We start from the raw sequence: 72,089 nt of genomic DNA, 5'->3' as shown, positions 1-72,089 counted from the left end.
GCAGAAGTAGATAAATTTATTTAATAACAAAAATACCTGAAGTTGAAGTCTCTACTCCATTCTTCTTATCTTCCAGGTACTTTGGGCAGTTCCTCTTCCAGTGTCTGATCTTACCGCAATGGAAGCAGGTGCCTTCTTTTGTTATGCCTCCACTAGGCTTTAAAGCAGCAACGGTGGGTTTGGGTTTGGCAACTTCCTTGCCTTTCCCTTTATCACCCTGCTTAGTGGGCCTTTTGTTCTGTCTCTTTCCATTTCCGATCATCAGAATGGACTTCCCTTTTGACTTCAGATTCTGCTCGGCAGTTCTTAACATAGCGAGCAGTTCAGGAAGAGATTTGTCCATATCAATCATATTGAAATTTAGGACAAATTGACTGAAACTATCTGGCAACGATTGCAAGATCAAATCAGTCGCAAGTTCCTTTTCGAGGGGAAAACCCAATCTCTCAAGGTTTTCCACATACCCAATCATCTTGAGTACATGGGGACCTACAGGGGCTCCCTCAGCTAACTTGCTTTGGAAAAGGGCTTTTGAAACTTCAAACCTCTCATGCCTTGCTTGCTCTTGATAGAGCAGCTTCAGGTGTTCGATCATACCGAACGCTGACATGTTCTCATGTTGCTTTTGCAATTCTGAGTTCATGGTAGCCAGCATGAGACAAGCAGTTTCATTGGCATCATCGACATGCTTCTTATAAGCATCTCCTTCTGCCTTAGGTGCAGAACTAGGAGGTTCCTCTTCAGGAACAGGTGTCTCCAAGACATACAACTTTTTATCATGTTTGAGGACAATCCTCAGGTTTCGGTGCCAATCCAGAAAATTTGTCCCAGACAATTTTTCCTTGTCAAGGATTGATCGCAAGATGTTGTTAGAGGTGTTTGCTGTCATGGTTATCTACATAAGGATTAAGAAAATATAAGTATCATTGACATATTTAATTAGGCCTTTAATCAAATATGCTCCCACTATTTTACTCAAAACAAATGACCCTCATCATTTGATTCAGAAAATCCCGTTGGAAGATTTTCTAGTGGATCGAGATCCATATTTCACTTCGTTCTAAGTCCGCATAGGCGGATTACACAAAACTAGGTTATTTAGGTAGGAACTCCTTCCAGTTGTATCTCATACAACTCTCGAAAATTTCAGTTGGGTGAATAACTCCTTATTCCAATCCATCATATGGATTATTCCCAACTCTTGCTTCTAAAACATATATGATATTATTATAACTAAGTTTGACCCATTGTCTTAGCAGTTGGATATTACAATTATCCCATCGCACCTTACTAATATAGAACATGCACCTCGCTTTGGCGAAACCTACATTATTCGATACTAGTCTTGATGAGTGCTAAAACTTGGAAAGCAAACATATATAATATCATCATAATTTGTTTAGTTAAGTTTGACCCATTGTTTTAGCAGTTGGATATTACAATTATCCCATCGCACCTTACTAATATAGAACATGCACCTCGCTTTGGCGAAACCTACATTATCCGATACTAGTCTTGATGAGTGCTAAAACTTGGAAAGCATAAACTTAATATTTTAGTTTGAGGGAATTGCAATTGTTATGATCTCACCGGCTTGTTTATCATATAAATCGTCTCTCACATGCATCAACATACATTCACATGCATCAACATACATACAAACAAAATGAAACAGTTATGGCCCCTAGCGCAATTGTTCTCCCAAGCCAATGAGAGAACCTAAGCTAACCTACAACGATCTAAGCTTCTCCAAGCAAGATCTTCAAGGTTGTCCTCCTTTAATATTGAATTCTTCTCTAAGCTTCTCCAAGCAAGATCTTCAAGATTGTCCTCTTTTGATATTGAAATCTTCTCTTTCTTCATAACATTGTCTTCTTCTCTTTATTCATAACATTACATTCCAGAAGAAACTCGTTTTACATACGAGGGTTTGAGATGAGAAAAGAAGTTACATTAAGAGATCAAAAGGAGAGGCACGACACGCAGGTCGTATTTAAAAACCCAAAACAAAATAAAGGACAACTAAGGCCATAACTGATCACCACAAGGAAATAATAATAAACACATTGTTATTATTAAATTTTAATTCCTTTAATTAATTAAAACCAAATTAAATTTCGGCAACCGATCACACTACGCAGAGTTAGCCGGGGGTTCAACATGTTCATGTGACCTATGGACATTGTTTTTGCATCAACACAACTCTTGCGTAGGCACAAAAATAGAAACCCCAAAATTTTGACTCTGTAAGTGTGACGACCGTCACAGGCATGTGACGACCGTCACAGACCATGTGAGTGTGACGACCGTCACACAAAACACGTTACGACCGTCACAGGGCCAAAACAGGAACGCCTATTTTTCTGGACTTGTGAATGTGACGACCGTCACAAAGCACGTGACGACCGTCACGCCCATCATGTTACGCTCGTTACAAGCTTGTCACGAGCGTCACGGCCAAAATAACAGAACTTTTGAAATAGTCAACAGACGTGTTCCAAAAGCCCTAAATTCACAACTCTCTGACGGCACAACCCTTGCGCCGTCACCAACCCTAATGCGCCAATTTCAGACCGTCAAACACACCTCGATTATTGATTCAGTATGATTGATCAACAGGTCATTGCTTCACCATACTAATGTCGGATTCCGAAGCAAATGACCATTGATCGCTCAAAGGAAAACAATCATTTAGTGTTTGAATGAACGAAACAGAAACAGTATATCACATATACCGTACTTTGCATTAGGATTACTTATATCATATATAAGCTGATCGGTCTCAATTGCGTAACCTATGGACGATCGATGTATCGCTGCTTCACCATACTAATGTCGGTACCGAAGCATAGTCAACATCAATCATCCAACTTCTACACTCATGATGCCAAATTTAATTACCCGTTTAATTAATTGATTTATTCTGTCTTTTAATCATATTAACACAGAAATTAAACAGCTATCTGATTCATGGTTTCGTAAGTGGCTCTGATACCACTGAAGGAAAATTGCGGTCCAAAACGCAGCGGAAATTAAAATTTTCTCCTTTAGAGATCCTTACGAATGGTCATGATCAGTGATAGAATATTTACCTCTTGTGACGACTGAAACCTTTGGTGCAGATCTCTTGTGACGATCAAAACCTTTGATGCAGATCCACGGAGCGATCACGAACGTTGAACGATGACAACGTCTCTACTCAGTCCACACGAACGGATTCCTTCAATCTCAGTGCTAGCTGGTACGAGTGAAGGCTTTGAGTGAGAGAGAGAGAGAGAGTGAGAAAACGAAAATAATGCAACCGCAAATTTTTGCTTCTGCACAAGGGTTCTATTTATAGAACCACTTGTGTGGGCTTCAAGCTAAAAGCCCACTTAAGTGTATTTTGGCCCATATCTTATAATATGCTCAAAATCACTTAAGCCCATGGTACCTTACCATATTTCGTATTCTACTCAAGTACACCGTACCTTACGATGTTCTATAATTCACTTAAGGGCACCGTACCTTACGGTATTCCTTAGTTACTCTATCTCTCATCAATCCGTCCTTTGTGTGTGACCCTGTAGGCTTCCGTGACGTTGGCAATTATATTAAATCACGCATTTAACATAATAAACAGTGAGCGGTATCTAGCAACACATCACTGCTACCCAAGACACGAAAATGTCATGTGATCTGACAATTCCTTCTGTGATAATACTTATGTGTATAATTACCCTTTTGCCCTTATGTCTATATTGAACACAAGGCATAGACCGTGTCATCCTTGTCCAGTTCAATATTGGGCCCATAGACATTTATCCTGTTATGCAGGATGGGCAAATTCCATCTAGGTCACTCATGTCCCTCAGCATGCTTTGTGGAGTACCCATCAACTGTCTTTATGGTTATCCAGTTACGGACAACGTTGGATCAACAATAAAGCACCCGACTCTACATCTAGGGTCCATAGTGGTTTCAGGTCGAAGAGTGGAATACACTATTATCACCATGAGAATAACTTATGACACCTTGCATAACTTTCTATATAGTATTCTCATAGCGGGTCAATCCGGTATAAATATTACTCCTAATATTCATACCTATGTTTAAGACTTGATAACTCTTTATCCATGATCCATGAGATGTGATCATCAGTCTACAAACATAATAGTCTTAATGCTTTAATGTTATCCCACTTCACACTAAAGCTCGACTACGGATACTTTAGGAATAGTGTCCTTATGTTTAATGTGTTCTCATGATTAAGTCACACTTAATACATTTAACGGACTATCTATTCCAGGGACTTTATTAATCAACCATAATAAAGAGAATGCCTTTTATTATTCGATACAAGTACCAAAATGTATTGGCCTCTAGGGCTTACACCAACAGTTAGGCACCCAAAGCATCCTAGGTACTCCAAGGGAGCCCTTTTCACATTTGTTGCAAAGGTTGTTGTTTTTGTGAAAATTTATTTGTGCAAACATGATTGAAGGGATGAGAAAAGTGTGTATGTTTATCTAATGTACTACTTACTAAAAGAAGGGTCAAAAGAAAATGACTTTGTAGCACCTCAAATTTGCACCTCCCATTTTGTACATACATTTTCATTTTAGGTCATTAACATTAACATTGTCCACTGCATAGCATTGCATTGTCCATTTGCCCAAGTGCAAGTCATCAGTCAAGACTGGTCAGGAAATCAGTTGTGCAAGCAAGCAAGTGCATTTTTCTATTGAGACAAAGCCCTAGGATTGGTTCAACATGTTCATGTGACCTAAGGACCATTTTGAAGTGATTTGGCCAAGGATTGGATGCTCAAAGCTCATCAGTCATTGCACAATGCACCTGAAACCCTAGAAAGTCAACTGTGCATGAAATCATGGATTTGAAGGTGGGAGATGGTTTGAAAGGATTCATTCATGTCCGTACAAGTCTTATTTGACATTTCAAAGATCATCATTGAAGAATTTGAGGTCAGAAGAAACGTTTCCAAAAATAGTAAGTGACCTGTAATTTCAAACTGCCAAAAATGGAAAGGTATTCTCCTCAAATTTACATCATCATAAAAGCTTCAAATGGAATTTTGTCCAACATGAAAGTTGAAGATCTTGCTCTCACCTTTCCAAAAAGTCCAAGAACATGAATTTCTCATTTGTGGTTGGCAAGTTATGATCAAATCATTGTCAAGAAATTTTGAACTTCAAAGTGGGATAACTTTTGCACCAATTGGCCAAATCATGTGGGGTTTTTTGCTACAATCTCCTTTTAACATGCTCTGTCCAAATCATTCATTACATTTCATCAAAAATCATCACACAAAAATGGCATTTTTCACTTGATTTAAATTTGAATTTTGGTGGGAAAAGGTGATTTTCAAAAATATGCATTTTCCACACATAATTTCAATTGCACTTGGTCTTAAATCACATTTGGAGGGTGTTTGGCTAATTTTTCGTGCACTGTAGCAGCATCTCATGCACATGAAGGTTACTTTGGCCATTTAACATAAAAACTCACTTCACTAATTCAAGTCCATTTTTGCTAATTGGAATTAAGGAAATGATTAACCCATGGTATATAAGGCTAATGCTAACAGAATTTTGGATTAACATTCATTCATCTCAGATCTAGATCCAATTCCAAAATTGCACAAACTTTTTCTCTCCATTTTTCTGCAAAATTTTCCATAGAACTTGCATTGTTCTTCGAGGATCCATCATTCACAAGCACTTTGGAGTGGAATTGAAGCAAGGAATCACCATTTTCACCCCAAATCGAGGACTGTAGCAAGAAGCTTCATCAATGGCAGCTGAAGATTTGAGCTAGATCGTGCAAGCTGAACTCCCAATTCTTCATCCATTCCATCATATATGAGCTAAGGATCATTTGTTTTTGCCTTTGAAGACTTGAAAGCTGCGATTTCACATCTGCATCTTCATAGAGGCCAGATCTCGAATCCTATAATTCTTGAAATATTGATGTGCTTTCTATAGATCTTGCCATGCTGAGTGTACTGCGCTTTGAATCGTTGATTTTCATTGAGAATTGAATGAGTTCTTGTGATTTTAAGTTTGATAGCCAAAACTTCTTTTGCTCGATCCGTTCATTATAGCAAGAATTAGGTTAAAGCATGTTTAGATTAGTGATGAGCGTGGAAAGATGAAACTATCGGTATGTCGTTTGTGAATTTCTGTGCAACTATGTTCTTGAGTGATGAACATGATGAAGATCTTAGGGTTTCACTCCCAGAACTATCGTAGATCCATTTCCCGTGTATGTGCATGCGTTCTGTTGTTTCTGGCCCATGCGTTGGTCCACTCGCCGCGCTCTGATTGGCCTGCGTTTCAATTAAATGAAACGCAGCGTTTTGGGACCGGGCCAGACTTCCAAATAATTACCACTTTGCCATTATTCCATTTTAATTCAATTAATTCATTTTCTTTTTTCAATTTTTATTTCATTTTCATCTTGCATCTTCCAAAAATCATAAGTCACTTAATATTTTTCCAAATGAGATGGGATTTTTTGCATAATGTTCCTCATGATCTTTAGAATTTTATGGTGATTTTTCCAAAATTGTGCACGTGTGGATTTTTAAATTGCCTAGGGTTTGCTCATGCTTATGTTTTCTTGCACCTTGCTTGATGTTTTACTTGTGAAATGATGATGCTTAATCCAACACTCTTGAAATTTTTTGTGCTTAAACTAGACATGTTCATGGTCATTTTGGTATAAAGTTTGCTATTTTTGCATTTCTGGCTGATGAGATATGATTTTTTGAATAGAGGTGTGACAATTTGTGTCACACCATTTCTTGTCCAACTTGTGGATTTTCATTACCATGCCATATGAACTCAAAATGATCTGAATTTTTGCATGTTGACTCTCCTGGATGTTAAGTTTGAATGTGAACTTTTGTGGATTTTTTTGAGTGCATTTTCAATTTGATTGAGATTTTATACCCTGTTTGACCAATTGTGGACTTTTTGTGAGTCATGATCTTATATGATTTGTGAAATTCTTGATGTTTATTGGATGGACCTGAAATTTTGCACATGTGTTCTAGACACTTTGAAGTTTGCCATGGCTTTGATTTGGTTCATTTATCTTATGCCAACTCTGTTTTATGCTTGCTTGAAGTTGATGCATGATTTGGTGCCTTGTATGAGCTTGTATATGCATACCTTGACTTATGGATTTTAATTGACTTGCTTCCCTTGGTGCAAATGACTTGAAATTTGGTGTGATGATCCTTTGATGAATGCTGTTTAGCCATGATTTTTTTCGGGATTTATTGAAATATTTTTGAGTTGGTTTGAATTGAATCTTTCTGTTTGGTTCTATGAGCTTTGAATATGCATGCCATGCCTTCTATGCTTGATGAAATGAAATTGGTTGATGATATGAATATGATACCACTTGGATTTGTTTCTTATTGGATTAAACTTGATTCTTACCAATTTCTATGTTCTGTTTTGTTTTATTCCTCTCATCTTGACCCTAGGCCTTGTCCTAGAGGTTTGCTTCTCACATTTGAGCTTTGTTTCAGGTTAAAGAGCACAATTGCTTATACTTGATGATGTGCACTCAATTGGAGTTGGTTTATTGCTTGTTTATGACTAACTTTGAATTTGTTTTGTAGGCATTGAGACTTATGCTTAGGCCTTGTGGCTTGCACCTATGTGCATTGATGCTTGTTATCTATTTGTGGTGTGGACTTGTAATTTTCTGTTTGACTTTTGTTTGTCTGGTATACTGATTATGTTGGATTGATTTCAGGTACTTTAGTTGCTATAGTTCCTTTGTGAACTTGATTTTGCTTTGCTTGCTAGCTTGAGCATTGAGGTATAATGATCTCTTCTCCATGTAGTCTGGAAGACCTGGCCTGTTACTTGGCCAGGCACCTGTCTGAAGTCCTCCTTAAGAGGCAATGCTTGTGCTTGTTTATTTTTGTCCCCAAGCAGGAAAAGACCTTTTGATAAGGCAATTGGCAGATACAAGAGATGTGCAATCCATCTCCTGCTACTCAGGAGTCATCCCTCTGCTCACACAACTGGTGTTGATGCGTTGTGGATAGTAACCCAAGATCCTTGTACAGTTGTACAGTTGAGTCAGTGTCATAAGTGTAGGAGGGTTCCCACTTTCTAAACCCACACTTCTTTTGTCTAAAGCTCTCCCAGGCCAGGGATAAGAGCTGTGAAGTCTCATCTTCACTTCCTATTTCATCTGCTTCACCCTAACTCTCAATGTTAGGGTTAAGAGCTAACATCACCCGATTACAGTTGTGTTGCTCTTGCAACCTAACCCTTGTGTGAGCCCACTTTGTGTGTATATAGTGTGTGCTATTTGTGATTGTTTGATTGCTTTGTCTATGCTGTGTAGGATAGCTTGCTCCCTGTGCAAGTTAGATAGCAACCTTAACTTAGGGATGATATGCATGATAACATCTAGGCTCGAGTCGTAGTCTCCCTAGTTGTGTCTCCCTTTGTTATCTGGTTAGGCTAGTCCTTTGTCCCTGCGTAGGGGAACTACGTCGCCCTGATCCTCATACCAGATGAGGTACGTAGGCAGGAGATGAGCTGATCTCTCCGGGCGCCCTTTTTGTTTTGTCTTTGTGTGTGTTAGGAGATGGATGTAAGCCCATCGATTGGCATTCCGTATCCTCTTGTTGTGTGCTTAGAGTCTGATGTAAGTCCAGCAATTGGCATTTGGTTTCCAGTGTGGGTGTGTTTGGTTCGGAGTCTGATGTAAGCCCAGCGATTGGCAGTCGATTTCCTGTGTTGTTTTGTTTGGCGTGCGTTAGCCGAGCTACGAGTGCTCTGATTCTTCTTAGCCCGAGAAGATACGTATGCATAGGATGCGACACCCTAGCGAGCATGTTTTCCCCCGTCGAACTACGTCGACTCTGATGTCTATGCCTGGTAGACTACGTAGGCCCAGGATGCGATATCCTGTCGAGTCAGTTTCTTTTGTTTTCCTGTGTCTCTTTCAGCCAGTGTGTGTTTATTTGAGCAGCGTTTAGCAACCTTATTCCTTCCTTTTGTGCGTGGATCCCTTCGAGTACGACGGATGTGTAGGGGTGCTAATACCTTCCCTTCGCATAACCGAATCCCGATCCCATTCTCTTTGGTCGCGAGACCATGTCTTTTCCAGGTTTACTTCGAGCGTTTCCTTTCCCTCTTTTGGGATAAATAACGCACGGTGGCGACTCTGTTGTTCTGTTTTCCCGCCGGTTTTTCGTGTAATGCGACAGACTCGCACGGACGTTGCATCCACTGCATACGTATCTCATCTGAATCTGAGAATCAGAGTCTCCGTAGCTCGGCTACCTATGGGTTAAGGGGAAGTGTGCTCGCTAAGACATCGCGTCTTATGCCTACGTATCTCATTTGGGATGAAAATCAGAGTAAAACGTAGTTCGACCACCTATGGGGTAAGGGTTGTGTTTTAGGGTGAACGACGTTACTACGTAATCAACCGGATGCTCGACCTTTTGAGACTTACTCGCCGGTAGTAGAAGGAGATAACGTGTTCTTAGGAGAAGAAAAATCAATGAGTTGGGGTGTTTAGGGATGCTCATGCAAAAAGGCAGTCCTAGATGAAGGAACCGCGCTACCCTAAATGACATGCCACGATAGGCTATACGAAACCTAAGAAATCGGTAACATGCGGGAAAAGTAAAGGGATCGAGAGATCTACCGTACGGATAAAGATCCGAAGTAACAACAATTAAAGAGATAAGAAACCCCAAAGACTCTTCCAAGCTAAACACCATCAAAGAAAGTGAGTCAGTACAGGTAATCGGAATAAACCTCCAGGTGGTATCCCACAAATAAAGTGGAACACCAGGCAAGCCATCTCTGCAAGAGTCATATGAGCCCTCACAAAACAAAACTCAACAAACAGGTTAGAGAAACAAGATAGGGTAATCAAGAGTTGCCCCCAAATCAAAATGTAACCACATGAATCATGCCATTAAAATTCGCAAAAAGCTCACAAAAAGCAACCAAGGGTAGGAGGCCTAAACCTCTTGTCAAACAAATGCATTAAAAGGGTATCAAAAATTTCAGGTTGAAAGTATAAAGTAGTGGAAATAGGGCATACCTGATTGGGGAGGATCGATTGAAATTGAATGGCACGATTGGGTTTGCAAAGCACTCTTAGGGTTTATATGAGAGGGAATTGGTTCTTTGCAGATGAGTTCCCTTCAGTCTCTGGAGGTTGCTCTGAACTCTGTTAGCTCTTCTCTCACTATCTTTTTCCCAGCCAGGGTAATAGGAATAGAATTGCCTTTTGTTTCACTGAAACTCTGAATTTATAACCTGATTTTTGTGGACCTGTGGACTCAAATGAGAGAGGCCCAAGTCCAAAAAATTTCTGGTATATTTTATTTATTTATTTATTTATTTATTTATTTTGTTTTTCGTTTTTTTAAACACGTGGGCTTCGCCTAGCGAGCATGACAGTTCAAGAAATTCCTCTGAGCGTAGGTGATTCTGGTGGCTTTTCTTGGGACTCGCTAGGCGACCCATTCTGCTCGCCTAGCGAGCATGACAGCTCATGAACAAACTTTTTCTCCTTCAAGATTAACGTTTTGACTGACGAATAGACCCCATTTGAACCTGTTGGAAGTATCTCAAGCCATTCCCTTGTGTTGACTGATCATCTAAATAGAACCCACAAAGTGTCTTGGATGATACTCAAGCTTCAAACAAAAGATGTTAGTGACACATTTTTATGCTTTTGGTTAGTAAACAAAAGTAAGAGAAACAATGATGTATAATTCAAGCATGCTTGGTGATCTCAAACCAATCACAAGGAGTCCCACCCAAAGGCAAAGGGAACCAAGATGCTAAAGATCCTTGAGGCAATGCAAATGCAATGTTATGATGCCATGAGGGATCTTAGGGTCAAAATTGGGGTCTTACAATATATATATATATATATATATATATATATATATATATATCAATAATTGCAATAATTTTTATATGACCAAAAATCTCTTTTCATTTATATAATTAGAAGGATTACACTGAGTACAATTTCAGAAACCAAATGGAAAATACAAGAGAAAAGGAGACTAGTCATCCTTAGGATCCCTAACAACAATGTCAGAAGACCTAGCTGAAGGCGCGTACTTCCTTCGAATGTGACGGATCTCGGTCTCAAAAGAAGTCTTCATCTGAGTCTTCTCGAGGACAAGCTGATCAACAATCTTCTTCCAAGCAATGGAAGGTTAAGGCATGCTAGAAGATGAAACCTCAGGCTCTCTCTGTCTCTTTGTCACTCAGTCTTCAAGTAGCTCAATAAGTGCATCTTTGTCCCTAGTCTCCAATTGCAACTCTTCAAACTTCTTGCTCAAAGCACGGAAACGCTCTTCCCACATATCTTTCTCCCGCTTCATCTTGGCGAGTGCGTCTTCCAACTCCTCTACATCTTGGTTAGGCAGAGTTAATGGCTCAACTACAACCATAGACATAGGTATTTCATAAGTATAAGGCATCTTCAACTCCAAAGCTCTCTTCTTCACCCAAAGAGTGTAAGCTTCCAAAGCTACACAATTGTGCGGACCAAGATCGAATCTTCCTTTCCTATGTACATTATGCCAAGCATGCACAATCTTCTGCTTCAAATGTTGGGGATCTTTACCCTCTTGGTAGAAAAGACCTTCTAATAACGTGTTATTAGGTTTGTCTCTCATGGGGAACCCAAGTTGACGATGAGCCAAAGCAGGGTTGTAGTTAATTCCTCCTTGTGTACCAATGAGAGGCACATTGGAGAATTCACCACAACTATCAATAATGCCCAAACTGCTCAAAGAGGGATCATACCAAACTATATCATCATTAGTGAGAGACATAAGTCTCTAAGACCATCGTAGACATTGTTTGTTCTCCATAAAAGCAGGTGTCTGAGGCAAGTGAGAAATAAACCACTTGTACAGAAGAGGAATGCAACAAACAATAGTTCCACCATCCTTAGAATTCCTTAGATGCAAAGAGAAATACATATCACCCAATAGAGTAGGCACATGATTCTCAATCAAGAAAAGTCTAATGGCGTTAACATCAACAAAACCATAAATGTTAGGGAACAAATCTAATCCATAAATGAGCAACACAAAGATAGCTTCAAAAGCATTCACACTACTGGCTTGAGCAAAAGCAATAGCTTCCTTAATGAGGAAATCAGATGGCAACTCAAACAATCCTCCTTTCTTCACCCAATGAGCCTTTATCTCAGACTTCTTCAAGTGAAGAGCTTCAGCAATAAGATTAGATCGGGGAATCTCCTCTAATCCACTAAAAGGCACTTTACTATAAATAGGTATCCCCAAAAGATGAGAATAATCCTCCAATGTAGGCACAAGCTGAAAATCTGGGAAAGTGAAACAACGGTAGAGAGGATCATATAACTGCACTAGCACACTCAAAAGTCCTTCAACCACATCGGCAGACAAGATAGATAGAATCTTCCCATAACGTTGTTTGAAGTCCAAGGGATTTAATACAAAAGATTCTAGCTTCCTTAACTCTTTCAAGTCGGTACATCTGAAACTGTACTTCTTAGTGTTCCTTCGTCCATAATCCATGATCTGAAAATATTTGCAAATAATAACTCAGTTCCTTGAAATTTTCATGTGATGAATGTTATGATGCACATGAATGCATGAATGCAACAATCACAGATAAGAGATCACACACAAGGCAAACAAACAAAGGTCAAGTGATAAATCAAGTCATTGTCAAGATCAATCATCCATTTTGGTGGATTATGGTTTACACCTTATCAACACCCAAGTTCCATTGATATTGACAAGACTTGATTGGATCAACCAAGAATCAAGGGTTTGTTGTAAGTCACGAGCATGGAGTCTGGGTAAGAACCATCCCAAAGGAGTGAACTAAGGATAAAAACCTGTAGATCATGTTCTAAAAAGTTCCCAGAGTCTTAATTCCATCTATCGAATATTACAGATTAAGATGACTGACTCATCGACCCATAATATTCTCAAGAGAAACTCGTCTGAGTGTAGTATCGCGTAACAACTATTATCAAGTCTACACTTGAACAGTTTCCGCATTACGTCCTAAATAGACCAAGAGGGGTAAATGTTCTATGGCCCTCAGCTTCTCGAACCCAAATTAGAGATAGTAATGCCTAACCACAAATACTTGTGTGACATTTCCAAATACAAAATGGTCTCCACTGAGCAGATGGATCTCAAGCCAACTTGTTAAGGACTACTCCACACAAGTCGAACATGACTATACCATCCTCCTATCTTAATTGCACTCAAGTTCGGGTTAGAACTTATCTCACCACTAAGAGATCACCAAGCACAACAAGCAGATTATATTACACATACATATATACAAACATCACATATATACAAATATATACACACACAAAGTAGGCTAAACCCACTGGAGATTACTTCCCAGCAGAGTCGCCACTTAATTCTGTAGCGGTAAATTCATGATCATGAGGCTATGGATAACCTAGACATCAATAAAACCAGAGTCGCCACCGCGCTTTTATTGTTTCCAAGGGAAAAGGGAAAAAGTACGAACAAAACCTAAAAGTAAGAAGTTTTCAAATCAAAACTAATAAAATGTCAGAGATTATAGGTAAGAGGGTGGGTTACACAGAGGGAAGGTGTTAGCACCCAAAGTGTCCTCGGTACTCCTAGGGAGCCCTTTTTGTGTGCATATGTATTTGGTACAAAATGATGTTTACAAACAAATAGATTGGGGGATGAGGAAAGAATTCATTAATTATATTTTTGTGTTTGACAAGATCTTCGGACTTGTGCCTACTTACCAACATAAAAATGAGGGATCAAAACCTCGTAATTCGTGATACAAATTTCAAACTGGATGCATTGCTTTTAACAAAAATTAAGTTTGAAAGGCACAAAGGCCTAAAAATGGTTTGAATTGGTTAGTTCTTTTTGGCTTTTTGAAAGTTTAAGTCAAGTATAATTAGATCTATTTATAAGTTTGATTAAGAAAAGGAAGTTTGAAAATGCAATGGTATAAGGCCAAAGTTTCTACCTTTTTTGCAAAGTGGTCAAAGTTTAGAACAAAATAAGTTCAAACAAAGAAAATTTTAAAAGGAGGGAGAGATTTTGAAATTTAAGAAATGGGGAGAAGATGAAGAGACTAATCCTATGCATAAAATTAAAATTTAAGGGTTGAAAAGATCTGACCAATGGGTAGCAATCCAATAGACAAGAATGTCAATAGAAACCCAAACTCCCTTGGACATTTAGAATCAATCAACACACAAATGCACAATTATATCAATCTTGAAGAGCAAGGCATCAGATAAAGATAACCACATCCAAGCTTAGCCACTCCATGATCTTCTTCAAATTAGCCCATGTAACAGATGAATTCCACAAGTCACAGGTTCAAAATAATAGCTTTACAATGATCATGTTGCAGATAAACTCAAAGGGATCTTGAATGATGTATCAGATGAAGTTTCAAATTGCAAGCACTTGGTTTCACAGAAAGTTGGCATTGGCCAAGTCCTTTAGCATAGGAATGTTGCCTAAATTCTTAGTCCATTTGTGAAAGATCAAGTCAACAGTCCACACAAAAGGTTTTTTTAGGGTTTTTGTTCTTATTATGTACATTAATGGTCAAAGACCACACAAACAAACAAAGTATACACAAAATGGAATATATCACACAATATGGTCCAAGTGGACAAAGTGAAAATTGCATTAACATAAACAATTAGAATGGTATGAATAATGGCAAATGAATAAAGACTAAAATTAAATGGCATTAAAGTAAATGGCTTGAAATTAAAAGTTAGTTGTTAATGAGTTAGAAGTTAGTATTGTTTTACTTTTACTTTTTGTTTCTTTAGTCATTCTTTGGAGAACACTCAACCCACTTATCACAAGCATGGATCCTTGAACCAAGACATCTTCCAAAAAGAAGGAAAAAAGGCTATTTTTCCTAACAATACCATGAAAGAGGGGAGACTTACAATCTCACTAACTAGAATGCTATGCCTTTTGTGTCACAAATTTAGCGCTATGTTAAGCAATCATAATTGGACTTATGTAGAAGTCACAACTATTTGAGGTCGGGCAATAGAATTTTGGTGTTAATGCATGTTAGAGACATAGTATAATGAACTATGCTCATGAAACATGCCACACACAAAAAGAATATGCAAAGAGGTGGCCTAATTTCATCCATACTTATGTTGATTTTTCAATCAACTAGCCTTAGGATTTTGAGATATCATAGGCCAAATGAGATGAATGTATAAAGAATGGGAATGAGATGAAGAGGGAGGGGAATGGATCAAAACTCGAATTGGTCAAAGGAGTACTTTTACCAAATTAATATCATCCATTCATTTTGGGAGATGGAATGTACATTCCATCAATCCCCTAAATACAATGATATTAACTTGACAAAGTCAAATCAACCTTGACCAAGGCCTAACAACAAGAGTCAAACTCAAACAAATTATCACAATTGGTCAACAGAATTAATTGGCATTTATTCAAATTAAAAAGACTAAAATAATACATTTAAATTAAATATGGTTTGTCAAATTCCTAAAGACTCATCAAAACACCAAAGAAATGGCCATGAGATTTATCATAGGTCAAACAAGGTCAAATGACCTTGGAGAAAAAAATTCAGATTTTTTAAAAACTTAAAAGTATTTTTAAGCAATTAGAAACAAACACAAAATCAATTAAATCATGAAAAATATTAATAATGATCCAAAAAATAATTTTAATTCAGAAAATAAAAGAGGAAATTTTTTGAATTTTTTTGGTGAAACTCTCATATTTTTTGGATTAATATTAAATTTTTAATATGAATTAATGAAAATAAAAGGATTAAAATGAAAATCAGAAAATAGCAAAAAACATGGACCACTTGATCTCCCTCACTAATTGAGGTGGCAGATCAAGTGGTCTTCAGCGCGCGTTCCACAATGGACACTAGTCAATGCGTTGCAGGGATGATATTTAAAACCAACGCACAAGATTAAAACTTTTTGCAAGGATCCTATGGTTTGAGACGTGCCAACACACGGCCGGAGCTGTAGCTCCGGTCTTCTTCTCCTGTGGACGTCACCGGACTGGTCCACCCTCAACCATCACCAAAATAAAAAAGGAGGACATGATCTGAAAGAAAAAATGGCGTAGAGCACGAATCTGACCTCAATTTTAACTAACTCCACATATATAGAAAGATATGAGGAGTTGAATTTTGAGGTGTGTCAACTGAGTTGCTTCAATTTGACCTCTAAGCAACTCAATCTTCTTGCCTACATTGGTTGGACTTCACACAACCAAAGATCCAAGAGAATTAAGTAGAATTGAGTGAGAATCGAAGAGATGAAGTTTTCTGAAAATTACCTTCAATGTTATGCAGTTCTTGATGTTGCTTGCTTCAAACATGATCTGATCACACTTGAGAAGCTAATAGGAAGTGATTGGAGAGGTTGCAAGGTTGTGGATCCTGGAGTTCTTAAATCTCCAACAGTTGAGATTCAAACTCAAATTTCAAATTGAAATTTCTCAGGTTTTCCTTTAGAATGAGAGGGTTCCAATGGGGGGAAAAGCTGGCACGTAAAGTGTGATTCAAATGAGCTCATAAGCCTTCTATTTATAGCCAAATGGAATGATATTTACACACTTCAAAATCTGTCCAAAATTCGCAATGTGGATGGCACGAGTGCATGGGAATATACAGGCCCATGATGTAATGCATTAAGGTCCAAATATGATTCAAATTGAAGTCTGAATGAAGCTTGAATGGCAAGGCATTGTGAACTGAAGTTTTGTACAATTGATTCTTTCCAATGATGCAGCCCTGTTAAAGCCATGCACAGCCCTAGCAAACCTCATCCAAAATGCATGAACTTGGGTTCTATGGAAAGCTTGGATCAAGGGGAATAAGTTTGATGTTCAAAACTTTTTCATTTGGAGCTTGGATCATGGTGAATTTTGAGGTGGAAGTTTGGAAATTTCAACATGTTGAAAAATTTTCTAAGTGTCAAGCCATATATCTCGATATTCCACCTTGCTTAACTTTTTATGTGAGATTCAAATGAGAAACGTGTCTTCATCAAAGTTGTATCTCTTTTAAAGACATTCAAAATGGTCACCAATTTCATGTTATTTGGATTTAGAATGATACAGCTATGCATTTTTGAAGTTTGGAAAAGTCACTTGTTCAATGGTATAGGTCAAAAATGACCTATAATTTATCCTCATATCAGATGCTCATAAAAGTTGAATTTGCTTCTACTCCAAACATAAAAGTTGAAATAGACATCTTGAATTTGATTGTGCAACTTAGAAATCTTTCATCTCATATAAATTGAGCAAGTTATGGCCTTGGGAAGTTGACTTTCAAATTAGGGTTTAGACAAAATGACCTATAATGTTTCCATATAGAAAATGATATTACAAGCAAAACCAGCTCTAGGTCTCAACCTGAAAGTTGTTTGGAATGTCATTTAGAGTAACTTCTCTCTTGGAATCATTTTCATATGGTGAAAATTGTAGGAGATAGGGTCTAGGGAGACCCAGTTTTGATTAGATGAATTCATTTGGCCAACCACCATCAACCAACTTGCTAACCTTCAATTATTTGGAATTTCTTGGTTCATGGTATATCATATATGCATAAGATGATGAATTTTGAAGTGTCCCTTGAGAAATTTTATCAATTGGTGAGATAGCTTGTTGGAGAAGTTACTCAAGATACCCAGTCAAACTAGGGTTTCCAAGGCAAATCACCTCCAAACTCTTGAAGAAAAGTTGATAAATATAACATGTAGGAACCAATGGAACTCATATATGATGCTCATAACCATTCTTGGATCAATTCATGGTTGTGCTGTTTGTCATGAGGGTCTCAAACCCTAGATATGAACTTGATAGATCAATGGTGATCATGCCCTACCTATAAAAGAGTTAGGCAAATACAAAGATATATTTTTGGTATTTTGGTTAGTAAAATGATAATATACAAGTATGAAACAATCACATAGTACTTGGTGATCTCTCCCAAAACAAACCCAATGAAAGAGGGGTAAGGATGATGCCAAGATATGATCCCAATGTTAATGATTATGATGAAATTGCATGAGGGATCTTAAGGTCAAAATTGGGGTCTTACATTTGCAAAGTGGTCAAAGTTTCAAACAAAATGAGTTCAATCAAAGAAGTTTTAAAAAAGGGGAGGAAGAGATTTTGAAATTAAAGAGATGGGAAGAAGATGAAGAGACTAATCATATGCATAAAATTAAAAGTTAAGAGTTAAAAATATCTGACCAATGGGTAGCAATCCAATAGACAAGAATGTCAATAGAAACCGAAACTCCCTTGGACATTTAGAATCAAGCAACACATAAATGCACAATTATATCAATCTTGAAGAGAAAGACGTCAAATAAAGATAGCCAGATCCAAGCTTAGCCACTCCATGATCTTCTTCAAATTTTGCCCATGTAGCAGATGAATTCCATAATGCCATAAGTCACAGGCTTAAAATAACAACTTCACAATGATCATGTTGCAGATGAACTCAAAGGGATCTTGAATGAGACATCATATGAAGTTTCAAATTGCAATCACTTGGTTTCACAAAAGTTGGCATTGGCCAAGTCCTTTAGCATATGGAGGTTTCCTAAATTCTAAGTCCAATTGGTCCAAGATCAAGTCAACAATCCGCACAAAAGTCTTTTAGGGTTTTTGTTCTTATTATGTACATTAATGGTCAAAGACCACACAAACAAACAAAATATACACAAGCAAGATATATCACACAATATGGTCCAAATGGACAAAGTGAAAATTGCATTAACATAAACAATTAGAATGGCATGAATAATGGAAAATGAATAAAGCTTAAAAATTAAAGTGCATTAAAATAAAAGACTTGAAATTAAATGTTATTTGTTAATGAATTAGAGGTTAGTATTGTTTTGCTTTTGCTTTTTTATTTGAAGTCATTCTTTAGAGAATACTCAACCCACTTATCACAAGCATGAATCCTTGAGCCAAGACATCTTCCAAAGGAAGGAAAAAAGACCAAGTTTCCACACAATACCATGAAAGAGGGGAGGCTTACAATATCACTAACTAGAATGCTATGCCTTTTTGTGTCACAAGTTTAGCGCTATGTTAAGCAACCGTAATTGAACTTATGTAGAAGTCACAACTATTTGAGGTCGGGCAATAGAATTTTGGTGTTAATGCATGTTAGAGACATAGTATAATGGACTATACTCATGAAAAATACCACACACAAAAATAATATGCAAAAGAGGTAGCCTAATCTCATCCATACTTATATTGATTTTACAATCAACTAGCCTTAGGATTTAGAGACATCATAGGCCAAATGAGATGAATGCATAAAGAAGGGGAATAAGATGAAGAGGGAAGGGAATGGATCAAAACTCAAATTGATCTAAGGAGGACTTTTACCAAATTAATATCATCCATTCATTTTGGGAGATGGAATGTACATTCCATCAATCCCCTAAATCCAATGATACTAACTTGACAAAGTCAAATCAACCTTGACCAAGGCCCAACAACAAGACTCAAACTCATACAAGTCATCACAATAGGTCAACACAATTAATTTGCATTTATTCAAATTAAAAATACTAAAATAATATATTTAAATTAAATATGGTTTATCAAATTCCTAAAACCTCTTCAAAACACCAAATAAATGGCCATGAGATTTATCATATGTCAAACAAGGTCAAAGGACCTTGGAGAAAAAATTTCAAAATTTTTAAAGACTTAAAAGTATTTTTAAACAATTAAAATTAATCATAAAATCAATTAAATCATGAAAAATATTAATAATGATCCAAAAAAATATTTTTAATTCAAAATATGAAAGAGGAAATTATTTGAAAACTTTTAGTGAAACTCTCATATTTTTTGGATCAATATTAAAATTAATATGAATTAATGAAAATAAAAGGAATAAAAGAAAAATTATAAAATATCAAAAAATGTGGACCACTTGATCTGCCTCATTAATTGAGGTGGCAGATCAAGTGGATCAGCGCGCGTGTTCCATGGTGCACTGCAGTCAACGCGACATAGGCTTGGTATTTAAAAGCAACGCACGAGATTAAAACATTTCAAACTCATCTAATGGCTCTGAACACTTCCAACTCATCGCCGGAGCCAAAGGCCGATAATCTTCTCCGATGACCCTGGTCGGACTGGTTCAGTCATCACCGCATCATAAATGACAAAAGAGGACCTGATCTGAAAGATAAAATGGTGTAGATCACGAATATCTCTCAATTTTAACTAACTCCACATATATAGAAAGACCTGAGGAGTTAAATTTTGAGGCGTGTCAACTAAGTTGCTTCGATTTGACCTCTAAGCAACTCAATCTTCTTGCCTACATTGGTAAGACTCCAGACAACCAAAGATCCAAGAGAATTGATGAGAATTGAGTGAGAATCAAAGAGATGAAGTTTTCTGAAAATTACCTTCAATGTTATGCAGAACTTGATGTTGCTTGTTTCAAACACGGTATGATCACACTTGAGAAGCTTGTAGGAAGTGATTAACAAGGGTGCAAGGCTTTGGATCCTGGAGTTTTTGAATCTTCAACAGTTAAGATTCAAACTCAATTTTCAAATTGAGAATTCTCAGGTTTTCCTTTAGAATGAGAGGGTTTGAACTGGGGGGCAAAGCTGGCGCGTAAGGTGTGTTTGAATTGAGCACAGAGGTCATGTATTTATAGCATGAGGGAGTGATATTTGCACACTTGAAATTTTGTCCAAATTTAGCAATGTGAATGGCACGAGTGCATGGGAATGTACATGCCCATGAGGCAATGCATGAAGGTCCAAAATCAATCATGTTGAAGTCTGAATGAAGCTTGATTGGCAAGGCAATGTGAAATGAAGTTTGTACATTTGATTTCCTCCAACGATCAAGCTCTGTTAAAGCCATGCACAACCCTAGCAAACCTCATTCAAAATGCATGAACTTGGGTTCTATGGAAAGCTTGTATCAAGGGGAACAAGGTTGATGTTCAACACTTTTTCATTTGGAGCTTGGATCATGGTGAATTTTGAGGTGGAAGTTTGGAAATTTCAACATGTTGAAAATATTTCTAAGTGTCAAGCCATATATCTCAAAATTCCACCTTGCTTAACTTTTCAAATGAAAAAAGTGTCTTTATAAAAGTTGTATCTCTTTCAAAGACATTCAAAATGGTCACCAATTTCATGTTATTTGGATTTAGAATGATACAAATATGCATTTTTGAAGTTTGGAAAAGTCACTTGTTCAATGGTATAGGTCAAAAATGACCTATAATTTATCCTCATATCACATGCTCATAAAAGTTGAATTTTCTTCCAATCCAAACATAAAAGTTGAAGTAGACATCTTGAATTTGATTGTCTAACTTGGAAATCTTTCGTCTCATAAAAATTGAGCAAGTTATGGCCTTGGGAAGTTGACTTTCAAATTAGGGTTTAGACAAAATGACCTATAATGTTTCCACATAGAAAATGATATTACAAGCAAAACCAGCTCTAGGTCTCAACCTGAAAGTTGTTTGGAATGTCATTTAGAGTAACTTCTCTCTTGGAATCATTTTCATATGGTGAAAATTGTAGGAGATAGGGTCTAGGGAGACCCAGTTTTGATCAGATGAATTCATCTGGCCAACCACCATCAACCAACTTGCTAACTTTCAATTCTCTTGACTTTCTTGGCTCATGGTAGATCATATATGCATAAGGTGATGAATTTTGAAGTGTACCTTGAAATTTTTTATCAATTGGTGAGATAGCTTGTTGGAGAAGTTACTCAAGATACCCAGTCAAACTAGGGTTTCCAAGGCAAATCACCCTCAAACTCTTGAAGAAAATTTGATCAATATGACATGGAGGAATTATTGGGACTCATATATGATGCTTATAACCATTCTTGGATCAATTTATGGTTGTGCTCCTTGTCATGAGGGTCTCAAACCCTAGATATGAACTTGATAGATCAATGGTGATCATGCCCTTCCTGCAAAAGAATTAGGCAAATGCAAAGACATATTTTTGGTATTTCGGTTAGTAAAATGATAATATACAAGTATTATACAATCACATTGTGCTTGGTGATCTCTCCCAAAACAAACCTAATGAAAGAGGGGTAAGGAGGATGCCAAGGTATGATCCCAATGCTAATGCATATGATTAAATTGCATGAGGGCTCTTAGGGTCAAAATTAGGGTCTTACAGCTGCCCCTATTTAAGGACATTCTAACTGAGTAGGTGAAGGTTAAAATCTTCAGCTTGACTCAGTAGAATGGGCTTAAATAACAACATAGAAACAAATTTTGGTCCCTAAGAGACCTCATGATGCATATGATATGAATGTAAAAGTAGATTCTCTGTGAGGAAATATTTCCATAAAGGAAAGGAAATCAGAGAGACCGAAGGTCCGCAGGAGTATAATGCATTCCATAAGGAAAACTCACTAGGGAGACAGAGACTCTAGGGGGAAAAGAAGTTATGCGTAGGTCAGGCTACGACTTTAAAACTGCTGGGGGACTAGAGGAATTCCCTACAAAATGGAAAGACTCGGCCATGGAAACAAAACATCTGCAGGGGATACAAGTAGATCAGGATAACACTGAAGCACTTGGATCATGCAGGAAAAGCGATTTCACTAAGGAAATGCACACTCAACTCAACTGGGGAAGATAAACTTAAACGCAGGAGGAGCAGAAATTTATTATCCATTATCCGTTACTGGGTAAGGAGATAATAAAGGCTGGCATAGTTGGAGCGAAATGGGTTGTTGCAGCAGGCACAGTCGAGGTAGCAACCTCAGAAATGACAGTCCAAGACTGACTCCATCATGGCAGTCAACCTAGCAATCTCTTCTTTCAATTCCCGGTTCTCTTACTCTAAGTGCTCCATTATCCTTGGATGATTGGCCCTTGTGTTATACCGGTGCGTCAACTTGTCTTCAAAATAAATGAAGAGCAAAGAGTTAGACCACTGATCAAGAGATCATAACAAAACCTGCTTATGCATATGATGCATGCAATCTTTGTGCATATGGTTTATTTTTAATCAGAGGAACTTTATAGAGATCTATTTGCAAATATTTGAAAATATTAATCTTTTAAGACATATATGGAATACTCATAGCAATAATATTTGGAAAAAATTTTACACCAATAAAGTAGTAGAGTTTTGGTAACCAAATACAATATAAGAGAAAAGGAGAATAAACATCCTATGGAGCCCTAGAAACAATCGTCCAAAGCTCTCCAGACCGGAAGATAAGCTGCACGAAGCCTCTTCACCTCTCTCTCATAAGCTGCTTCCATATCGGCTTTCTCCTTGGCGAGCCGATCATACTTCCTCTTCCATAACCTAGATGACCGAGGAAGAAGAGAGGTAACCACATCATCAGGCTCATCAATAACCTGATGCTCTAGAAATTCTATCACTGCATCCTTATCTCTGAGTTGCTGAAGAAGTTCCTCTCGCTCACGAACCCAAGCACGCGATCGGTCTTCATCCTTCAACTCCTCTACTCCTTGGTTAGGGAGGGTTGAAGGCCCAACCATAACCATAGAGGTAGGTCTCGGATAATCATATGGCATGTGGTACTCAAGAGCTCTCTTCCTCACCCAAGCGGTGTAGGGTTCCAAAGCAATGCAATTCTTCGGACCAAGCTCCTTCCTTCCCTTCCTATGAACTTTGCGCCAGGCGCGGACCATCCTCTCCTTCAAGTTCTGGGGATCTTTACCCTTTTGGAAGAATACACCTTCCAACAAAATGTTGTTAGGTTTATCCTTTAAGGGTAACCCAAGCTGACGGCGAGCCAAAACAGGGTTGTAGTTAATTCCACCACATGTACCAAGAAGAGGCACATTGAAGAACTCACCACAAGAGTCAATAATATGAACTCCATAATCAACATGATTATACTAAGAAATATCATCATTAGTGAGAGACATAAGTCTCGTGGACCACCGTAGACATCCCTTATTCTCCTTGAAGGTGAGCGTCTGTGGCAAGTGCGAAATAAACCACTTGTACAACAGAGGCAGACAACATACAATGGAACCACCACCCTTTTCATTCCTCATATGCAAAGAGAAATAAGTGTCACCCAATAGAGTCGGAACAGGATTAAGAGAGGAGAAAATCCTAATAGCATTCACATCCATAAAATTGCCGATGTTGGGAAACAACACTAGCCCATAGATGAGAAATACAAATATGGCTTCAAAGGCGTCCTCACTCATGGCCTTCCCAAAGGCGTCCTCACTCATGGCCTTCCCAAATAAAGTAGCTTGGGAAATGAGAAAATCAAATGGGATACCTTGAATTCCACCTTTGGTAGTCATATGAGCAACAACATCAGATACATCTATGTAAAGCATGTCAGCAATCTCTTAGGAAGAAGGGACCCTTTCCAAACCACTAAATGGAAACTGATCCAAGATAGGTATACCCACATGATAGGCATACTCCTCAAGTGTAGGCAAAAGCTGGAAATCTAGAAAAGTGAAGTACCGATACAAGGGATCATAGAACTGCACCAACACACTCATCAGACCTTCATCCACCTGGGTAGAAAGAATAGACATGAGCTTCCCATGGCGAGCTTTGAACTCCAAAGGCTCTAATACATAAGATGTCAAACTCCTTAACTCTTTCAAGTCGGGTTGTCTGAAACAGTACTTCTTCGTATTCCTTCTTTACTTATCCATGTCTGAAAATTTGCAAATAGACCTCTTAAGTTCCTTGAAATTTTCATTGTTGACGATATGGATGCGAATGAATGCATGAATGCATGGATGCAAAAATCACACTCAAGGATCAAGCAAGTCACACCATACAAAGGTCACGGGATGGCTCAAGTCATCGTCAATATCAATCATCCATTTTGGTGGATTATGGTTTACACCTTATCAACACCCAAGTTCCATTAATATTGAGGATATACGAGAACGGATCAACCGCGAATCAAGGGTTTGTTGTAAGTCACGAGCATGGAGTCTTGGTTAAAGAACCACCCAACGGGAGTGTACTATGGTTAAACCTGACAATCATGTTCTAAAAGAGGTTCCCATAGTCATCATCTCATCTTTCAAATATTATCGGATAAAACGACTACTCGTATTCCAACAATATTCTCAAGAGAGACTCTTACGAGTGTAGTATCGTGTAACAACTGTATCAAATCTTACACTTGAACGACCTTCACACTACATCCTAAAATAGGCCAAGATGGGCTAGGTATCTAAGGTCCTTGGCTTCTAAGGTTTATATTGGAAAGAGTAATGCCTAACCACGACTACTCGTGTGACATTATTGATCCCAATAAGACCTCCACCAAGTGAATGGGCTTGCAAGTCAACTTGCTAAGGAATAACTCCACACAAGTCAACAAGACTATGCCATTCTCCTATCATAAATGCACTCGAGTTTGGGTATAAAACTCATCTCACAAGAGACCACCAAGCACACAAGCAATGAATATATCAAGCAATTCATACATTACAAGCAATACAGTCATCCCAAATTTGCACAAAAATATGTCACAAATAAATATAAAAATACAACATATACAAGCAAAAAGTAGGCTAAACCCACTAGGAGACATTACTCCCCAGCAGAGTCGCCATTTTTCTGTAGCGGGGTATTCGTTACCTTATGGTTTATTGACTAAACCAAAAGCAAACATACAATTCGAGTCGCCACCGCACTTTTATTTGTCCAAAGGAAAGGCTAAAAAGCGAACAAAAGCCAAGTAAGAAGTTTTATCAAATCAAAAACTAATAAAAATGTCAGAGATCTAGGTAAAGGGGTTGGTTATGCAATGGGAAGGTTTTACGTACCCAAAACATCCTTAGTACTCTAAGGGAACCTCTTTTTGAAAATATGTGTTGTAGGTTGGTATTTGTGAAAATATGTGCAAAAGATTGGGGGGATGAGAAAAGAATAGATTATATTTACAATTTTGTTGTTTGAATGGATGAACCCATTGCCTATGTACCATCACAAAGGTAGGATCAAAACCTCGTAGTTCGGGGTAAAAATCTCAAAAATTGGTGAATTGATTTTGACCAAAAGCCTTAAGGTCTTTTGTTATCAAAGGGAGAAAACTCAACCTAAACCAACAATCTACCATGTGAGAAGAGCTTCAACATACTAGTGAGGGGTTAACCCTATAATAAGTATGGAAGACCTATAGTCCAATCACTAAGGATAAGGTGAGGTTTACATCAACCACTATGATAACTCAAACCTATGACTAATGTTTATGAAAAGGTTTTAATAAAGGTGGCCATTGGAACCACAAAAACAACTTGAAGTGAGTTGTATTTACAAGTTAGATTTATTTACAAAATGAAGTCAAAGTAGAATTAAAGTTCATTCACAGTGAGTATTAATGAAAAGATTTTGAAAAAAAGTCAAAGGCATATGGCCTAGGTTTCTAGTTCGAAAATAATGTCAAAGTTTGCACAAAAAGAGTTTGGCTTGGGTTAGAGTGGGGAGAAGAAGAGAAGGTCTAGTCCTAAAGCATACAAAGATAAGAGAAGAGATAAAACCCTTGGGGTTTCTTTTCTTGAAATCATAGAGATGATTCAAGATGCTCATTTCCTTTGGACTTAGCAAACAACAAGCAATCACACAATATTTGGATTCAAGCTCATAGGATCTCCATTTGGCTTGTCTCTATTAACTTGGCTACTCATGACAATGGTCCTTCTTTCTATCTCAAGATGGAATCCCTATCACACAAGAGCAAACATCAAAAAGTTCACAACACAATAAGAGGAATGAACAAAGAAAGAGTTTTGGAAATGAAGTCCTTTGAAGTTAACTTTGTATTTTAGCATTCTAAAGGCATGAGGCCTAGTTGCTCTTCAACAAGTTTAGCATTCTAAAGGCATGAGGCCTAGTTGCTCTTGAACTCCTTTAAGCATAGGTGAGTCCTAATTCTAAGTCCTTTCTCCTTTTGCATTGGGTTCACACAAACAAACACAAAACAAACACAAAGCAAATATATATTTATATATAATAATAAGCTCAAATGAGCAAAAGGAAAATGACATAAACATAAAATATGTGCTCAAGTGAACAAAACGAAAAGCAATATGAATAAATGAGCAAGAAATAAAGTGCATTAAAGTAAATTGCAAGAAATTAAATGCTCAAATTAAAGTTAGTAGTTAGTGGTTATGTTAGTTTGTCATAAGACAATTTAGCGATGTGTTAAGAAATCGTAAGTGGACTAATGTAGTAGTCACACCTATCTGAGGCCGGTCAATAAAACTATAGGCAAATAAACACAAGTTAGAGATCATGACTAGTAAGCCAAACTCCAAAAACTTGCCATGCCAAAAGAAAAGAGGAAGGCCTTGTATGGACTTTAGGTTTTTTGCTTAACCAAGAAGCAACCTATCTTGGACACAAAGCAACTCACTTGATCTTGGATCAAGTTGAGTTTGATTTGAATCAAAGAAGGTTAAGCCTCTCATATGTCAAGACCAACCATAAGACATTAACTCATTGGCCAAAGATAAAAAGAAAGAGATGAAGATGAAATGGAATAGAAAGAACATTCAAATGTCAAACACAATTGATCAAAAGTGAATCAAATCATCATCAACCAAGGCTAAACAGAAGAGAAAGGGAGATTAGAAGTCAACAAGTCAAACATATTTTTTGGTATTTTTTGAATTAAAATAAAATGTAAAATAAAATGGACAAAATATGGTCAAACCTCAAATTCAATTCAAATCAACTTCAACAAGTCCAATTAAAATTCTCATAGGTCTAACATGGTTAAACAAGCTTTGACAAAAAAATTCAACAATTTTTGAAATCAAAAACTATTTTAAAACAATTAAAAACAATAAAAATAACACAATATGAATTAAAATCTCAAATAAATCTCAAATAAATTAGAAAATTGATGAGACTATTTTTCATTGACTCATCATGATCCATATGTGTTAAGAAAATATTTTTGGATTTTTCAAATATCAAAAAGCATTTTAAAATGAATTAAAACTATTAAAAACTAAATAATTCACAAAAAATATTAAATGAAGTCACAAAAATAATTAAAAATCAAAATATAAAACTAGATTTTTCAAGAAATTTTTTGGCATTGGTCTCATATTTTTGTGACTTCAAATAAAATATTTATGCATTTTTTAAATTAAATGGAATTAATCAGAAAATAGGAAAATAACAAAAAATGTGCTGCCATTGGATCCTTTCATTAATTGACGTGGCACATATCTCATGGCTCAGAGGCGCGGACACACCATGATCCTTGGTCAAGCGCGCAACATTTCGTATTTAAATGAGTCAAACAAATGGAAGGCCACGATTAAAACATTTTACCAAGATCCAATGGACCTGAAGCTCCCACGTGGGGAAGGTGGTGGAAACCACCATCTTCTCCAGCCAGGCAACTGATTCCGGCCACCACGCGCAGGGGTTTCAACTTTAATAAAAATGAAAAAGCAAGGTATCAAAATGAAGCTGAGGTGATGTACATCACCCCTGTAACCATGGATTCTCCTCAATGTTCCTATTTAAAGAGAAACACGAGCTTGAAGATCATGGTACACAAACTAAAATGGCACGATTCATGAAATTAAGACCACCACTGGCCTGCCTCATGCTTGAGGGCTTCAGAAAACAGCACAAACTCAAGCAATTCACATTATATTTCAAGATCTGAATCAAAAAAAGTTTGGTGATATACCTCTGAAATGGAGCTTCAAACAGCACGAATTGTCCAATCTCTTGATCCAATTTTGATCTGGAAGTGTAATGGTGATGCAAGGTTAAGGAATTAAGACTTGAAGATCAACTAATGATGTTGAAATTCAAGCTTGAAATTGAAAATGAAAACTGAAATTCCTTTGAGTGAGGGTTTGGTTTTCAATCTAACAGCGTTTCAGATCTCCTTCGGGTTGAATTTTGAATGAGGTTGCACTTCTATTTATAGTTGAACTTGATGCAATGCTTGCTTTCCCTCGTGTGCATGAATTTTGGATCCTCCATGCATGGGCCTGTAAAGGTGCATGTGAGGCCCAAAAGTGAATGGAAATGCATGCTGAGATCAAATGCAAGTCAATTGGACATGTAATTGGAGCTGCATTGGCTTGCACATGAAGTTATGATGTGAATTGCAAAAATGAGCATAAACATTAAGCTCTTCGAAACTCCCACATGGAAAATCCAAAAATGGTCATGTGAGTAATGGTTGGAAATCTCTTGGGATAAGGAACAAAAGTTATGTCGGGCAAAAATCCATTGGAGTTTGGAAACTTATGAAAACTGGCTGTGAAGTTTGGGGTACAAATCATGTCTAGGTTTCCTTTGAAATTTTTTGCCAAAACCAAGCAACTTCAAACCCTTCTGTTTCAATGATGCAAGCCTCAAATGGAAAAACCTCCAACATAAAAGTTGTAGATCTTTTTAATATGATCAATTTAGACTTAAATTTTGCATCATTTAAGTTATGGGCACTTGAAGTTGGACATTTTTCAAATTCAATGACTTAGGTCCAAAATGACCTATAATGTTTTGTATTATCACATGTGTTTCTTTTAGGATTATGAAATTTTGTCCAACATAACATTTGAATTAGACATCTTAATATTTCCAATGAATTTGGTCTCACCTCAAAATCATAAAAATTAAGGAAGTTAGGTCCTTGGGAAGTTGACCCAAAATTAGGGTTTCAGTCAAAATGACCTATAATGTTTTGAAATGAATGATGACCTTCCAAGTTCCAAACGGATTTTTTATGAACATGAAAGTTGTTCATATGGTTCTTAAGAATATTGTTTTCTCTTGGGGTAATCTTCATTTGACAAACACATCACAAGTTGTGTCTCAGTGATCCTCAGTTTAGTTAGATGACTTGACTGGTCAACTTCTCAAGGCCAAACTTCAAATCTTGATGAATGAATTATTGAGGATACTCACATAGGATCATATATGAATAAAATAATGAGTTAAAGAACTTACCTTGATTGATTTTGATCATAGGTTGAGATTGCTTCATGAGCAAGGCACAGTCAGTGCACAGTTGAATTAGGGTTTCCTTGGGAAACAACCCTCAAGCCCTTTGGGTTATCTTGATCAAATTGACAAATTGAGACACTTGGGAGACATATATGATGATTAGGAACTTTGCGTACCATTTTCATGCTTGTTCTCATCTTCATCTAGCCCCTTCATTGAGCTTAGGAGCATTGTGAGCACATGATCACTTGAGCTTCAAAACAAAAAGAGTTAGTGACATATTTTTGTGCTTTTGGTTAGTAAACAAATAAGAAAAGCAATAATATACAATACAAGCATGCTTGGTGGTCTCAAACCAACTCACACAAGTCTCACCCCTAGGGTTAAGGAGCCACACATGCTATGATCCTTCAGGCAATGCAATGAGCAATGATATGATGCCATGAGGGATCTTATGGTCAAAATTAGGGTCTTACACCCCATAGAGGTTGAGATCCCATCACTACGTATTTTTATGGAAGCCAAGTTGACTGAGGTTGAATGGTGTCAGGTCAGGTATGATCAGCTGAATTTGATAGAAGAAAAAAGGTTGACTGCCATATGCCATGGTCAGTTATACCAACAGAGAATGAAGAAAGCTTTCGATAAGAAGGTCGGACCTCGTTTGTTCAGAGAAGGTGACCTTGTGCTCAAGAAAATTCTATATTTCAAACCAAATTCTAGGGGCAAATTGACTCCTAATTATGAAGGCCCATATGTTGTTAAGAGAGCCTTTTCGGGCGGTGCTTTGATTCTTACAACTATGGATGGTGAAGAGTTCACTCGTCCTGTGAATGCAGATGCAGTCAAGAAATACTTCGCCTAAAAAGAAAAGAACAGCTCGCTAAGTTGAAAACCCGAAAGGGCGGCTTAGGCAAAAAAAGGCGTCTCGGTGGATTGAAAACCCGAAAGGGCGATCTAGGCAAAAATTAGAGACATAAAACAGAAAGAATTATCCCGATAAATTGTGTACCCCACCTTGGGGCAATTTATGAAAAAATTAGGGATTCTGGCAAAACCGAGAACAATCCTCTTGGACCAAGAACAATCCTCTTGGATTTTCACTAAGTCACCCTATGAGAACAATCCTTTCAATGTGACTAATGTTGCTTCCTAACAATCCTAGAAGGCAATGATACAACAAGTATAATTTTTGTATAAGAGTTTGAATAGATGAAATATAACAATCACATAAGTTTATAATTGGAAGTTGTGTAGTGTTAGTCCCTAAGGGCCACTCCTTGTGTGCCTAGCATGAAGACTCCCTAGAGTAGACTTGTTTATAGATCTCGTTATAAGACAGCTAGCCTGTCGCATGACGTTGATTCATGAAGGGTCCATGACTCTAGGAGCCCCTCTTAGAACCAGTTTCTGCTTTGGTGGTGCGTAACGTTGGACTCCAAGGGCCTCTCTTTATTACACCCGACATGAAAACCCTGCTCAGAAGAGACCTTTCGTCACTCTGGTCATAAAGCAGCTAGCATGTTGCATTTGATCCGCTGTCGCGCGCGGATCAAAAACGAGTATTTTTTACAAAACGTAGTTAGCGACAAATTGACTCGGATTATTATTCTCACAAGGATTCTTGAATGAATTAACCAATGATAGTAAGTATTAATGGGATTTTGGTTGGTTTAGGATTCAATTAAAAAAATAGATTAAAATAAGTGATTATTGAAATAAGCTGTAGCAACAATTTACTGATTCGGTCTTTGCGTATCATCGACTATCGTAATTCCAACCGCAAATTAACTATTCCTATTCGATTATAATATCAACTGACAAACTCAATTGATAGTATAAGTTGTATGTTCCTATTATCTGAATTAAGCAAACGGGATTAAGTTTCATGAATTAAGCAAACATGAATTAAACGGACTCGATAACGAATTAAGCAAACGAAATCGTGACTATAGTTAGGATCACACAATCAATCGGATTAAATCAATATAGCATATGTAAATCGGATTAAGCAAACAAAATACATATATTAATATTGAAAGGAATAAAAAACCTGAATAAGAATTACTAAAATCTCAAGGTATCGGAACCCGAATACAGCAAATTGTTTGGATCGATTAGTTCTTCATGAGAATTCTTGCCAAAGCTTTCAAGTATTTCGTGAATAGTGATGATCCTCATGTTATGTGGCTACTAGGTATATGGAAAACAAGGAATTTGGTTTACAACCCAACTGTATCGAAAACATAACCCAAACCCAAAACTAATGACCCAAAACTTAAATAAAACTAATGCTGCAACTTCAACGAATTTTCGGGCTCTGTTACAGGCCGAATCAGCTTCTGAATTCTTCGTGAAAGTTGTATATCTTTTTCTTAGCTTTCCATCGACTGGTAGCACGTCTCAATCCGATACTCCTAGCTCAAGATATGATTTTTCTCGCGAAAGCTGCTAATGCTGAAAATAAACTGTGAAAAACAAATAAGTGTAAAAATAAGATAAATTATAAAAACACGTTAAAAGGGAAAAATAACCAAACTAAAACATGGAAATGCATAAGTATATATATAGAAGAATGTGCATCAAAATGCACTGATCAAATTTCCCCACACTTGAACTTTTGCACTCCGAGCAAAATTTAAAATAAAACAAACAAAACACAAACACATCATTAGTTACTCATCCTAGGCTACAAGTCTTCTTCGGTTAAGTTTGCATCGATAGGTACTAATCTTGCACACTAAGGATATCGTAGGAATACTAATCCATAATTGTGCAGTCATAAACCTCCTGAATACACAAATCAACTTTAATCATGTTATTATGTTAAAGCCTAACTTACTCATCCTTCTTTTTGCTCTTTTTCATTCAGGCGCAATCACATTAAGCCCGTTATCTCCACACATCCATAGCAAGGCGACCGGTTAGTGACTCTGATCCTTTTTACACGGGATTCTAGTATCTACGTGGCATAACCCTTTGCTTATTCAGTTGTAGTTGCGGGGGATCGGATCGTAATCCGCCCTACCAAGTTCAGCACCAGAAACCGCTGAACTGCAACTACAAAAGAGTCTTATTTTCAACAACAAAAAATTGAAGGTTCTACATCCGTTGGGTTAAGTGACCGGGTGAGGGTCACCAAACTTAGAAGGTGCATTCCTTTATTTTTTTCTCTTTTTTTCGGAACACTCACTTATATTCATTGGTTTCCCTGCGTAGAGTGTGTGTGTGTGAGATGGTGCTGACTGCTGAAATAAACTACTCAAGAGTTGTTAGAGGATGAGAATGTAAGGCTAAAACATAATAAAAATTCAACTCAATTTCCATATGTAGGAGACTTACGGTGTTAAAACAATACCGATCTTGTGAACTTTTCCCAAGTCTCTACAAACCAACCTCAAATTATTCTATAGCCTAAAACTTTCAACAAAAATGCAATTTTTTTTAGAAAGAAAACAAAAACAAAACAAAACAAAGAACAAAAACAAATAAAATAAAGTATTCCCTCCCCCACACTTAAAATATGCATTGTCCTCAAGGAAAGAAACAAACATAAAATAAGAGAGAGAAGAGAGAGGAAAGAACACACCCGAGTAGTCAAGGAGGATAGGTGATCACATAAGCAGTCTTTCCCAAAGAGATATATTCTACATTTTCTTCTTCCAAAGTGGGGTTGTCATGGAATAGCTTTGGGTAATGTCCATTGAACTTGAAATTTTTATTAGTATCTTCGCCTTTTATTCCAGGATCAAAGAATCTTCTAAAAATAAAAGTGTCAAATGGACACGTGAAGGTGATCTGATCTGGAATGTCAGCCAATGTCCAACCAAATGCCTTTTTATGCTTCCTTAAAACCTGCAAAAGCTTATTTTCTTGATCGAAATCAAGGCTAGAAGAAATTATAGCAGGTAGTTTTTCATTCATCTCTAAATAAGCATATTTCATATTTTCAGGAAGTTGCTTCAGCTCGGGGGAAGGTGGTTGCTCAATAGAAGGAGTGTTTGGGGCAGCTGGGATGTCAAGAGCTTTATCTACATGAACAATTTTATTTGCAACCTCATCTGCAATAAGAATATCAACTTGCAAGGCAGCCTCAATTTCAGCACAAACAGAGCAAATTTTAGTTTCAGTACAAATATCACAAGAATAAACATCATCAAAACCAGATAATGATGGAAAATCAGATGCAAATAAATCACTACAAGTATCATCAACAATTTCAGAAATCAAATCTATTTGAAAAACAAAATGTTCTTCCCAGGGTTGTTGGTTTGATCCTTGAGCTTGCTGCATGGCATTCACCAAAGTGGCAAACTGCCCAATCTGTGTTTGCAAAGTCTTTAAAGTAGAATCTACTTGTTGTTGAAACTGAAGATTATTTGCAGCCATTTGTTTGACAATATCTTCTAGTGAAGGTCCAGAAGGTGCAGAGCACGCAACCTCAAATTCCTTCAGATGCTCATGCAGATCCTCACCTGCAAGACCACTAAACCTTGAAAACAAGTGTATTAAACCAGATTTCAATTCAAAACGAACCGAAATATCAGAATATTCAATACAAAAGTCATTATAATTAACATCAGGAGCAGCAAACTGCCTTAATGTTCTTTGATCATCCATGTAATAAAAAAAACACAGAAATACCAATTATGTCCGAAATAGACAAAAACAAATAGAAAGAAGAAAAACGATTAAAATAAATTCAGAAAAATACAAAACCACTAAACTTAATCTAATGACGTGAAATAAAAATTTTGAGATTTTTTTTGGATTTTTTCGACACTATGAAAACAGTAAAAAATTAATTAAAAATAGAAAAATAAGGAATTTGGCAAATTTGACGTCAGAGTCCCTTACTCTTTTAGAGTAGGGGAGTATTGAGCCCATGATTTTTCTGCTTCCAGTAGGCAAAAAACTTATACAATCAAATACAAATTTTCCAAAAACCGGTTTTTTCTGACTCTAGACGCAACTCCGAACGCGAAACTGTAGAAAAATTCGGAAAAATAACATGAAATTGCAGAACAACAAAACACACAATACTTAAAACTAAATTATTGGCTAATTCGACAAGATTCCCCGACAACGGCGCAAATTTGATCCGCTGTCGCACGCGGATCAAAAACGAGTATTTTTGACAAAACGTAGTTAGCGACAAATTGACTCGGATTATCGTTCTCATAAAGATTCTTGAATGAATTAACCAATGATAGTAACGATTAATGGGGTTTTGGTTGGTTTAGGATTCAATTAAAAAAATAGATTAAAATAAGTGATTATTGAAATAAGTTGTAGCAACAATTTACTGATTCGGTCTTTGCCTATCATCGACTATCGTAATTCCAACCGCAAATTAATTATTCCTATTCGATTATAATATCAACTGACAAGCGCAATTGATAGTATAAGTTGTATGTTCCTATTATCCGAATTAAGCAAACGGGATTAAGTTTCATGAATTAAGCAAACATGAATTAAACGGACTCGATAACGAATTAAGCAAACGAAATCGTGACTATAGTTAGGATCACACAATCAATCGGATTAAATCAATATAGCATATGTAAATCAGATTAAGCAAACAAAATACATATATTAATATTGAAAGGAATAAAACACCTGAATAAGAATTACTAAAATCTCAAGGTATCGGAACCCGAATACAGCAAATTGTTTGGATCGATTAGTTCTTCATGAGAATTCTTGCCAAAGCTTTCAAGTATTTCGTGAATAGTGATGATCCTCATGTTATGCGGCTGCTAGTTATATGGAAAACAAGGAATTTGGTTTACAACTCAACTGGATCGAAAACATAACCCAAACCCAAAAGTAATGACCCGAAACTTAAATAAAACTAATGTTGCAACTTCAATGAATTTTCGGGCCCTGTTACAGGCCGAATCAGCTTCTGACTTTTTCGTGAAAGTTGTAGATCTTTTTCTTAGCTTTCCATCGACTGATAGCACGTCTCAATCCGATACTCCTAGATTAAGATATGATTTTTCTCACGAAAGCTGCTAATGCTGAAAATAAACTGCGAAAAACAAATAAGTGTAAAAATAAGATAAATTATAAAAACATGTTAAAAGGGAAAAATAACCAAACTAAAACATGGAAATGCATAAGTATAAATATAGAAGAATGTGCATCAAAATTAACTGATCAATGAGGTTGATACAATTATGGTCCATGACCCTGGGAACCTTATCAAAAATGTAGAAACTATCCCGTGAGTGGGTTTGTGGGTAGAAATCCTAGAACTATCTATTAAGGAGCCTACCTAGTAAGGTGTTCTGAATTACTCACGTTATCCCAGACCCTAACTACCTGCATTGCATTTTATTTGCATACCAAAACACAAAAAACAATGCATTGCATCCATTCATATACCATTGCATCTGCATTCGTCATCATGCATTTCATATCATTTTTCGAAAATACCAAAAAAACTCATCCATCCTTTGTCCATGATTAGCAAAGTGATTCTCAACACGCGTTTAGAACAAAGAACCATGTCTCAGGAGATGATGGACGAGCTAAGGAAAAGCCAAGAAGCATTGAAGGAGGAACTCAATCTTTTGAAGAGCCAAATGAGATGGGTATTCGAAACCCTGCAAGTCTTGTTGAAAAAAGAGGGTCACCCAATATACACTGTTGTAACAAAGAGAGCTACTAATCCACATCCATCTAGTGTTACCTCAAGTCAAGGGAAATTCCATATGGAAGCTACTCATCTACCAACATAAGGCCCTCCCTTAGGATGTCATCATCAACATCCTCTGCCTATACCTCCTCAAAATCATCGAAGTCAGGTTTGGAACAAAAATCAGAATCAGAACAAGGGGAACAAAGATCACAACGACCCGATTCCGGTGCCAGATTGCAAGCTCTACCCGTAACTGATCCAAAATACTTTTGTGACTCCTCGAGCTCTCACACCTACGTCGCCATACCTGCCATGGTACAATCCAAATACAACATGTGAATTCCATAAAGGCGAAGTGGGACATGTCCTGGATTCTTGCTTAGCGCTGAAAGCCTTGGTACGAGAACTGATTAACAAAAAGATCTTAGTCTTTGAAGAAGACCACCCGAAAGTCAAATGCGGATACCATACTGGAACAATGGGGCACTCCATCGAGGAATGAAATATTTTTAAGCGCAAGCTACAAAGATTGATTAACATAAGGTCACCAACACTCAAGGAGGAAAGCTTAGGTACATATATCTTGATTTCTGGGCCAGGTAGTGAGAAAGGCAAAGGATCCCTGAATCCCCTCAAGGTTTTGTAGCACAAGGAAGAGGTCAGGGATGTAGCTAACGAGATATTATCGTTTCCCGGTAAGAGCATTGAGATATCGCCTTGGATTTCCAATGTCACGATCTATGCCAACAGAAGCAAATGAGAAGTGAGTAGTGGATCCAATATGGATGTGTCCAAAAATGAAATTGAAGGAAAAGAATTTAAATATCGTCGTGCCAATGTCAAAAGGCTTGTTGATTCAAACCTTCAAGTGGCTGAAAATGAGCAGTTAACAATGCCCAAAGTGCCAAGCCAACAACCATTACCTCCCGGTCCTCAGTACCAGTAACTGTGGCAAGGCCCATTGAACCGTCCTACTCAGGTTCCGCGTCAACATCAACATCAGAATCACCGGGCTCAAAATTTGAATAATCAACATCGACATCAGAATCAACATAGACCTCCAAATCGGCAGGAAAGAGAGACTTTCCAGGTTGACCCGATCCTGATGACGTATAGTCAATTATGGTCTCAGTTGGTACAAAGCTCGTCGATAGCTCCTAGAGAGACCAGGTGCATTAAGTTCCCATTCCCTCCTTGGTATAACCCAAATGTTCAATGTGAGTTTCATGATGGAGTAATGGGGCACTCAATTGAAGAGTGTAATGTTTTCCGAGAAGAAGTGCAACGTATGATCAACAAAGGGAAACTGACTTTCGATTGCCCTAATATGGTGAATGGTCTTTTACCCTTATCAGTTTGGAGACTTCAGGAAACACTTCCCAGAGTCAGCGAATCAAGACAAAGGAGCTCATCCTCAACACCGACAATCCTTTGGTTTTTTCTAGTATTTCATTTGTACTTTCTTTACATGTTAAATGTTGTTTGCTTTTAATCTTTGTTTCTTTTAATGGTAATATTAATGAAGTGATCATGCATTTTGAATTAATCCATTCGTATTCACTCTTGATTTTTTCCCTTCATTTATGACAAAAATAAAAAATACTTCTCTCATTCACTTTTGTTTATCAAATTGTTGTGTTAACAAAGATTGGAAGGAGGAGGATGAAAACGAAACACCTAAAATTATTGTGGTATGCTTTTGAAGAAAACCTTGTTGATGATGTAAGGCATTGTTTCAAATCCCCAAACATCGGAGAGATAAGGAGTTAATCCCTAGTCAACGACTTTGAGCCTAGAAGTTGGTGTTTCTTTGAGATTTAAAAACCCTCAATCTTAACCAGGGGTAGGGTAGTTGTATTCAAATAATTTGACTGCGCGTTCAATTTTCAAGAGATTTCATCCATCTCTACACATCCTCCAAAGAGGTTTAACCACGTGTTGTTCTTCGCACACATCTTGAAGTGTCATAGAAGCTGAGAAAATAAAAAAAAATTGTAGTGGTTCTTCCTCATCCACCAATAACATGGCAGTCACAATTTTTCAAAAAAAGAAGAAGAAAAAGCTTGCTAAGTCAAACACCACAAAAGACGACTTAGGCAAAAATCAGGGCATCCCGATGGACTGAAAGCTTCAAAGAAGCGGTCCAGGAAAAATTAAGGATAAAAATCAATCAAAAGAGGCAACCAAAATCCTCAACAAAAACAAAATAAGGTGACTGCCATTTCAAGAAAATATCATCTTGAATCCTCATTTTCACCTTCACACCTTCGAAGTCGAATGCGTGCATCGAATCAACTGAATGTAGGAATTGGAGATCATCAAGAAGAAGGGGTGGGTTAAAATTAAATTTGAGCCTTATATCCTTTTATTTAAAAAACTGTGAACCGTGCCACATTACAACCCTTAAAGGACCTAATTGAGGCTGAGTTTATTCTGAAAGCATACTACAACAAGGTTGTGTTAACCTGACTCCAAACGATTTTTGTCAATCATTTGATCACACCAACTTGCATACTATGAATGACTAGATCATCATTGTGTTCTTATCAGTGACCTGTTCACTGTATCACCCGTTCATATCAATAAATTTTCATTTCAAATTTTTGCATAAGCACTGCATTAAAATTACCATTTTTGAATGAACAATATTATTTGTGAGTCAGCATTTAGCATTAAAGAAATTCCAATAATATACAATTAGGGAACATGATAAAGTGAAAGAAGCCCAGTTAGGGGAAATCACTTTGAGTATCAGTCAATCCGATCCAATCACCCCAAGGTTCAGTTAACCAAGATTAACTTGCTTCATGACTTAGACTGGGGCAAGCCACCTCAGAAGCTCATTGAGTCCAACCACCCAAGGACAATCAATCAGAAGCCTACCATTCCAAGATTTGGTTAATCAGGGGCAGACCACTGCACGTTTCAAACACTTAGGGAAAGCCATCTCGAGGATGCATCATGGCAAGCTATTTACAAACTCACTCCCCCCCTTCATGCTTTCAAACTGCCCAAACAAATTCTGCCATATACGTCAACAACTATTGGGTCTGAGACGAGCGCACGAAAATCATGCTAGCACGGTTCATTAATCCTCTGAAAGGATCTATTTGGCTAAGTTGTGGCTGTCAAGCTTGATAGAATTCTCCTTTGACAACATCTATCACAAAATATTTGGTTGAGTTCTCGGTGTTGAGGAATCATGACTTCCATAAAAAGCCTTTACAAACTCCCAGTCCACTTAAGTGTAAGCATTTTCATATCATGATCATTCATATATCATGCATAAAAACAAATTCAAATCATGCATAGTTAAAATGTACTTCACGCTCATTTTGCATTGACCCAGGTCTTGTTGTTGATCCTATATTCTTTGACCTCTAATTCCAGTTTTCCTTTGGTGCCCTTAAACCATCATCTAGTTTTCACAGTCATTTTCAAGTCCAACTCAGTTGGTACTAATAAAAAAAATTGTCCATGAGGTTCATTTCCTTTTGGGATTATCCAATGAATTTTCGGATTACTCCTTTGTTTATTAATGTATTTCCATAACTTGTCTGTTGTGTTTCTAGATGTTTGCCTACCTATTTGATGTATTCTCAAATATGTCTGTCTTGTATTCTGATGTATTTCCAGAATTTCCTCGAGGTATTATCGGATGTGTCTGTATTCTTATGTATTTCCAGAATATCAGTTGTAATTCTGATGTATTTCCAGAATTCGTTTCTTTTACTCTCCGATGAATTCCTGGATGTGTCATTTTTATTCTGACGCACTTCCAGAACCCATATGCCATCCCCTAGAATTATTTCAAGGCTCATTGGTGTCTCCTAAAATCCAGCTGTCATTAGCATTATTCCAAGCTCAGTGGTTACTAGAACTTATTTTAAACCCAATTGTCGTTGGCATCATTATCACTCCGTTTATAAATAGAATCATAATTGGCATCTGAAGTTTGGTTGTCGCCAACATCATTTCAAGTCCAATTTTTGTTGGAAAAATTCGTTAAAAGTTGGTTGTAATCCATTGCTTACGGTGAAAGTCTAATTGTTGTTGGCAAAATCCGTTAAAAGTTGGTTGTAATCCATTGCTTACGGTCAAAGTCCAATTGTTGTTGGCAAAATCCATTAAACGCTGGTTGTAATTCATTGCTTATGGCCAAGTCCAATTGTTGTTGGCCCCTATCCGTAAAAGCTGGTTGTAATCCATTGCTAACGGTCAAGTCCAATTGCTGTTGGCAAAATCCATTAAAAGCTGGTTGTAATCCATTGCTTATGGTCAAAGTCCAATTGTTGTTGGCACGTACAGAGAGTTTGATTACCCTGTCTTTTCTGATGGTTTCGTGAAAGTCATGCATAACTCATCATCTTGAGGAATTCCCAGAAGCTTGGAGGTTTTTTCGTGTTAGAAAACTCCAATGATGTTGGTTTTGTTTGATTTCTTTGTAAAGAATCATTGTAGCCTTTTGGATGGATGATCTACTTTTAAGAAGACTCCCGTTTATCTTTATTTTGTATAAATTCCCTCTTAGGAATCTCCAAAATCTTTGATCGGATGAATTTCTTGTGAGAAATCTTCAGAATTGTCAGATGTATTCTAAAGTGTCAGGTCTTGTATGAACCTATTTGTGAAATTTGCTTGGTATGTTTTCCAGTATTGTCAAGTCATGTATGAACCTGTTGTTGAAGTTTTCTTTGGGCTTTCTAGTGTTGGAAGGTCATGTATGAACATGCTGTTAAAATCTATATGAAACCTCCATAATTATCATATCATGCATGAGCCTATGGATATACTTTCTTTGAATTTTCCAGTGTCGTCGGGTCATGTATGAACCTCTTGATAAAACGTCCTTTGATTTTTATTCAAAGTTTTGTCAAATCATGTTTGAACCTGTGAGTGAAACTTTCTTTGAATACCCCAATTTTGAGGTCATGTATGAACCTATTGAAATTTTCCTTAATTTTCTAGCATTGCCAGGTCATGTTTGAACCTGTTGTTGAAACACTTTTGATTTTCCAATGTTGTCAGGTAATGTATGAGCCTATTGATGGAACTTTTTTTTGTATGTTTTCCACTATTGTCAGGTCATGTTTGAACCTATTTGATGGAACCTTTTGATATCCCCTAGCATTGTCATGTCATGTCTGAACCTGTTATTGAAAGTCTTTGAATATTCCAAATGGTCAGGTCATATATGAACCTATTGATGAAATTATTTGATTTTTTCTAGTGTTTTCAGGTCATGTATGAACCTGTTGACTAAACTTTCCTTGATATTCAAGTTGTTATCCGGTCATGTATGAACCTGTTGTTCAAACCTTCTTTGTATGTTCTCTAATGTTGTCAGGTCAGGTCTGAACCTGTTGATAAGCTATACTTTGAATATTCCCCAATTGGATTTCCTCCAGCAAGATTGTCATCCCTAGCAAGTTTTCACCTTTATTTTTGTTTCTTGTGGGCCACTGTTATAACATGTCTCCGTCATTCCCCACAGGTCCATTTTTCATTCTTCATCCATCACAAAATATCCAGTTAGGGTTCATCTCATATCATATCCCTAGCAAATCAAAATAAAAAAATCCTTCATGCATTTATCGCATTTCATATCATCTGCATTCAGGGATAAAATTAGGGTCTATCTAGTATTTAATTATCTCCAGTCGCGATCATATGAAGATTAACATTCTTCATATTCTCTGGTTGAAGATACTTAAATAGGGGAAACTGTCATATCCCAATTTTGCCCCTCATTTAATAAATCAATACATACATCATGAAATTTACATCATCTGCATATGTGGCATGCATTTCATATCGCATAATGCCCAAAATGTCAACCAGGATAATGTTTCAGATCTACAGACAATCTGGACAAATTTATTCTCAACTGCACATGAAATTAGCATACGAAAAAATTTCAAAATCTAACTTGCAAACGTCAGTATTCTGAATCTACGGTTCACGTAGTTTAACCTGACATACTTGTTTTATTTTTTGCTAATTTTCCGATTACATTTTAACCCGTTTGAGCGTTTTAACCGGACGTTTTCTATTTCAAAATTGGCTCAAACGTTGTATATTTCTGGGGTTAATTTTGCGCTAATTATTTTGGTGCATTCAGTTTAATTTTTCGAACATTTTTTACGCCCTATTTTTATTCATTTTAAACCCATTTATTTTTATTCTTTTGTCAAAAGATTCAGAAAAGTTAAATAGGATTGTTCATGTCCTCATTTTTATTTTATTATGGTTATTTTTAAAGGTGTGAATTTTTATTTCCTTTAATTAATTTAATTTGTTTTTAAATTAAAGCATCTAGAAGGGGTATTTTTGTTATTTAAATTAGTTGTGTTTCTTTGCTTTCATATTGACCATTAGATTCAATTGATCAATGGTTCATTCTTTCAATCTGTGTAATTTTTGTTTCAACCAATCAAAAAATAGAAATAAATTAAATTAAAAATAAGAAAAATGAATAGAAGGATTTCTCTACTTACCTCTCACAAGCCAAGGATTTCTGCTACAGTACAAGAAAAAATTAATTGATCCTTTCTCTTTTTGGTGGGGACCATTTTTCTTTGAAATTCTTTGTTTGAAAAATGTGCTTTTTGGCTCTCTCTCTCTCTCTCAGGAGATGATGATGACCTCTCACACTAGTGAGGAATTCCCACCGACAAAGAAAGCAATCAATGCAAATACTCTCTTCAATTTAATAGGAAAGCATAGCAGTGGAGTAGGAACCTAGAAAAAGACACACAAAAAAGGCTATACACTTATTCACATTAAAACACCAACCTTTGATTCTCTTTCATTCCTAAAAAAAATCATACACCAAAGACCATTTGAGTAAAAAGAGAGAGGAGGTATATCAAGAGAATAAAAACATATGAGTGACATTGTTTTCATGTTATGAATATCATTCCTTCATTTACATATTTTTTTCATAACAACAATGCACCCCTCATCTCATAAACAACCTTAAAACACTTCATAAATCTATCACTCTTAATTCATTTCCATTAAAACACAATCTTCATCATTTTTTCCCCATAAACTTTCTAAAAAACCCTTCACATAAACTTAATACTCTTTCTCTCACTATCATAAATCAAAGAATTTCCCATCATAGAAACAACTTATTACAAGTTGTTCTTCATCACCATTAAACCATGAACCACTAACACAACCATTATAATAGTCTCTCCATATCAACACTACTTTTTCTTTCTACCATTAAATCAACATAACATAACCAACTCAACTTTTCACATTCTCCATTCTCCATAAAAACTCCACATAAACCTCCTTTCATCAAACACCATAAACCTTATAACAACAACCTTGTTCTTCACACCATGTCACCACCACATATGAAGTTACTACCTTCTAAACTTACATAAACATCACCTATAAAACCTCTACCACAAACAAATACAAACTAAAACACTACCATTTCATCTTCTCAACAGCTAACAACAACCCAACACTCTCTCTTAATTATTTTTCTAAAAAAAGAAGCATATCAAAGAGTTCTTTCTGTAAGAACGAAGTGCCCTAAGAGGGGGGGGGGGTGAATTAGGTTCTTTAAAATTTTATCCGGTTTTATGATATGAAGTTGATGATATTTCTGGTTTGGAAATTTATGAAAGATGTAAAGGCGGAAAGATAAATGACACAAGGATATATCCTGGTTCCCCTCACAATCCGAGAGTACTCCAGTCCCCTTACGCAGTAAGAGATTTTCACTATGTTTGGTAACTTGTGCAAGAAATAACTAAAAAACTAAGAACAATCCTCTTGGACCAAGAACAATCCTCTTGGATTTTCACTAAGTCACCCTATGAGAACAATCCTCTCAATGTGACTAATATTGCTTCCTAACAATCCTAGAAAGCAATGATACAACAAGTATAATTTTTGTATAAGAGTTTGAATAGATGAAATATATCAATCACTTGATTGATCTTCTCTTTCAAGTAAAACAAATCACAAGGATAATATTAGTGCTCAATGTGTATGAATATATGAGACTATTTTTCTAAAATATGTATGTAACAATGTTGGAAAAATATCTCAATGAAAGTTGATGTATATATGAACACTTTGGTTAAAAGTTGGTATATTTGAAGTTTGTAATTTGTATGAAAGAGGTCAGTGATAAAATCTGAAAAGTATAGTATATATAAGAGACTCTATACCCTTTAGAAAGGCTGCATATAAGTGGAACAATGCAATGGTCAAGGGCAAGAGATATGAATTCGTATGGCACTGAATAATAATAAAGAAGTGTCACTGGTTCAGGTGTAACTGGTTACCTGAAGGATGTAACCGGTTACATGGTTACGTTATGGCCCAGGAATTCAAAAACTCGATCATGTAACCGGTTACTTAAATGATGTAACCGGTTACATCATATTGAAAATGATCAAATATAAAGGTTTTTTGCTACTGCCAAGGATGTAACCGGTTACATGATATTGGTAACCGGTTACATGAACTTAAAAGACCAAAAATAGTGTTTTGTAAAAGGGTAAGTGTTTATGGTATGTATTTGATGTTTTGGTAATGCATTTGACTAAATGTTTTGAGCACTAACAAATATCGATGCAAAGAGTTTTAACTTGTACCCATATAAGTTGAAGATCAATAACTTTGAGTCTTTAATCTTCATGAAATTTGTAAGCAAGCTTTGATCCTTATGCAATTTGTCTTGGCTCATCCTTTTTGATATTCTTGAAATATGTTGTCTTCATCAAAACAAAGTCTTTAAGCAATTTTGGAGAAGCTTGAAAATACACTTTCATGCTGATTCCTCCTACCACCTTCAATTACAACTAAACACCACCTTGTATCTCCTTCAAAATGCACATAAAATTTCTCCATCTGTTTCTTCCATAAACCATAAAACCCTCACACACAACAACAAGAAAACACACGAGGAAATCGAAACAAAAAGGAGAGAAGGAAATGTTATCACCATCATCACCGTTTCCGAAAGCTTTCGCCGCCCATTGTCGCATCGCCACCCGCCGCCGCCACTATTGGTAAACCATGTTTCCTCTTTATCTATGTTCTCCTTTGTTTATGGTGTTTATTATTATTATTATTATTATTATTAAAAGTAATGTGTTTTTATTGTTTTTTGCATGTGAAGAGATTTAAGATGGGAGTGAGAGTTGATAGATGAGAGGCTTTACGGTTAAAAATGTTATGCTTTAGTTTGTTTTTCATGTCTTTTATCACTCTTTTTATTATAATTATTTATACTGTCATGTGTCACTAGGGGAATGACTTGTTGGAAATATTTGAAAATGGAATGAGAGAAAGTGATGAGAAAGTTCATTTGAAAGCGATGGAAAAAATCTATTGGAAAAATGTTCATTGTCTTTTATCACTCTTTTTTAATTTAAGTTTATTTATTTTAATTTTATATTTTATTTTTGTATAATATTATTATTTAGGTATTTATTTGCTTTCTCTTTTAATTAACTTTAAATATTTTGTATGTATTTATTTATTTTGCTTTTAATTACTAAAAAGATTATAGGTAATTAAAAAAAAGTATCATAAACTTATTTAAAAAAAGAAGAGAAAATCATAGTTTCATTTTATTTCATTAAATAAAAAATAAAAAAATATATAATAATTTTCTTCTTTTATTAAGAACAAAGAGAATTTAACTAAGAAGATTTTATTTTTTAGTTCGTAATTAATTTTTATCTCTTTATTTTTACTTATTCTTGTTTGGATATTTATATATAGTTGTATATTATTGACTTTATCTTTATTTACATTATTCCCCAAATAACATATGTACCTCCATTCCTTGTTTGTAATTTTTATTCATTTCTCGTTTTGCTTTTATTTTCTTTAGGTGAATCGTTAATAAACAATATATATATATATATATATATATATATATATATATATATATATATATATATATATATATATATATATATATATATATATATATATATATATATATATATATATATATATATGGAATAAAATCAACATTTTGAAAATAAGAACAACACTTGGTCAATGTCAATTTAGTTTTCAAATCTCATTGTTCTCATGTTATCTCAAACATAATGTTGAAACGTTTTTCCAAATAAACACGAAAGAAGAGGACCATTGGAATCTACCATTCCAGTGGGAACCCTCAAATGATCGGTTCTGAGCCTCGTGTTTTGGGTTAACCGTTCATTCTTTTCTTTCGTCCCTAAAACACTTTAATTAACTTGGACAAAATAAGGGTCATTGGGATCAAGCATTCTGGCGCAACTCTTTGAACAATTGATTCTTATCAAGCGTTTGTTGTCCATCAAACAATTTTCTCAATTAAATCGAATGAAAAAGAACCATTGGAATCTAGCATTCCGGTAGAATCCTAAATGATTGATCTCGAACCTTATGTCTCATTTTCATCAAATGTTCGCCATTCACCTATAAAAAAATATTCAATCAATCAAATTATTTTTTTGCCGTCGTGCGATCTCAAAACTTTTTCATAAATGAATGACATTTTGTCTTAAGATGATGTAAAGCAATGCTTCATCTATAATTGTTGAGTTGAGATAAGTGACGTTTTTCCGAATGTTGATTTATAAATCCATTCGACGTGTGGTATATGTCTGCTCCTCATCTGTTTTGGGTAAAACAATGTTTTTCATCGATTAATACAATATAGCTTTCGTAAAATCGACCAACAAACAAACATTTTTCTACCCAAAACTACGTAAGCCTTGAATTCTCTATTGCACCCGGAGATACGTAGGAGCAGGATTGCGAAATCTTGTCAGGCCCATTAGTAAAAAATTTAGGATTAGTTTCTTTCTGCCCCCTAATAATAAAAATATTTTTAGGTCCTCTATCATTAATTCAAAAACACTTACGTTCTCTCTTTTTCTATCCTAAATAAGTAAAAAATTAGAAACTAACATAAGCTAACATTCAAATCGAAACTAACTAAACGGTTCCCGTTGAATACAACGGACGTGAGGGGTGCTAATACCTTCCCCTTGCGTAACCGAATCCCGAACCCAGATATTGGTTGCGATGACCATATCTTATCCTTTCTTTTAGGGGTTTTATCAATATTTTCCCTTTCCCTCTTTGGAAATAAATAAAGTTCGGTGGCGACTCTGTCCAGTCGATCCCGCGAGCGTGCGATTGCGCTCCGCGAGCATCGTGTTCTCATTTTTTGAGGTGCGACAAGTCCCCTGCGGAGTTTTTATTCCCCATCCAAATTTACATTTGGTTTCTAGTGGAGTAAGAACGGTTTCCTTAGCAGTCTACGTGGTTGCAGCAGAACTTCGGTTTCCCCACCAATCGCCATCAGATTCGCTCGCAATTAGAGTTTCCTCCTGGTTTTTGAGTAGCTATTTATGTTTATTCCCTGCATGGTTGTCTCCCATTTGATATGGTGTTGACCTAAAATTCTTCGCAGGCTTGATAACAGTTTTCCTCAAGAGATCTCCTCCTCCCTAGGTAGGGTTGAGCCTTTGGGAGGTTGATCTCTCTTTTCTCCAGCAGTTGTCTCCCTCTTTTTGTGGATTGACCAAGAATTGTATCGATGATTCAAATCTACGACACTCTTGTATCCTTTGTGATTGTTTTGTCAGCATATTTATCATATATGCATATACATATACATATACATATACATATACATATACATATACATATACATATACATATACATATACATATACATATACATATACATATACATATACATATACATATACATATACATATACATATGCATATACATATACACACGTATAGATTCATTATTGCATCATCACACTTGTTGATTCATTCTCGTGATTTTTAATTCTCTATTATGGTGGTACTTTATCCCCATGTAAGGTTGGTGTCTGTCCTCCTTCAATTGTAGAGTGTCATCCCCCTAAGCAGAAAGATTTTAACCTTTCTCCTTTCTGCCACTGAGTTATTTTCTCTTGGACGATAATTTGTTTCAGTTTCCTCCCCAGTTGATTATCTGGATGGAACCACTCCCCTTGAGCTGTGTCCTCATCGGGTTGAGTCTTGATTGACCTATTCTTTCTAGATCTTACCTAGATAGATGATTTGGGTCCCCTAAGAGTCTATTACCCAGTAACTGGTAATATTCTTCTTAGTTTGCAGTTTGTTACTTCTTGCCCAATACCCGACAATGGTAACCTTTTTCCTCCCAGCGGATTCATTTTCATGTTTCCTCAAGAAGTATATCCTTGATATGTTCATCCTAAACGATGAAAAATATTTTCTTCCCTTGCTTTGAGTCTATCCTTGATATGTTCATCTTAACCAGTGATGGATACTCTCATTTTTGGTACTCTACCCAGTAAAAAGGTAATTGTAATCCCTATTTTGCTCATCCAGAGAGTTAATCCTTGATATGTTCATCCTAACCGATGACGGGTTTCCTTCTCTTGCGGTCTTATGCCCAGTAACCGGTAGTTGTAAATCCTACTTTTCTCCACTTGCAAAGTTTATCCTTGATATGTTCACTTTAATCGATAACGGATATCCTATTTGTGGTCTTCTATCCAGTAGCTGATAGATATAATTCTTATTTTCTCCCCTCATAGTCTATCCTTGATATGTTCATCCTAACCGGTGACGGATATTCTCTTTGATGGTATTCTATCCAGCATTCGATAGATATAATTCCTACTTTTTGTTTAGGCAGTTTACCCTTGATATGTTCATCTTAGCCGATGATGTGTATCCTCCTTAACAATTCCCAGGCAAGATCATCCTTGATATGTTCATCTTAACCGATGACGGATTGTCTTTCCTCTGAGTCTATCCTTGATATGTTCACTTTAATTAGTGATGGATATTCTCTCTCTTTGGTCTTCTGCCCAATAACCGGTAGTTGTAAATCCTATTTTCAGCTTTCCCCAACAAGTTTATTCTTACCAAGTGACTGGTAATGAATATACCCCCTTGGCGGCCCTCCGTGAGTCATCCTTGATATGTTTACCCTAACCGGTAACGGGTGTCTTTTCTGTCATAATTTTATTATCTCCTTTACCCAGTAACAGGTAGTGGATAATAAATTTCTGCTCCTCATGTGTTGAAGTTTATGTCTTCCCCAGTTGAGTTGAGTGCGTATTTCCTTAGAGAATTCGCTTTTCCTGCATGATGCCAATATTCAGTTTTATTATGATCTATTTGTTTCCCCTGCAGATGTTCTTTTGTTTCCCCGCTGAGTCTTTCCATTTTTATGGAATTCCTCTAGTCTATTGGCAGTCTTTAAGTCGTAGCCTAGCCTACACACAACCTATTTTATCCCCTCAGAGTCTCTGTCTCCCCAGTGAGTTTTCCTTATGGAATGCATTATGCTCCTGCGGGCCTTCGGTATCTCTGACTTCTTTTCCTTTGTGGCAACATTTCCCCATAAAGAGTTTATTTTACATTCGTATCATATGCATCATGAGGTCTCTTAGGGACCAAAATTTGTTTCTATATGTTGTTATTTAAGCCCATTATACTGATTTGATATGAAGATTTTAACATTCACCTCCTCAATTAGAATGTCCTTAAATAGGGGCAGCTGTAAGACCCCAATTTTGACCTTAAGATCCCTTATGCAATCTCATCATTTGCATTAACATTGGGATCATACCTTGGCATCCTCATTGCCCCTCTTTCATTGGGTTTGTTTTGGGAGAGATCACCAAGCACCATGTGATTATATCATACTTGTATATTATCCTTTTACTAACCAAAATACCAAAATATGTCTTTGCATTTGCCTAACTCTTTTGTAGGTAAGGCATGATCACCATTGATCTATCAAGTTCACACTTAGGGTTTAAGACCCTCATTTCTAAGAAGATATAAACCAAGGAATGATCCACAATGGATCTAAGCATCATATGTGAGTACCAATGATCTCTACATGTTATTTTGATCAAGCATTCTTCAAGAGTTTGGAGTTGGTTTGCCTTGGAAATCCTAGTTCATCTAGGTATCTTGAGTAACTTCTTCAACAAGCTTCTTCCCCAATTGATAAAATTTCTCAAGGGAAACTTCAAATTCATCATATTATGAATATATGATCTACCATGAGCCTAAAAAGTCAAGAGAATTGCAATTTAGCAAGATGGTTGATGGTGGTTGGCCAAATAAGTTCATCTGATCAAAACTGGGTCCCCCTAGACCCTATCTCCTACAATTTTCATCATATGAAAATGATTCCAAGATAAAAATTACTCTAAATGACATTACAAAGAACTTTAATGTTGATGTCTAGAACTAATTTTGCTTGGAAAGTCATTTTCTATGTTGAAACATTATAGGTCATTTTGTCTAAACCCTAATTTGAAAGTGAACTTCCCAAGGCCATAACTTGTTCAATTTTTATGAGATGAAATATTTCCAAGTTGCACAATAAAATTAAATATGTATAATTCAACTTTTATGTTTATAGTGGGAGATAAATAAACTTTTATGAGCATGTGATATGAGGATACATTATAGGTCATTTTGGACCAATTCCATTGAACAAGTGATTTTCCTCAACTTTAAAAATGCATAACTCACTCATCCTAAATACAAATAATGTAAAATTGGTGACCATTTTGAATGTTTTTGAAATATCTACAACTTTGATGAAGACAATTTTCTCATTTGGAGCTCACATAAGAAGTTAAGCAGGTGGAATAATTAAATATGTGACTTGACACTTAGAAAATATTTTAACATGTTGAAATTTCCAAACTTCCACCTCAAAATTCACCATGATAAAAGTTCCAAATGGAAAAGTGTTCAATATAAGAGTTGTTCCTCTTGATACAAGCTTTCCAAAGAGTCATAATTCATTCATTTTGGACAAAGTTTGATGGGTATGTGCATGGCTTAAATAGGCCTGTATCAGTTGGCAAGATTCATGATTCAAATGTTCAAACAACTTTGCCTTGCCATCCAAGCTCCATGCAGACCTTATTTCAGTTGATTGTGGACCTAATTGGATTGCTTCATGGGCATGTACACGCTCATGCAAGCATGTGCATTGCATTGCCAATTTTGGATAATTTTTCAAGTGTGCAAATAACACTTCTCATTGCTATAAATAGAGGTCCAATGCCTCAGTTCAAAGGACCTTGCATGCCAGTTTTACCCCAACCTTCCAAACCCTCTCAATTCAAAGGAAAACCTGATAAATTTCAACTAAAAGTTGAGTTTGAATCTCACTGTTTGGAGATTCAAAAACTCCAGGATCCAAAGCTTTGCATTACTCTTAAGCCACTTCCACAAGCTCTATAAGCAAGATCAAACACGAATTGAAGCAAGAGAGATCCAGTTTTGCACAGTATTGAAGGTAATTTTCCAAAATTTTCTTCTCTTCGATTCTCTCTCAATTCTCATCAATTCTCTTGGATCCTTGGTTGTCTGAAGTCCTACCAATATAGGCAAGAAGATTGAGTTGCTTTAAGGTCAAATTGAAACAACTCAGTTGACACACCTCAAAATTTAACTCCATGTATCTCTCTATATATTTGGAGTTAGTTAAAATTGAGGTGATATTCGTGATCTACGCCATTTTTTTGTTTAAGATCATGTCCTCTTTTTTCATTTATGATGTGGTGATGATTGAACTAGTCTGGCCAGGGTTATCGGAGAAGATGACCGATCTTTGGCTCCGGCGATGCGCTGGAAGTGTTCAGGGCCATTAGATGAGTTCAAAATGCTTTAATCAGGAGCGTATATTTTGATTACCCAGCATGTGATCAGTTGATTCAAGCGCATCATGGAACGCACACTCTCCACCACTTGATCTGCCACCTCAATTAATGAGGGAGATCAAGTGGTCCACGTTTTTTTGATTATCTGATTTTTATTTTTATTCCTTTGATTTTCATTAATCCATATTAATTTTAATATTGGTCCAAAAAATATGAGAGTTTCACCAAAAAAATTTTAAATAAAATCCTCTTTCATTTTCTAAATTAATCTTATTTTTTGGATCATTATTAATATTTTTCATGATTTAATTAGTATTGTGAATATTTTTAATTGTTTAAAAATACTTTTAAGTTTCCAAAAATTTTGAAATTTTTTCTCCAAGGTCCTTTGACCTTGTTTGACCTATGATATATCTCATGGCCATTTCTTTGGTGTTTTGATGAGGTTTTAGGAAATTGACCAACCATATTTAATTTAATGCATTATTTTTAATATTTTTAATATTTTTAATTAATTAAATGCCAAATTGATTGTGTAGAGCCATTTTAATGGACTTTATGAGTTTGACTTATGTTGTTGGGCCTTGGTCAAAGTTGATTTGACTTTGTTAGGTTAAGATCATTGGATTTAGGGGATTGATGGAATGTAAATTTCATCTCCCAAAATGAATGAATGATCTTAACTTGGTAAAAGTTCTCCTTTGTCCAATTTGAGTTTGATCAATTTACCCTCCCTCTTCATCTCATTCCCATTCTTTATGCATTCATGTCATGGACCTATGATATCTCAATATCCTAAGGCTAGTTGATTGCAAAATCATCATAAGTATGGATGAGATTAGATCCCCCACTTTGCATATTCTTTTTGTGTGTGGTATGTTTCATGAGCATAGTTCATCATACTATGTCTCTAACATGCATTAACACCAAAATTCTATTGCCCGACCTCAAATAGTTGTGACTTCTACATAAGTCCAATTACGATTGCTTAACATAGCGTTAAATTTTGACACAAAAGGCATAGCATTCTAGTTAGTGAGATTGTAAGTCTCCCTTCTTTCATGGTATTGTGTGGAAACTTGGCCTTTTTTCCTTCTTTTGGAAGATGTCTTGGTTCAAGGATCCATGATAAGTGGATTGAGTGTCCTCCAAAGAATGACTAAAAAAAGAGCAAAAGCAAAAGCAATACTAACTTCTAACTCATTAACAACTAACATTTAATTTCAAGTCATTTACTTTTAATGCAATTTAATTTTTGAGCTTTTATTCATTTGCCATTATTCATACCATTCTAATTTTCTATGTTAATGTCATTTTCACTTTGTCCACTTGGACCATTTTTGTGATATATTTTATTTATGTATATTGTGTGGATTGTTGGTATATTGTCTTTGACCATTAATGTACATAATAAGAACAAAAACTCTAAAAATATCTTGTGTGGACTGTTGGTTTTATCTGAGACAATTGAACTTAGAATTTAGGCAATACTCCATATGCAAAGGACTTGGCCAATGCCAACTTTCATGTAACCAAGTGCTTGTAATTTGAAACTTCATATGATACATCATTGAGGGTTCATTTGAGTTCATGTGCAACATGATCATTGTGAAGCTGTTATTTTGAACCCGTGATTTATGCATTATGGAATTCACCTGCTACATGGGCAAATTTGAAGAAGATCATGGAGTTGCTAAGCTTGGATGTGGCTATCTTTATTTGATGCCTTGCTTTTCAAGTTCCCTTGTGGTTTAGGTGTTCAATTGCTCAGTAACCAGTAATTGTCTATCTTTTCCCCAATGGACTTTGTGGCCTTCTACTCAATAACCGGTAGTTGTAAGTCCTATTTCTGTGGTTTTCTACCCAGTAACCGGTAGATGTAATCCCCTCTTTGTTGGTTATTCTTACCCTGTAACCGGTATTGATATTCCTTCATTTTTTAGTGTACCACCCAGTAACCGGTGATATATCTCTTGGATAATTGCTATTATCAAGCAATTTATCCCCGCGAGTCATCTTTCATTTTACCCTTTGTTGATAATGATTTTTTCTCCTTCGAATTGGTCATCATTTTATACTCAATAACTGGTATCCCGATGTCCTTTCTTTTCGGTCGATTTATCCTTTATTAACCCAGTAACCGGTTATGGATAATCTTCCATACGAGTATGTTATCTATGTTATGACGATAATAGATAATATATCTCATGCGATCTTCAGTCGAAGTCTTTTTCTTCCCCAGTTGAGTAAGATTTGTATTTCCCTGTGGAATCGAAATGCCCATCCTGTAAGTCGAGTTTGCTTTTTCATCCCTTCTTTCGGATGATGAGTATTTTGGATTTGTTCCCAATTCACGCCTGGTTGGTCACCTATTATATGCCCAGTAACCGGTATCCCTGGTGTTCCTTCCTTCTGCTCCCTATTATGACTTTTTGTCCCCTGTGGAGTCAGTTTTCTTGAGTTGAGATGTACCTTTCGAGTTCTCCTCAGTGTTTCAGATGATTGATATCTCTCACCCTGATACCGATCTTAGATATTCTTTATCCTTGAGCGTGTTGTTCTCTCACCCAGTAATCGGTGTTTTGATGGCATGTCTCTCTTTGAGTTTATTACCTAGTAGCCGGTAATATCTCGTTGTTTCTTCCTCAACTGAGTCCTTTGTGGACATCCCTGTCTGAGTCCGGATTTTTATCCGAAGTATCCTTTGTGGATAGTTTTGTTGTATTGGCATATTCCCCAATACATGCATCTTTGCGTCAACTCGAGTCTTTCCATTGATTTATTTTCATGGAATCCTTTCGTGTCTCCCAACAAGTTTTTAAGTCGTGACCTGCTCACGCATTTTACCCTATTTCCCCCCAGAGTCTCTGTCTCCCTATCGAGTGTGTTACTCCTATGGATTTTTTAGTTTCTCCCAATTTATTTTCCTTTGTGGTAAATATTCACCATGAAGATGTTATTTTGCATACATACATTTGCATCATGAGGTCTCTTAGGGACCAAAATTCGTCTCTTTGTTATTATTTAAGCCCATTCTACCTCGTCGGGACAAAAATTTTAACCTTCATATCTCCGGCTAGAATGACCTTAAATAGGGGCATCTGTAAGACCCTAATTTTGACCCTAAGATCCCTCATGGCATCATATCATTTACTCAATGCATTGCCTCAAGGATCATAGCATGTGTGGCTCCTTAACCCTAGAGTTGGGACTTGTGTGAGTGGTTTGAGACCACCAAGCATGCTTGTATTTATGTTATTTCTTTTCTTATTTTGATTACTAACCAAAAGCACAAAAATATGTCACTAACTCTTTTTTTTTGAAGCTCAAGTGATCATGTGTTCCCATGCTCCTAGGAGGCTCCTAAGCTCAATGAAGTGGCTAGATGAAGATAAGGAAAGACATGACAATGGTCCACAGAGCTCTTAATCATCATATATGTCTCCCAAGTATCTCAATTTTCCAATTTGATCAAGATAACCCAAAGGGCTTGAGGATTGTTTCCCAAGGAAACCCTAATTCAATTGTGCATTGATTGTGCCTTGCTCGTGAAACAACCTCAACCTATGATCAAATCCAATAAAGGGAAGTTATTTAATTCATTATTTTATGCATATATGAGCCTATGTTAGGATCCTCAATCATTCATTCATCAGGATTTGAAGTTTGTCCTTGAGAAGTTGACCAGTCAAGTCATCTGCCTAAACTAAGATCCACTAAGACATAACTTTTGATGTGTTTGTCAAATTAAGATGACCAAAAGATAAAAAAAATGTTCTTAATAACAATATGAGCAACTTTCATGTTCATCAAAAATCCATTTGAAACTTGGAAGGTCATCATTCATTTCAAAACATTATAGGTCTTTTTGACTGAAACCCTAATTTTGGGTCAACTTCCCAAGGACCTAACTTCTTTAATTTTTATGATTTTGAGGTGAGACCAAATGCATTGGAAATATTAAGATGTATAATTTAAATGTTATGTTATACAAAATTTCATAGTCCTAAAAGAAACACATATGGTAATACAAAACATTATAGGTCACTTTGGACCAAAACCATTGAATTTGAAAAATGTCCAACTTAAAGTGCCCATAACTTTCTCATTAAAAATCCAAATGATGCAAACTTTAAGTCTAAACTTAGAATTTTGAAAATATCTACAACTTTTATGTTGGAGGGTTTTCCATTTAAGGCTTGCATCATTAAAATAGAAGGGCTTTAAGTTGCTTGCTTTTGGTAAAAAAATTCAAAGGGAACCTAGACATGTTTTGTACCCAAAACTTCACAACCAGTTTTCATAAATTTCCAAACTCTAAATGAATTTTTTCCAAATATCACTTTTGTTCCTTATTCCAAGACCTTTCCAACCATTACTAACATGACCATTTTTGGATTTTCCATGTGGGAGTTTCGAAGAGCTTAATGTTTATGCTCATTTTTGCAATTCACATCATAACTTGGAATGCAAGCTTGTGCAGCTTCTTGTGCACGTCCAATTCAACTACATTTGATCTCAGCATGCATTTCCATTCATTCTTGGGCTTTGCACGCGCCTGTACAGGCCCATGCATGAAGGATCCAAGTTTCATGCACACGAGCAAAACACCACCTTGCATCCATTCCAGCTATAAATAGAAGCTCATGCTCATTCAAAAATCAACCCGAAGGAGATCTGAAATGCTGCTGGATTGAAAACCAAACCCTCACCTAAAGGAATTTCAGTTTTCATTTTCAATTTCAAGCTTGAATTTCAACATCATTAGTTGAATTTCAAAGCATAATTCCTTAGCCTTGCATCATCATTACATTTCCAGATCAGGATTTGATCAAAAACTTGGAGAATTCGTGTTGTTTGAAGCTGCATTTCAGAGGTAGAACCTCAATTTTTCTTGATCTAGATCTTGCTATATGATGTGAATTTCTTTGGTTTGAACTGTTTTCTGAAGTCCTCAAGCATGAGGCAGGCCAGTGGTGGTCTTAATTTCATAAATCGTGCCATTTCAGATCAAACACCATGATCTTCAAGCTCATGTTTCTCTTTAAATAGGAACATTAAGGAGAATCCATGGTTACAGGGGTGATGTACATCACCTCAGCTTCATTTTGATACCTTGCTTGTTCATTTTCATTAAAGTTTGAATCTCTGCGCGTGGTGGCCGGAATTAGTTGTCTGGCCGGAGAAGATGGTGGTTTCCACCACCATCCTCATGTGGGAGCTTCATGGCCTTTGGATGATGTTCAAATGTTATAATCGTGGCCTTCTATTATGTGGACTTATTTTAATGCAAAGTGTAGCGCGTTTGACCAAGGTGTTTCGTGCATCCGCGCTTCTGAACCCTCAGGTCATTGCCACGTCAATTAATGAAACATCTGAGGGCGCTGGTTTTTCCTTATTTTCTTATTTTCTGATTAATTCCATTTAATTCCTTTTATTTTCAAAAATTCATAAATATTTTATTTGAAGTCACAAAAATATGAGACCAATGCCAAAAAAATTCTTGAAAAATCTAGTTTCATATTTTGATTTTTAATTATTTTTGTGACTTTATTTAATATTTTTTGTGAATTATTTGGTTTTTAATAGTTTTTAATTCATTTTAATTACCTTTTGATATTTGAAAATTCCTAAAATATTTTCTTAACACATATGGATCATGATAAGTCAATGAAAAATAGTTTCATCAATTTCTTAATTGATTTGAGATTTATTTGAGATTTTAATTCATAATTGGGTTATTTTTATTGTTTTTAATTGTTTTTTTAAATAGTTTCTGATTTCAAAAATTATTGAAATTTTTTGTCAAAACTTGTTTGACCATGTTAGACCTATGAGAATTTAATTGGACTTGTTCAAGTTGATTTGAATTAAATTTGAGATTTGACCATATTTTGTCCATTTTATTTTTGCATTTATTTTTAATTCAAAAATACCAAAAAAAATATGTTTGACTTGTTGACTTGTGATCTTCATTTCTCTTCTGTTTAGCATTGGTTGATGATGATTTGATTCACTTTTGACCAATTGTATTTGACACTTTATTTCTCTTTATATCCATTTCATCTTCATCTCATTTTTTTTTGCCAATGAGTTAATGTCTTATGGTTGGTCTTGACAAAACAGAGGTTTAACCTTCTTTGATCCAAATCCAACTCAACTTGATCCAAGATCAAGTGAGTTGCTTTGTGTCCAAGATAGGTTGCTTCTTGGTCAAGCAAAAAACCTAAAGTCCATACAAGGCCTTTCTCTTTTCTTTTGGCATGGCAAGTTTTTGGAGCTTGGCTTACTAGTCATGATCTCTAACTTGCGTTTATTTGCCTATAGTTTTATTGACCGGCCTTAGATAGGTGTGGCTACTATATTAGTCCACTTATGATTGCTTAATATAGCGCTAAATTGTCTTATGACAAACTAACATAACCATACTAACTACTAACTTTAATTTGAGTATTTAATTTCTTACAATTTACTTTAATACAATTTACTTTTTTGCTCAATTATTCATATTGCTTTTCCCTTTGCTCACTTGATCATATATGTTATGTTTATGTCATTTTCCTTTTGCTCATTTGAGCTCGGTACTATATAAATATATATTGTTGTCTTGTGGTTGTTTTGTCTTTGTTTGTGTGAACCCAGTGGAAAAAGGAGAAAGGACTTAGAATTATGACTTACCTATGCTTAACGGAGTTCAAGAGCAACTAGGCCTCATGCCTTTAGAATGCTAAATTTGTTGAAGAGCAACTAGGCCTCATGCCTTTAGAATGCTAAATTTCAAAGCTGACTTCAAAGGACTTCCTTTCCAAAACTCATTCTTTGTCCATTCCTCTTATTGTGTTGTGAACTTTTTGATGTTTTTTCTTGTGTAATAGGGATTCCATCTTGAGATAGTAAGAAGTATTATTGTCATGAGTAGCCAAGTTAAGAGAGACAAGCCAAATGGAGATCCTAGGAGCTTGAACCTAAATTGTTTGATTGTTTGATTGTGTTTGCTAAGTCCAAAGGAAATGAGCATCTTGAATCATCTCTATGATTTCAAGAAAAGGAACTCCAAGGGTTTTATCTCTTCTATTATCTTTGTATGCTTTAGGACTAGTCCTTCTCTTCTTCTCCTCACTCTAACCAAAGCCAAACTCTTTTTGTGCAAACTTTGACTTTGTTTCAAATTAGAAACCTAGGTATTATGCCTTTGACTTTTCAAAAATCTTTTCATTAATACTCATCGTGAATAAACTTAATCCAACTTTCACCTCTTTTTGTAAATAAATCTAACTTGTAAATACAACTCACTTCAAGTTGATTTTGTGGTTCCAATGGCCACCTTTGTTAAACGTTTCATAAACATTAGCCATAGGTTTGAGTTATCATAGTGGTTGATGTAAACCTCACCTCATCCTTAGTGATTGGATTATAAGTCTTCCATACTTATTATAGGGTTAACCCCTCACTAGTATGTTGAAGCTCTCCTCGCATGGTGGATTGTTGGTTTAGGTTGAGTTTTCTCCCTTTGATAACAAAAGACCTTAAGGCTTTTGATCAAATCAATTCACCAATCTTTGTGATTTTTACCCCGAACTACGAGGTTTTTATCCTACCTTTGTGATGGTACGTAGGCAATGGGTTCATCCATTCAAACAACAAAATTATAAATATAATCTATTCTTTTCTCATCCCCCAATCTTTTGCACATATTTTCCCAAATACCAACCTACAACACACATTTGCAAAAAGAGGTTCCCTTAGAGTACTAAGGATGTTTTGGGTGCGTAAAACCTTCCCATTTCAAAACCAACCCCCTTACCTAGATCTCTGACATTTTTATTAGTTTTTGATTTGATAAAACTTCTTACTTGGCTTTTGTTCGCTTTTTAGTTTTTCCTTTGGACAAATAAAGGTGCGGTGGCGACTCGAATTATATGTTTACTTTTGGTTTAGTCAATAAACCTAAAGGTAACAAATACCCCGCTACAGAAAAGTGGCGACTCTGCTGGGGAGACAACTGCTTCCTAGTGGGTTTAGCCTACTTATTGCTTATGTGTGTTGTATGTTTATATTTATTTGGTGACATATTTTTGTGCAAATTTGGGATGACTGTATTGTTTGTAATGTATGAATTGCTTGGTATATCAATTGCTTGTATGCTTGGTGGTTTCTTGTGAGATGAGTTCTATACCTGAACTCGAGTGCAATTATGATAGGAGAATGGCATAGTCTTATTGACTTGTGTGGAGTTATTTCTTAGCAAGTTGACTTGCAAGTCCATTCACTTGGTGGAGGTCTTGTTGGAATCAATAATGTCACACGAGTAGTCGTGGTTAGGCATTATTCTTTCCAATATAAACCTTAGAAGCCAAGGACCTTAGATACCTAGCCCATCTTTGCCTATTTTAGGATGTAGTGTGAAGGTCGTTCAAGTGTAAGATTTTATATGATTGTTACGTGATACTACACTCATAAGAGTCTCTCTTGAGAATATTTTTGGAATACGAGTAGTTGTTTTATCCGATAATATCTGAAAGATGAGATGATGACTATGGGGACCTTTTTAGAACATGATTGTCAGGTTTAACCATAGTACACTCCCATTGGGTGGTTCTTAACCGAGACTCCATGCTCGTGACTTACAACAAACCCTTAATTCGCGGTTGATCCGTTCTCGTATATCCTCAATATCAATGGAACTTGGGTGTTGATAAGGTGTAAGCCATAATCCACCAAAATGGATTATTGATATTGATGATGACGTGAACCATCCCGTGACCTTCGTGTGGTGTGACTTGCTTGATCCTTGATTGTGATTGTTGCATCCATGCATTCATGCATCCATATCATCAACAATAAAGGTTTTTCAAGGAACTTAAGGGGTCTATTTACAAATTTTCAGACATGGATAAGCAAAGAAGAAATACAAAGAAGTACAATTTCATACAACCCGATTTGAAAGATTTGAGGTGTTTGACATCTTATGTATTAGAGCCTTTGGAGTTCAAAGCTCGTCATGGGAAGCTCTTGTCTATTCTTTCTACCCAGGTGGATGAAGCTTTGATGAGTGTGTTGGTGCAGTTCTACGATCCTCTGTATCGTTGCTTCACTTTTTCGGATTTCCAGCTTTTGCCTACACTTGAGGAGTATGCCTATCATGTGGGTATACCTATCTTGGATCAATTGTCGTTCAGTGGTTTGGAGAGGGTTCCTTCTTCCCAAGAGATTGCTGATATGCTGCACATGGATGTATCTGACCTTGTGACTAATATGACTACCAAAGGTGGAATTCAAGGTCTCCCATCTGATTTTCTCATTGCCCAAGCTACTTTGTTTGGGAAGGCCATGAGTGAGGACGCCTTTGAAGCCATATTTGTACTCCTCATTTATGGGTTAGTGTTATTTCCCAACATCAACAATTTCATGGATGTGAACGCTATTAGGATTTTCTCTTCTGTTAATCTCGTTCCTACTCTGTTGGGTGACACTTATTTCTCTTTGCATATGAGGAATGCAAAGGGTGGTGGATCCATTGTGTGCTGTTTACCTCTGTTGTACAAGTGGTTTATTTCGCACTTGCCTCAGACGCTTTCCTTCAAGGAGAACAATGGATGTCTATGGTGGTATGCGAGACTTATGTCTCTCACTAATGATGATATATCTTGGTATAATCGTGTTTATGATGGTGTTCAGATTATTGACTCTTGTGGTGAATTCTCCAATGTGCCTCTTCTTGGTACCTGTGGTGGAATTAACTACAACTCCGTTTTGGCTCACCGTCAGCTTGGGTTCCCCTTAAAGGATAAACCTAATAACATTTTGTTGGAAGGTGTGTTATTTCAAAAGGGTAAAGATCCCCAGAACTTGAAGGGTAGGGTGATCTGCGCCTGGCGCAAAGTTCATAAAAAGGGAAGGAAGGAGCTTGGTCCGAAGAATTGCATTGCTTTGGAACCCTACACCGCTTGGGTGAGGAAGAGAGCTCTTGAGTACCGCATGCCATATGATTATCCGAGACCTAACCCTATGGTTATGGTTGGGCCTTCAACCCTCCCTAATCAAGGAGTAGAGGAGTTGAGAGACGAAGATCGGTCGCATGCTTGGGTTCGTGAGCGAGAGGAACTTCTTCAGCAGCTCAAAGATAAAGATGCAGTGATAGAATTCCTAGAACATCAGGTTATTGATGAGCATGATGATGTGGTTATTTCTCTCCTTCCTCACTCATCCAGGTTTTGGAAGAGGAAGTATGATCGGCTCGCCAAGGAGAAGGCCGACATGGAAGCAACTTATGAGAGAGAGGTAAAGAGGCTTCGTGCAGCTTATCTTCTGATTTCGAGGGCTTTGGACGATTGTTACTAGGGCTCCATAGGATGTTTATTCTACTTTCCTCTTGTATTATATTTGGTTACCAAAACTGTACTACTTCATTGGTGTAAAAAGTTTCCAAATATTATTTCTATGCGCATTCCATATATGACTTAAAAGATTAATATTTTCAAATATTTGCAAATAGATCTCCATGAAGTTCCTCTGATTAAAAATAAACCATATGCACAAACATTGCATGCATCATATGCATAAGCAGGTTTTGTTCTGAGCTCTCGATTTGTGGTCTAACTCTTTGCTCTTCATTTATTTTGAAGACAAGCTAACGTATCGGTATAATACAAGGGTCAATCATCCAAGGATAATGGAGCACTTAGAGCAAGAGAATCGGGAAATGAAAGAAGAGATCGCTAGGCTGACTACCATGATGGAGTCAGTTTTGGCCGCTCAAAGTCAAGCTTCACCAACTCCTGCAACTCCTCCCGCGAGGACGGTTATTTTTGAGGTTGCCACTTCGATTGTGCCTGCTGCAACAGCCCACTTCGTGCCATCTATGCCAGCCGAGTTCCCCTGGGGAATGCCTGCCAACATTGTGCCAGAGGGTTTTGCTCCTACTCTCGCTTCTCTATCGGTATCTAGCCCGGTCCTTTCTGTGCCACCTCCCGTTGTGCACACTTTACCCCGTGTTGAAGACACCATCTATCACTCTGAGCTGTCTGAGGGTCCGGATGTTTATGAGAAGATGGACGAAATGAAAGACCAATTCCTTGAGCTACGCAAGGAACTAAAGACTCTGAGGGGTAAGGACCTCTTTGGTAAAAGTGCTGCTGAGTTGTGCCTAGTGCCCAACGTGAAGATCCTTGTTAAACTCAAAGTACCTGACTTTGAGAAATACAAGGGAAACACTTGCCCGCTCAGCCATCTTGTGATGTATGCTCGTAAGATGTCAACACAGACTAATAATGATCAGTGCTTATCCACTACTTTCAGGACAGCCTGTCAGGTGCTGCGCTCCGGTGGTATATGAGGCTGGAGAGTGCTAGCATCCGCTCTATCAACGATCTTGGCGAGGCCTTTGTCAAGCAATATAAATATAATATGGATATGGCTCCGGATAGGGACCAGTTGAGGGCGATGTCGCAGAAGGACAAGGAGACCTTCAAGGAGTACGCCCAGAGATGGCGAGAGCTGACAGCTCAGATAGTGCCACCCCTAGAAGAGAAGGAGATGACAAAGATCTTTTTGAAGACTTTGAGTTCTTTCTATTATGAAAGAATGATTGCCAATGCTCCCTCAGACTTCATCGAGATTGTGAATATGGGGATGAGATTTGAGGAAGGGGTCCGCGAAGGATGGTTGTCTAGGGATGATGGTTCCTCAGCAAAGAGATATAGGGGCTTTGCTAAGAAAAAGGAAGGAGAAACTCATGTTGTGTCCTCCCATATCAAAAGAAGGCCCTCTGTAAGGAGGAAGGATGTGCGTCCTGCCAACAACCAACACCAGGTGGCTCATATAGCACCTGTTTTTCGAGAATTTCACCATCAACAACAACAATAACATCGTCAACAACAACAGGTCTACCAGCCTCGAGACAACAATAACACCAGCACCAGCAACTACGAGAGGAAGAGGGTAACTTTTAACCCGATTCTGATGACTTATGTTGAACTTTATCCTTCTTTGATCGATAGAAAGCTTATCACTCTACGAGACCCTCCCGTTGTACCAACCAATCCTCAATGGTGGTATAAGCCTGAACTTTACTGTGTATATCATTTCGGTGCTCCCGGACATGACGTGGAAAACTGTTACCCGTTGAAGACCAAGGTGAAAGACCTTGTGAGAAGCGGTATTTTGTTTTTCGAGGACGTAAGTCCTAATGTTAAGAAGAACCCATTGCCCGAGCATGGGAAAGCTATTGTTAACATGGTCCAGGGATGCCCTGGCAAATATAAAGTCTTGTATGTTAATGACATAAGGCAATCTTTGGTCGAGATGCATAAGCTATTGTGTGAACATAACCATTATGAGCATGACCATGATAGGTGCCAGGTGTGCACTATCAATGAGAGAGGATGCCAACAAGTTAGAAAGGACATCCAAGAGATGTTGGATCAGGGAATGATCGAGATACTTCAGAATCGCAATGAGGACGAAGTTGATGTTATCACCCCAGTGTTTAAAATTCTAGAGCCTGTTGTCGTCAAATATGATGGCAGCAAGAAGAAGGTATCACCATCTCTTGTGATTAAGCCAGCGGGTCCTGTCCCGTATGTTTCGGGCAAAGCTGTTCCCTACAGGTACAATGTTGTGATGCTAAAAGATGGGAAGGAGGTGTTGTTGCCCTCAACCTCTGTTGTGAGCATCTCAAACGTCAGTGGTGTGACCCGTAGTGGTCGTGTTTTCTCGGTGCAGCTGAAACCCCATGAAGATGTCATGAAGAGAACTGTTGTTAATCCTACCGGTCCCGTGGGGACTTCTTCTTCAAACAATCATGCTCCTGTTGTGAAGGGTGTTGACCCTGTTGTTGTGAAGAATAATAATACTCATGTCCTGGCTGGCCAGTCTGGCATGTTAAAAGAGGATGGTGATGAGATGCTAAGGCTCATCAAAAGGAGTGAATACAACATTGTTGATCAGCTGCTACAAACTCCATCAAAGATATTTGTGTTATCTTTGTTGATGAATTCAAAGTCATACCGCGAAGCTTTGCAAAGGGTGTTGGACATGGCATACATGGACCATGATGTCACAATAGAACAGTTTGATAGCATTATTGCAAACATAACCGCTTGCAACAACCTGAGCTTTTGTGATGCTGATCTTCCCGAGGAGGGAAAAGACCATAATTTGGCTTTACACATTTCAATGAACTGCAAGGATGATGCCTTGTCCAATGTGTTGGTGGACACATGATCATCACTTAATGTGTTGCCAAAATCTACTATGGCTAAACTTTCGTACCAGGGGCCTCCTATGAGGCAGAGTGGAGTGGTTGTTAAGGCGTTTGATGGATCGCGCAAAACCGTGATCGGTGAATTAGAACTCCTGATCAAGATTGGACCTAGTGATTTCCAGATCACTTTCCAGGTCATGGATATTCATCCGTCTTACAGTTGTTTGCTTGGCAGACCATGGATTCACGAAGCAGGCGCCGTGACATCCATCCTACACCAAAAATTGAAGTTTGTAAAAAACAAGAAGTTGGTGGTGGTAAGGGGAGAGAAGGCTCTCTTGGTCAGTCATTTGTCTTCCTTCTCCTACATTGATGCTGAGGATGAGGTTGGGACTCTGTTCCAAGCCTTGTCTATTGTTGAGCCTTCAAGGAAAGGACTTTCTTCATTTGTCTCCTACAACGATACAAAGTTGGCCATTGAGCATGGTGCAACTACTGGTTTGGGGAAAATGATCAAGTTGGAAGATAACAAATCCCGAGCTGGAATAGGGTATTCTTCTGGTGTTTCCAATGAACGTGGGTTGTTCTAGAGTGGTGGTTTCATCTACACAGTTGAAGATCAGGAAGTTGTTGCCATTGTTGAAGACGATGAAGAGGAAAACCTTGGAAACTTTGTCATCCCTAGAGGAATCTGCAATAATTGGGTCGTTGTTGATGTTCCAACAGTTATCCATAAGTCAACGTAATGTGTTCATTTTGTTTGAAAACCTTTCTCCCATGCCAAAAGGAGAAGTGAAGACATTGTTGGCATATTTGATTAATACAATGATATTCATTCAATAATCACGTGTTAAATGTTTATTTTTCCAAATTATTTTTCTTTTTTTTTGCATGAAATCGGTGATCACCATAAAACCCTAAAAAGAGAATAAAATCAACTTTTCATCTGCATAATGATTTGCTTTGTTTGAATTCTGAAATCTCTTTTATACTCAAAATCATTATGCAGGTTGATCAAACCCATTGAATATAATGATCCAACACCATCTCCCAACTTTGAGTGCCCTGTATTTGAGGCAGAAGAAGATGATGTTGAAGATATTCTTGATGGGATTACCCATCTGCTTTAGCACGAGGAGAAGATCATTCAACCGCATCTTGAGAATCTGGAAACAGTCAACTTGGGGTCTGAAGACTGCATTCGTGAAGTGAAGATTGGGGCACTCCTGGAAGAGTCTGTTAAGAAGGGGTTGATTGAGTTGCTACAAGAATATGTCGATGTCTTTTCCTGGTCGTATGAAGACATGCCTGGTCTAGATACTGATATCGTGCAACATTTCTTGCCGTTGAAGCCTAAGTGTGTGCCTGTGAAGTAGAAGCTCAGAAGAACTCATCCTGATATGGCAGTGAAGATTAAAGAAGAAGTTCATAAGCAAATTGATGTGGGGTTTCTAGTGACTTCTACATATCCTCAATGGGTGGCCAATATTGTGCCTGTGCCTAAGAAAGATGGAAAAGTTCGAATGTGTGTGGATTACCGTGACTTGAATAAAGTTAGTCCGAAGGATGATTTTCCTCTACCACATATTGATATGTTGGTAGACAATACAACTAAATTCAATGTCTTCTCATTTATGGACGGATTTTCCGGTTATAACCAGATTAAAATGGCATTCGAGGATATGGAGAAGATAACATTCATCACACCTTGGGGAACATTCTGTTATCGAGTGATGCCCTTCGGTTTGAAGAACGCCGGAGCCACGTATCAATGAGCTATGACTACCTTGTTTCATGATATGATGCACAAGGAGATATAGGTGTATGTTGATGATATGATTGCAAAGTCGAAAACGTAAGTTGAACATGTAGAAAACTTGTTGAAGCTTTTCTAGCGTTTGAGGAAGTACAAACTCCGCCTAAACCCAAACAAGTGTACATTTGGAGTCCGTTCCGGCAAGTTATTGGGCTTTATTGTCAGTGAAAGAGGTATTGAAGTTGATCATACCAAGGTCAAAGCAATACAGGAGATGCCTGCGCCCAAACTGATAAGCAAGTCTAAGGTTTTCTTGGCCGCTTGAATTACATTTCGAGATTTATATCCCACATGACTGCCACATGTGCGCCTATATTCAAGCTCCTTCGGAAAGATCGGCGTCATGATTGGACCGAGGATTGCCAAAAGGCCTTCAATAGTATCAAAGAGTATTTTTCTGAGCCTCCGATTTTATCCCCACCTGTTGAAGGGAGACCATTGATTATGTACTTGACCGTGCTTGATGATTCCATGGGATGTGTATTGGGTCAGCAAGATGAATCAGGGAAGAAAGAATATGCCATATACTACTTAAGTAAGAAGTTCACTGATTGTGAGTCTCGGTACTCAATGCTTGAGAAGACATGTTGTGCTTTGGCTTGGGCCGCTAAGCGTTTACGCCAGTATATGCTGAATCATACGACTTGGTTGATATCCAAAATGGATCCGATCAAGTATATCTTCGAGAAGCCTGCTTTAATTGGGAGGATTGCCCGTTGGCAGATGTTGTTGTCTGAGTATGATATTGAGTATCGAGCTCAAAAAGCTATTAAAGGTAGTATCTTGGCTAACCATTTGGCACATCAACCAATTGAAGATTATTAGTCTGTTCAGTACGACTTCCCAGATGAGGAGATTCTGTATTTGAAAATGAAAGATTGTGATGAGCCTACGCTCGATGAAGGGCCAGAGCCTAGTTCCCGATGGGGCATGGTGTTCGATGGCGTTGTTAATCAGTATGGAAATGGTATTGGGGCAGTGATTATTACTCCTCAAGGCACACATTTTCCTTTTACAACAAGGCTAACTTTCAAATGCATGAATAATATGGCGGAGTATGAGGCCTGTATTATGGGTTTGGAAGAGTGTATTGATCTTAGGATCAAACATCTTGACTTTTATGGTGATTCGGCCCTTGTTGTTAATCAGATTAAGGGTGAATGGGAGACGAATCAGCCTGGCCTCATCCCATATAGAGATTATGCGAGGAGGATTTCAACTTTCTTTACTAAGGTTGACTTCCATCATATTCCTCGAGATGAGAATCGGATGGCAGATGCTCTTGCTATGCTTGCTTCAATGATTATGGTGAAATATTAGAATGAAGTTCCCAATATTACTGTGATGCGCTTGGATAGACCAACTCATGTGTTTGCAGTTGAAGAAGTGAAAGATGATAAGCCATGGTATTATGATATCAAGTGCTTTCTCCAAAGTCAGACTTACCCGCCTAGGGCATCTGTTAAAGATAAGAAGACTTTGAGGAGACTATCTGGCAGATTTTACCTTAATGGCGATGTGCTTTACAAGAGGAATTTTGACATGGTTCTGCTCAGATGCGTGGATAGACACGAAGTAGACCTGTTGATGACTGAAGTCCATGAGGGTTCATTTGGTACTCATTCCAATGGACATGCCATGGCAAAGAAGATGTTGAGAGTAGGCTACTATTGGCTGACAATAGAGTCTGACTGCTGCAAATATGTGAAGAAATGCCACAAGTGTCAGATATATGCGGACAAGATTCATATTCCCCCGACACTTCTGAATGTTATTTCCTCACCATGGCCTTTCTCCATGTGGGGAATTGACATGATTGGCATGATTGAGCCAAAGGCGTCGAACGGTCACCGTTTTATTCTCATAGCCATTGATTACTTCACCAAGTGGGTTGAAGCAACATCATATGCAAATGTGACCAGGCAGGTGGTTGTGAAGTTTATCAAGAACCAGCTTATATGCCGATATGGTGTGCCAGACAAGATCGTTACTAATAATGGATCTAACTTGAACAACAAGATGATGAAAGAGTTGTGTAGTGAGTTCAAGATTGCACATTGTAATTCTTCTCCCTACAAACCCAAGATGAATGGGGTTGTTGAAGCTGCTAACAAGAACGTTAAGAAAATTATTCAGAAGATGGTAGTTACGTGCAAAGATTGGCATGAGATGTTGCCATTTGCTTTACATGGTTATCGTACATCTGTCTGTACTTCAACATGGGCAACCCCTTTCTCCCTTGTGTATGGAATGGAGGCCGTGCTCCCCGTGGAGGTTGAGATCCCATCAATGAGAGTCTTGATGGAAGCCAAGTTGACTGAGGCTGAATGGGTTCAGAGTCGTTATGACCAGTTGAATTTAATTGAAGAGAATAGATTAACTGCCATGTGCCATGGTCAATTATATCAGCAAAGGATGAAGAAAACCTTTGATAAGAAGGTCAAGCCTCGTGTGTTTAGAGAAGGTGACCTCGTGCTCAATAAAGTCTTGTCTTTCGCGCCCAATTCCAAGGGCAAGTGGACTCCAAACTATGAAGGTCCATATGTTGTTAAGAGAGCCTTTTCAGGTAGTGCTTTGACGCTTACAACTATGGATGGGGAGGATTTCACTCGTCCTGTGAATTCAGATGCAGTCAAGAAATACTTCGCCTAAAAATAAAAACAGAATAGCTCGCTAAGTTGAAAACTCGAAAGGGTGACTTAGGCAAAAATGAGCATCTCGATGGATTGAAAACCCGAAAGGGCGGTCCAGGCAAAAGTTAGAGACAGAAAAAAATGAATATATATATCCCGCTAGATTGAGTACCCCACCCTGGGGCAATCTAGGCAAAAATTAGGGATTTGGCAAGTAACTGCATCCTGACAAGACTTTGTTCTTCAAGCGTCCTCTGTCAAAGATTCTCGCTCAGTCATCGTCAACTAAAGCTTCAAATATATTGGATTCGGAGTTGGTGGAGAAATGGTCATTATGTTCAATGTATCCCTTTTTCCAATATATATCACCAATTTCAAATTTGTAAAGATCCATGGAGTCTCGCCATTTGTGGGCTACCATTCTATCAAATAAATTTGAGCCTTTATCCAATTCTTTGCACTCTTATTTTGTTTCTATTAACAAATGTTTACATGTTTTAATTGATAAATATCATTGTTTTAAACAAATAAAGTCTTTATAAACCGTTTTAAACAAAGTGAACATTCACAATGACTAAAAGGATAGTTGGAGTGTCTTCAGTGCTCTCCCAAGGATAGTAAGATCTCCAAAAGGTAAGACATTTGTTCATATCTCTGGCATTCTTATATCCTCTTCATCAGCTTTCAAGTTGTCTCCCAAGCGAGCACAGAGAAGAGTGATACATCATCAGTTTCCCAAGGAGTTTGACGCTAGCATTTGTGCTTTATCAATTATATGGTTGTCATCCCTTGTGTGGACTGACCTAAAATCCCTTATAGATTGATAAAAGTTGATATGCTATCTATTCAAGAGGAAGTTTGTATTTCCCTAGTATGAGTAGAAGTCTCCAACGGAGTGGGCATGTGTTCCCTGCATAACTGCCTTTCCAGATAAGTTGTTTCCCCAACAGGAAGTTGTTTAAAGCAGTTGATGAAGGGCTTGTTTCCCTTTTCATCCCCAGCATGGCACTTGTTGACGAAGTATTCGTTTCCGTCAGCCAAGGTATCCCCTCTGAGAATGTTGGCAGTTTATCCCCAGTATGGTCGCCTACAGTCCATCCCCAATGGAGTTGCCTAATCCAAGCTTGACAATTTGTATCCCCTCTATGGTTGAAGATCTCTTCCAGTATTGGACGGTGATGAGGAAGATGTGTTATTTCCTTCCCCATCTGAGCAAAATTGTTCTTTCTCCCCTTAGCAGAGATGTCTCTCCAGCAGTTAGAAGGGAGTGTTTTGATTGATGCATATATGTTTGGTGGTTGTTCCCCACAAAGTTTCACATCATTTCCCGATAAGATCCCCAATAGAGTTCTTCTACGATAGATCTTATTGGTATCCAGTCACTTGTCCCCGAGAATTGTTGGAAGATCCTCGACAATTGGTAGCTGTGACTTTGCCTATCCCCAACGATGATTGGTGTCTCCTGGTATTAGGTCATCCCCATCAAAAATGATTTCTCCTGTGGGTCTGTCCTTTCTCTTTTGAGATGTTATGCCGGATGTCCGTTCCTGGCTCTCGAACCTGTTTGTGTTAGATATGTTTGTCTGTCAGCATTAATCATACATAAACCACGCATATACATGAATAATTAGAGCATTCAGATATTCATGTTGCATACTTTGCCATATATCTTTGCTTGTTATCTCCTGCTATTGGTGAAAAGTTCTTCCCCAAGCAGATGTTTGTGTATGATCTCTCCATTTAGAGTCAGCCTCATAGGCAGAAAATGTCTATCCTTCCTTCTTTATTCCCCACTGAGTTATGTCCTCGTGGATGATTTATGTTTCAATTTCCGCCCCAGTTATGTATCGGGATGGAATTACTCCCCTAAGTTATATCCTCATCGGGTTGAGTCTTATTTGATTGTGTCTTTCTAGTTTGTTCCTAGATTGACTCCCTTCTTGTTACTTCCCCTGCAGTTCCCTTGTGGTTTAGGTGTTAAATTGCTCAGTAACCAGTAATTGTCTATCTT

This window comes from Lathyrus oleraceus, chromosome 7, assembly GCF_024323335.1.
Source record: "Lathyrus oleraceus cultivar Zhongwan6 chromosome 7, CAAS_Psat_ZW6_1.0, whole genome shotgun sequence".
NCBI classification, from domain to species: domain Eukaryota; kingdom Viridiplantae; phylum Streptophyta; class Magnoliopsida; order Fabales; family Fabaceae; genus Lathyrus; species Lathyrus oleraceus.
The sequence above is the reverse complement of the archived record's forward strand: the minus strand, read 5'-3'. Positions refer to the sequence as shown.